Below are 72,089 nucleotides of genomic sequence, written 5' to 3'. Positions count from 1 at the left end.
TAGGATCTTTAAGACTCCCACTATCCTCTTGACATATAAGACTATCTTGCCAAATATTCAAGAGATAGTGCCGATTCTTTATCAAGACAAACACTTCACAGAATTGGCCTTAGTTGGTCTTTGTTTTATCTAAAACATCACAACTTACCAATTTCAAATGTACAAGAGTAGGACACTTTTACTCTTACATTTGACAAGTGTTTTAAACCTTTCTTTAAGATATGTCACTCAAGTTACAATCTTGGAGTATGACTCTAAGAATTGTTTTAGAACGAAGTATGACTCATCTTCCTGATCTAACCATTTCAACAATTCATGACTCCTCTTCTTAGTCATAAGAATACACTAAGATGACCTTTAGAGGACTAATTGTGATATGATTTCTAAATCATTAAGATGATCACAAACATGATACTAAAGTACTCTCCCATCTTTTCAGATTTGAGAAACTTTTATCTTTCTGCCTAATTTGATTCTTCCCATTCGTTCTGCCATACATTGAGACTTTTCCAATGTTTCAGAATTATACTTAAACTTGTAAGTATAACCATATTTACTAAACTTTAGTAAATCAAATAGTCTTAACGAGCTTTGTGGTGGACATGACCAGTGCACAAGAATGTGTACTCGATCCCTTCAGTCCTTCACTTGACTCACACATCCATGTGAACAAGTAATTAGTCTTGATTTTCCAATGCTTGAAAGTTCTCATTCATCATACTATTCAACTTGCATGATTCCAAGTTTCGGTCCAATTGAAACTTAGGCGATAAGGAACTTTCCTGATTTGGTAAATTTAGACACTACCACAAATGAAAGAATCAAATCCACTTTCCAATATTGCTGTCAGTGGAATCATATAAGCAACAATTTTCCACAAATGCCATTGTAAGGATACTTTAAATAAATAAAATTAAACAATTTTCTTTTATTTTAAAACTTTACGGAAAAACTTATCCTTACAATCCACATGGAAAATTGTTGTTATCTATTCCTTAGCAATATATCATAGCTTCTTAAGCAACTGCTCAAAATTCTGATGCGATCGAAATCCACCTTCGCGATCAAAATCAGCATATACTTCCTTTAAGATTTCTCTCTATTCTTTTATTCTTAAAACATCAACATGTGACCCAGTCACATCATGTAATGAGGATCTCAGAATAGAACTTAACAGAGTTAGATAATGGGCTCTACCTGATGTAGAGTCAAACTTATTAACTTTAACATCCTTAGGTAAATTTGGCAGCTTTGCAATCAACGCTCCTTCCATTGGCAAAATAAACATATGGACCCTTTGGTAATGGGACTATCTCAGACTTAGCCTTTCTTTTTACCATTTGGTCAACCGGGTTGACTATGGCCAATCCCTTTCCATTGGGAAGAGAATGTTTTTTCTGGATTTCCAGTGTCACCATTGTCACTGTCCATAAAGTTTTTGGGAAGTTGATCTTCTAATCAAATTTGCTTTACTATCGTTCCAAATCATTGCTGATTCAGCAGCACCAAGCAAATAGATATGATCATTAAGGTTCATGTCATAGTCTGTTTCATAGTAGTCCCAAAGGAACTCACTATGTGACTTAGAAAGTGATTGAACATCCAACTTTCTCAAGACTTTGACACCCAACTCTCCCGGCTTGTCAATATGTGACTTCATCTCTAAGATGTGATCACACATAGACCTTGCTTGCCATTAGGGCTTGAGTGACCTTGAACTTGTGGGTTAGGGAGAATAATTGGAGGAGGTGGAGGAAGAGAAGTATGACTTCCATGAGCCAAAATCGGGAAGTCATATTCATTAGGAAAGCTTGGTTTGGGAAGATCATTGTTGTCTAAACCAGACATCAACAATGGGAGAAATTCACGTAAAGTTGATTTAAGTCCTTAATATAACACCCAATATGATATATTAAGGCTAGGACCCAACAAACTATTTTATAACTTGGAAGAGGGATGCCGTAATCCAAGCTATAAAATATTTGAAGGTAGGTGAATGACGATTCACCAATTTCCACCAAGATAAACGAAATGTATTATTAGGTTTTAATTTGTTTTGAAACTCCTAGATTCTTTTGAGATTCATTGAACTTTTCAATCCCATGTTTCAATCTCGAGTGTGCCCTTCAGGTTTTGTGACTGGGATGCCGAGGATCACAAAACAAGGTGTGAAGTAACCATGCAAATATACTTGGTACCCTTAATATTTACCCCTCAATCGATGTGCCGGTTAACCACACACACTCCAACGATACTATGATAAACATTAAGTTACCCTTTGCCTACCTTGTTAAGTCCAGGTTAGTGTGCCGGTTAACCACACACGCTCCACTAACAGCTTAAACAAAGTGCAAAGTGTAATTTCATGGATTATCACCTTATTCACATTTTCCTAAGTAACTAAGATTGGGAATTTATAAGTGTTTAGTTACTTAGTATTTATCATTAAACTTATAATGAAGGGAGAATTATAGTCCTTGTCCTACCTGTTCGGCTAACGACCCTCCACTAGTCAAGGATGCGGTGGGTGAGAGTGGACACCCATTAAACTGCCATTTTATAGGCAGTAACCTTATACCCCCCTTATAGACCGGCTTCGAGAATGAGGCCTACTAATGGTAAGACGACTTGCTCTTATACATATAATATATTAAACTTTTAATATTATAATAGTATAAGGGTGTATTTTAGACATTTAAAGTACTTGGTGGTTTAATCTATTAATTAAACTATACTCTTAATTTAATTAAATTTAAACCATGTCATTATGGAATTATTAATTCTCTTTTAATTAAACACTTTAATTATCTATTAATAAATTCCATAAGAGTTAATTGAATTATTCAATAAAAACATCATAATTCCAATTATTAAATTCAAAATTAAAACCATTTAATTAATTGTTTAAGTTATGAACCCAAGAGTTTTAGAATTCAATTCTTTTTTTTATCATAAAAAACTTTTTCCAAATTCCAAAACTTGAGGGCAAATTTTGTAACTCTTGAAAACTTTTGGATTTCATAACTTATGGAGTTAAATACTTGTTTTAAGATGAAACTTTTCATGTTCCATAACTTAAAAACAAGTTATGAAATTCTTTAAAACATTAAGACCAAGTTTTGTAACTCCATAAAAAACTTTGAATCAATTTTTTTTTAAAAACCTTTTCATATCCATAACTTATGGAGGTTTCAAAAAACTCTTTAGATCAAGCTTTTAAAACTAATAAAATAATCATATCATTTTATCTTTTACTAAATTTGACCTAATTCAACTCATATAGCAAATGATTCAAATTTTACAAATAATTAGTTTTTCACAAAAACAAGTAACTATCTTAAAATTTGACAAACGTCATGTTTTTTTTTTCCTTTTTTTTCAACTTGAAAATAAAACATTTGCATCAATATAACAGAAAACAACCCATGGCTCTGATACCACTGTTGGGTTTTGAGCATTCTAACACTCCTATGGTGTACATGCAACCCTATAAACCTTGGATCTATGTTTTCTCTATTATACATGCAAATATTAACTATTCCAAGGTTTCATCCTAACTAGCATATTATGAAGCACCTATACTACAAAGTTCTAGTTAGATGACATACCTTTTGATGTAGCTTGATGTCTTCAAGCTTTAAGAGCTTAGCCCCAATAGTGTGGAAGCCTCAAATGGAATCACAAATCACCAAAACACCTTGGAAGAACTTGAGAGAATATGTATGCACACTAAAATCGGCCCACTCTTATTTTCACACACTTGTACCAATTTTGTGAGCCAAGGACCCCTTTATATATTATGGAGGATTAGGGTTACATCCATGTAAACCCTAATACCCATGACCTTTCATTTACATAGGATCCATGGGTTAAAAGCTCCATGGACCATCCATGAAAGCTTAGCCCAACCTAAATGAACTTGGCCCATTCCATATATATAAGAGTCCATATTTAATTAGTTCTTTTTGATCACTTAATTAATTCTAAATTAATTCTTGATCAATACTAATTAAATAATATGATTCCATATTAATATATTAGAACTTATAATATATTAATATAAATCATAAATATACTATTCTCAGAAGACTATCCATATAAATTGTGCCGGTGAAGTGCAACCCAAATGGACCATGCCGGGTCGGGTCAAGTACATACCAAATATAGTTATGGACTTAGACATTAATCCAACAATTACACCACAGGTTTTGAATCGCAATAGGACTTCAACTGCAATAGTCATAAACAGATAATTACAAGATGAAGAAATTTACTTCCCAATACCAACAACCACATCCAATGCACCTATAACATCTACCACCAAAACCCCTAAACCTAAATCATTAACACCAACCATGACAACCACTTCCTCGACATCACTTACAACATCCACACCATCCTCAACAAATACATCCAAAATTTCAGAAACTGGAACAATAGAATCCACAACACTTACATCAATAACCAAAACTTCAGCACCTACATCATCTAAACCATACTCAACACCGACATGCACTACCACATCATCAACACCTATATCTACTACCACAATCTCAATACCTGCATCTACACTACCATCCTCCACAACTACAGTAATTACCACATCATCCTTAAGTAAAGGAACAACCACATTCTCAACATATGCATCTATCCCAACACCTACCCCAGAATATACCCCATCAACAACACTTATCCCAGAATCTACCCCATCACCAACACAACCAACCATGAATGGAGCTGTAGTGGAAAACGTAGAAGGTGAAAACAATTCGTCTGAATATTGTGGACCAGATGGACGTTTAACTGTTCATGTTTAGAAAAAAACGTGAGTTACCAATCATATCTTACAAATTTTTCTATCCTTTTGGTTTACACGTACATATCAATTCAAAACTTAACCCATCACATGATTACTTGCACGCTCATGCCACCAGGCCCTTGTGCACACTTTATTAGTCGGTCCTTTTTACAAAGAGTAGATCCACAAGGGTACGCTTGGGGAAAAGTAACCAAAGAAATGCGCGAATTATATTGGAGGAGTTTCAGGTAGTTAACTGTATGTGATAAATTGTTGTTTGGTAAACATTTACATTTAAACTTATGTTTATATTGTTAATGTGTAGAAAAATGTTGTTGGGATGAAACAATAGACTCGCTGGTGAGGTAAGCTTGGGCAAGGAAAGCGGCACAAAGTTATGGACAATATCTCTTCAACATGCGGAGCCCAAAAAGAAATAACCATGGCTTTAAACCAGCTCATATTCCACAGGAAGTCTGGAACTCCTGGAAATTAAAATGGAATACAGATGAATACACACTAAAATCCAAGCAGAACAAGAAAAATAGGCGTAACGGTGTGGCTGATGGAGTAGCAAAACCTACACATAACGCTGGATCCACAAGTCATTTGAAAATAGCTTCTGATTTGATAATTTTTTTAATGGTACATCAATGTTTATATATGTTTATCTGTATATTTGACATTTTATGGTATTTATGCAGAAGAGGAGATTAGGACGTGATCTACCCCATAGTGAATTGTTCTTGTATACACACACGAAGAATCACAATGGAGTCACTTTCACAAATGAAAAAGATAGACAAATTCATGTAATATTCATTTCAGTGTTAAGCTTTTATATTGTAGCTGGTCCATAATATCATTCATAACTTTGATATCTTTTAACTTATATTATTTTTATTTTGTAGGCGGCCTATACCGAAAAACGGGAAGAGTTGGAACCTGAAGGTGCTAAATTTGAGGAGGACAAACTATTTTATGATGTTGTTGGTGGTCATGACAAAAAAAGAGGACTTTATGGATTATGCTCTTTTGAAAAGGCGGTTCCCAATAGGAACGGTAAAACGGATGTATCTTACATTCCGAAAAAAATGATGAAATAGAGGAAATGAGGGAGCTTCTTGCTAAACAAAATGAGCAAAACGAAGAGCTTAAAGAAATGATGAAGTCCCAACAAGCAGAAAACAAAGCAAGGGTCGGGCATCTTGAAAAACAACTTCAAACGACATTGGATCTTATTAATGTCTCTACAAAACAACAACACTAGTAGGTCATAAAGTGTTGATATATGTTTATTGCAGAGTATTTATTTTAGATTAGCAACTTTCTTTTTTCCATGTAATAAATAATTATTGTATTATTTTTTGATATAATGGTTTTGATTTTTTTGTTATTTTTGTTTTTCATATATTACTACAAAATAATTTTGATCTAACTTATAAATCAATTATCCATCGGTCCATATGGAATCTGATATATAATATACACAACGAAAGTTGATAGGGATTCATGATCACAGAATTTGCTAGGAAGTCATGAAACAAAATTTCCCAGGGATTCATCACGATGAAACTTGCTAGGGAATCACCACCACGGAATTTACTAGGGAATGACCACCACAAATTTTACTAGGGATTCACCACCACGGAATTTGCTAGGGAATCATCACAACGGATTTTGCTAGTGATTAACTACAACGCAATTTGTGATGGAATAACTACCACGGATTTTGTGATGGAATCCTACTACGGAATACACGACTGAATACCATCTACCACGGATTTCATTCCGTTGTTACAATTACGTCGGGATGATTGTTTTCCAAGAAAACGCTCGCTACAGAGTTTTTTGTGACGGAATTCGGTCGGCGCAAATTCCGTCGCTATTCGTCCTTTGCAACGGAATTTCAACTTTTCACAACGGAATCCTTCCCTAGCAAAATCGCATTTTTCTTGTAGTGAGAGTTTACGGATCCTAATTCCAACTCTCGATAATTTTTCTATAATTTTACTTAAACAGTGACAGAATCGACATTCTATATTAATTTTTCTGTTTTGTCTTTCAAATACATATATATATATATATATATATATATATATATATATATATATATATATATATATATATATATACACACACACAAACACACACACACACACACACACACATATATATATATATATATATATATATATATATATGTATGTATGTATGTATGTATGTATGTATGTATGTATATGATAGGTGACATTGCCACCTTTGTAGTATCTCAAAGATCAAACTATTACCATGCATGTCTGTGTGTGTGTGTGTGTGTGTGTATATATATATATATATATATATATATATATATATATATATATATATATATATATATATATATATATATACGTGTTTAAATAAATATTTATACAAGTTGTAATTATTATAACTTAGAACTTATACATGTACTTATGATCATTACTTTGAAAAGTACCTCTTTATAAAAGCGAGTACATTACATTTGTACGTATATACCAAACATACTCGGCGTTTACAAAATTGACACAAATCATTATTCCTAGTAACTTATCCACATATAAATTAGGGCTCAGAGCTATTTATATACCTTAGTTAAGGGATTTGTAGTGAGACACTATTCATTAACTAAGTCTAAACACTTAGCATACCCACACTACTACAACCGTTAATCTTCGAAGAGAGATACGTATAGGTAGATCTATACGGGTTTGACATCCCCACCTGCGGTTGGTAGCAACAACCTCAACCGATTAATCGAAGTTGGTGAGAAGTATCTACTATTGTTACTTCAACATATAATGAAGCGTTGTAGGGGGTACATTCAGTCACATACATCGGTTATAAGACTCACTATAAACATTAACTAGAATCTCTCTCTCTCTCTCACTCTCTCTCTCTCTCTCTCTCTCTCTCTCTCCCTCCCTCTTACTATAAACCATGGGGTTGGTTTTTTTCAAAATTATATTAAGTATGGATTTATTTTTGCAAAGATACATTTGTTTTTCAAAGCTTATTCAAAGAATCTTTACAAACATCGTTTTAAGTATGGTTTTACTTACAAAGAAAAATTCTTTTTAGACTTTTTAAAAGTATTACTGTTGTTAGCAGAAAACCTGTAACTCTCACCAACCATGTGTTGACCCTCAAAACTATATGTATTCTCATGGAATCAGTAATCAAGCTATCAGACGCGGGATAGTCATGGATTTCAGGAAATCTAGCTTACTAGTTTTTGTTATGTCTGCCTACCAGTTATGAACATACATATTATGCCTCTCTATGGTCCTTCCATTGTGAACAGATCAACTGGACATTACTCTAATGATTCTCATTTCATAATTCCAAATTCTTATTGTTACTTAAGATATAGTGGAATTTCATCTCTCATGCACTGTCTTTCTGTGATGTGAAGGTTTTAAAGTCACAAAGATTGAGCCTTCAATATTACGTAATGTTCCACTAGAACTTGTTAATAGAACAAACTCTTGATGGATTATGAGCATAACTAGAACCTATGTGTTCATGTAACCATAATTGCTTTGGATCTAAGTATTTCACTAGTTGAACATCTAAATTGAATACCAAAGCAAAACCCTAGATCTAACATATGATTTTCGAAAATCAGAAAATAAAAGGGTTCTGATGTTTACCTTACTTGTTATGTAGCAATAACAAGAAACCTTGTAGATCGTTGACTCTTGAAAGCTTAGTGCCTCAAATGTTGCACCTCTAATGGCTTACAAACACCACTAGCAAGAGGATGAGAGGAGAGAAAAGGGAATAACACCAAATTTCGGCTAGGGTTTTCCAGATGCAAGCATTGGCCGAAAATCATAGGTGGTAGGTTTCTTTATATAGCTGTGGGCTGCTAGGGTTTTCTGGAGGAAACCCTAATTTCTTATTTAAGGCTTAAGCAGCCCATGGACTCCTCATTTAGAGGCCTTGGACGAAACCTATAAGGCCTCCCTATAGTTTTCGTCCACTCCCTTCTAAGGATTCTAATTAAATAACATGATTTCTAATTGATATATTATTTTCATAATACATTAAAAAATCAATTTATTATTCCAAATAATAAATTCAACCTCTCTCTCCAAAAGTCATCCTGTCAAGTTGCTAGAGTGAAGGCAACCCAAAATGACCATGCTACTATCAAATCAAGTACATACCAATTGTAGTTATGGGCTTAGACACTTAATCCAATAGTCTCCCACTTGGATAAGTCTAATAACTATGATTGCAAGTATGACCGAAAAATTTGACCAACAATCGTAGCTTTCAAAATCCGCTGTCGAACTCTGACCTATTCATTTATGTGTCCTTAGATAAGGGATTAGATATTCCTCTATTCTACAAGATATCGTATGAACATGAGACATGGTTTATAATCAATCTCTTTGTCCAAAGTTTGTTTCCCAATTTCTGATTTATGACGACTGATATTAGATACTATTTGAACACATCAATTCAATCCAAGCTTGGGGAAGCGCTTTAGATGTCATCATCAAATCATCGAGGGGCCCACAGATATCGCTTTTACCTGTTAGGGAAAAAGGAACGGATAAACTTCGACTCATATGCTTGTACTATTTACTCATCAAATCACACACAACAATACGTTTTAAAACATCAAGTTACTGATGCGTTTATGTATTATCAGTGCACAACTGACTCGTAAACAACAACTCATAATGTCTTCGTTTGAAGAATATAAGATATTATCGTCTCAAAATTACTCGTGATAAAATCCATGAAGTAATTCTTTGAGCGTGGGTTAATCCAATACTCAAACCCCATTTCAAAAGTACTCGTGAATGTTGCAGCAAACCATTGCTATGTCTAAACCCTTAGACAATCTACAATCTAATTCACGTCAGTCTTAATTTACTACTTACTTCCAAAGTATGATCGACTGTGGATGTTTTGAATAATCCAATTATTCAGGAAATAATACATGCGAAGTGAAACACAATAATAACCTAATTAAATATGGCCTCAAAACTATTGAATATAAATAAAACACTTATTATTTGATCACCATATTAATTAGACTTTATTAATTGTATAATGTTTTGATTAATCAACTAAACACTTGAACTAAACATTAATCATGAATAAACATGCATATTATGTCTCTCTATGGTCCTTCCTTTGTGATAGATCGATTGGACATTATTCCAATGATGCTCATTCCTTAATTTCAAATCCTTATTACTAGTGTAAGAATTCCAAATTCTCGTCACCACTAAATGTGTTAGAGTCTAACCTTGCATGCAATATCCTTTTGTGATGACGTGGCCTAGAAGTCACAAAGACTTTGCCAACGATGTCAAAAAATGCTCCATTGAAACTTTGTTTCTTAAAACAATTTTATGGTAATGAAGTATCAAATTCAAGGTAACTCCTTAAACACCTTCTTTGCATTAAGGTTTCTAACACACATTCAGATTCCAATCACCAACTCCCATTATGGAAACATTTCCATATTCCCATATGACAATCAATTCTGATCAAGAATTATCCCAATCTGAAACATATCGGTATGGTCCGTCCGAAATGCTATACTTCCAACTATCCATAAGTAACCAATCTTTAGCGAACTTCAGATTGTCCTTTAACAGTTGTTCAACAACTCTAGTCATATCCAGTCCAATCCTTTTCCCTTCTTATTCCCCTAGGCATTTGGAAAAATTAGAACAAGTGAATATCATAGCATATGTAATCAATCCTATATCTGAAGCATATGGGATTTGATATATAATGTCTTACATAAAGACTTGATACTTGATCAGTCTTTTTCACCAATATTTCCATATATAGATTTCCTATGTTGAATCATTTTAACACGATATTCATATATGTTCATGACTAAGTTCCATTAAATCTAAACTTTTAGATTTGAAATGAAGTATAAGTACCTTTTCCCTAAAATCCCTTTTATAGCAAAACAATTCTTAAATATAGCAACTTGCAAATTGAAGACTTTATTTCCTATAAATAGCATTTCCAACTTGCAACACTTACCAAAACTATTATGCTCCCACTAGTATAACAATTATACTCCTATCTGCATAACAATTATGCTCCCACTAGCTTTGACATGTACCCACAAATCAACTGGACTTCTACAAATCAATGCTCTTGACTTCTCACTAAAGTTCATATTTTTGATACGTGATGCTTTGATAAGTCTTCATCTAGACTTCTCAATCTCATACATGTGACAACCCGAAATTTCTATCTTGTAAACCCATTCAATTCAATCAAAGTCAGACTTGTATATGTCACCGTTTAGCCGTGCTAAGGGTTATTCTGTGAGTTTTTAAGCCTCGTACACTTAGGACTTGATATTAGGATGTGTGAGTAACGAATCTATGACTTTCTAATCAAGCCAAGCACATTCATCAAGGGTGTTTACGACCAAAACTAGGGTTTACGGCCGTAAACCCATGGAGGCCGTGAACCCCTCATCATAAGTATAGATTTCCTTCATTAGTTCCTCATTCCTCACTTCTTTCATCAAGAACACTCAAACTCTCTCAAGTATCATCAAGGAAATCCATATTTTCTCTTCAAAAACGTAAGTAATTCATCCATTTTGCTAGTTAATCTTCTTGATCATATAAATCCTATGAATCACGTCCTTGAATGCATCACTTTTCCTTCAAGATCTTCAAATCTTCATCTTTTCACCAAGAACACCAAGAACCAACACTTGTTCTTGGAGCCGTAAACACCTTCAAGACCTCCATTAAGTAAGTATCCTTCCCATATTCTTATTATCCATTAGGAGCTCTTGAATCCCCATGAAACAAACACCTTTTTAGCATCATGAAAGCATCATCTTCAAGAGTTCCCGACCGTAAACCCTTCATGTGGCCGTGAACCCTTCAAGTGATCTTGTTAGGGCCGTAAACCCTCCTTAGTTCATGCCTTGGCCGTAAACACTTAAGCATCTTTGGCCGAAAACTTTTGGTTTGGCCGCAAACTCTTCCTTTGGTCGTAAACACACTTGGTGTGGCCGTGAACTCCCTTAAATCAATCATGTGTGATTGATACACTCCATTGTGAGTGATTCCTAGTACCTAAGGTTGTTTCCAATACATGATTAGTTGTTATGCACTAACTGTATGCCTATATATGTGATTATATGTCTAATAGGATCAAATTGTGCTTCGGGACTCCTTTTGTGATCTCAAGCTTCCTATATCTATCTTCCATTCGAATCACTCACTACAGGTGAGTTCATACCCCTAACTTATCTTTTAAATGATTTTAAATGCTTTTATTGGGGGGGGGGGAATAAAAGTAGAAAACCATATAGTTGTATAATCAATCACATGTGATTTATAACTATCAAAACAATAGATTTATTATACTTCAAAACTGTGTTATCAAACAAACTATTTCAAATCATTTTATAAATTGACATCAAGTCATCAATAACCATTCAAATGGTTAAAACTCTTTTATATAATAAAACTCTTTATCATTTTACAAAACTCTTTTAAACTTATGTATTGTTAAAATCATGTCTATATAGATATAGTTATATAAGAAAGGTTGAAAGGGCTTAGGACTGATAACTCGCTTTATTTCTTGTTCCTTGTTTGGTTGTGGACTTAGGGTATCGTTTGTTTGTCCGAGTGTCGTTTAAATCTTAGTTATATATTATGTATATGTGTGTAGATATAAAAGTACTTACAATCAGTTCAACACCTTTGGGTAGCAAAGGTGTACAAACATGAATAGTCATTCAATTATAGAGCTTACTAGTAAACTATAATATGTATAGTTTAGGAGAATAATACTTACTATTTCTAGAACAATGAAACTTACAAGTGTCAGTTCATACATGAGTCAGTTCAAACATACAATAACAAAAACAGAAAGGAACATACGATAACAAAAACAAAAAGGAACATACGATAACAAGAATAGAAAGAAACATACAATAACAAGAACAGAAAGGAACATATGATAACAAGAACAGAAAGGAACATACAATAACAAGAAACAGAAAGGAACATACATCCTTTTACAAGAACAAAATAACATTAATGTGTAACTACTTCATGGCTTAGCAATATACTTGTTAGGTCATGTTTTGTAACCAGAGTCTCCTGGAGGGAGAGCGGGAATTGTGTGTATAGATCTATACGGGACTGACAAGCCTTCATCCCGACTGTTCGCTACAGTTTGGCCGGCAAGGCCAAGGGGTGACAAATGTCACATCAGTTTCGACGCCAGCAGGTCATCGTGTTAAAAACTTGTCAATCAGTATGGTTATAACCACATCACATTTTAACCTTAATTAAACAAATTGGTTTTAAGGTAGTTAGTGTTTCAGTAGTTACTTATTACAACTTTACTGTACACTGTCATTTTCCCATTACATTCATATAGTGATCTTCTCACATAAAAGGTAATGTAAACTATTTTCTGGTAATAATAGTCAGATATTTGGGAAAACACTCACTTTTACAAAAGAACAAACATACAGAACAGTCGGGTCTTGGTAGAAGACTACTCTCCATTTTAGTACAAAATATAGGATGTAACACTAGTCAAAAGTAGGTCAATAACAATCACATGTGATTATACCAATCATGTAATGTGATTTTGTTAAAACTAGTAATGTAGTAAACGTAATATGTATTTCATGATAATTCTAATATAAATATGAATTTTCATACATACTTTATAGTATAAATCAAAGTATATGTCCATACGATTCCAAAAATGTAGAGAACGTCGCAATCTGGCTTCGCGTGAAGAAGTTATGATAAACCGAACACTATAAAATCTTTATAGCAAGAGGAATTTAAAATAGGCTTAGAGTTAGCTATTGTAATCTGTTAGAGTTAGCTATTGTAATCTGTTAGAGAGCTGTAGTACATATAAAGAACGTCAAAAACGGAGTTCGTATGCAAAAGTTATGGCCTTCCGAAGATGTCGCTGTCAGAAACCCTAATTTGACTGAACTCACGACGTGAGCATAAAAACTCATGACGTGAGGAGTCAAACCGCCATATTTCGGATCTAGAAAGTGTGACGAGGCTGTGAGGGGATAAGATCCAAACTCATGACGTGAACAAGGAGTTTTTCACGTCGTGAGGGCTCATTTTGCCACCTTCGGAAGCTAGAAGACGGATGGCAAGTCTACGAAGAGATAAGATCCAAACTCACGACGTGAACAATGAGTTTTTCACGTCGTGAGGGCCAAAAATCTTACTATAAATAGCAAGATCGACCCCAGCCATTCCTACACCTGAACTTCTTTCTCCTCTCTCCTTTGCTGAAGCCCTCTTGCATCCCGAGCCCCGACGACCTCGTACCCTGACCGTTTCTGCTTAGATTACATAAAATCACGTTACTAAGGTGAGTTTCACGGCCCCACTTTCTAATATTTTCGGGGGAAAACGCATGCTAAATATTATATATACATTATTATTATATCTATATGATAGTATATTAGTATCAATGTAGATAGTTATAATAACCGGGATATAGTTATTTCGTATCTGAAAGAATACAACTATTGTAAAGTTGTTAGCATGTTATTGTTATAGTAGTATACTAATGTAGATCTTGAGTTATACTTAGAATTTTATATATATGTTGTGTGCGATATAGTTCCGAAGTTATATTTGGAAGTTCTATATGTTAAGTTATAAAGTATGTTGTTATTATTGGTTTTATGTCAAGATAAAACCAGGTATGTTATATGTGGTTGTTATTGGTTTTATGTCAAGATAAAACCTGGTTTTAATTCTAATTATAGTTGTTGTACTGCCTAAGTATTATAAATATTAGGAGTAATGTCAAAAGCATAGTCTAATAATTTAGGGTTTTAGACACGAATATGATTTTACTACTAGAACTAACGGAACTCGACAAGTCTACATGAGCTATTGTATTCATCAACTAAGATTGGAAATCTTAGGGAAAATTCTCTGACCTGTAACCGTTAATCCCGTGTGAGCGAGGAAGTCGTGTATGAATAAGATACGGGTTGACAACCCCACTCGTGGTTGCTAGCTACAACAAAACCGTGTGCGAGTGACGAACTGTCCTTTTGTTTGTTTATTGTTCCGACGTTGCTGAAGCGTGTGGAACTTATCTCAAGATGCAAAACTTGTAGCATCAAGCAGAGGTTTGAAACTAGTCATATAGCCGCGGTTACGGACTCATGGTAGCAAATTGTTAGAAGCATTATACTTTGTCGTTATACAAGTATTAATGTTAAGTATAAGTTTCCCAAACACTTATACTCTAGGTACAAGAAACTGGTAGGTATACTACTTGTATATTAAGTAGATAATTATACCTAACACACATACTCGTATATAATTGAAATAGATTTATACGTAGCGGTTTTACTCGTATAGAATTCAAATAAGATTTATACGTAGCAACTTTTGTTTGTATAGAATTACAAACACTTATATTCATAGTATATGAGACTTATAGGTAAACTACTTATTTGGTAAGTAAACTTTTATACCTAGGATATATATGCTAAACGTTGGAGAGTCAAAATGATACTTTCAAAACTATACTTTTGAACTTGGAAAATGTATTTTTTATATGGAGTCAAAACCTGTGGACTCACCAACTTTATGTTGACGTATTTTAAAATGCATGTGTTTTCAGGAAGTTGATAACTATGATACGTGAAATGACGTTACACCACCCGGTGTTTCCGCCGACGGCCGGGGTGTGACAGATTGGTATCAGAGCTATTAATTATAGCGAATTAGTACTTTCTTAGGAAAGCACGACTATAGTTTAGGGCTTACTCTGTTAGGTTTAGGTATATCCCTTAGCCTACAAATATAAAGTATTATAGAGTCATATATCAAGATAAAACCTGGTTTTAATTCTAATTATAGTTGTTGTACTGCCTAAGTATTTTAAATATTAGGAGTAATGTTAAAAGCATAGTCTAATAATTTAGGGTTTTAGACACGAATATGATTTTACTACTAGAACTAACGGAACTCGACAAGTCTACATGAGCTATTGTATTCATCAACTAATATTGGAAATCTTAGGGAAAATCCTCTGACCTGTAACCGTTAATCCCGTGTGAGTGAGGAAGTCGTGTATGAATAAGATACGGGTTGACAACCCCACTCGTGGTTGCTAGCTACAACAAAACCGTGTGCGAGTGACGAACTGTCCTTTTGTTTGTTTATTGTTCCGACGTTGCTGAAGCGTGTGGAACTTATCTCAAGATGCGAAACTTGTAGCATCAAGCAGAGGTTTGAAACTAGTCATATAGCCGCGGTTACGGACTCATGGTAGCAAATTGTTAGAAGCATTATACTTTGTCGTTATACAAGTATTAATGTTAAGTATAAGTTTCCCAAACACTTATACTCTAGGTACAAGAAACTGGTAGGTATACTACTTGTATATTAAGTAGATTATTATACCTAACACACATACTCGTATATAATTGAAATAGATTTATACGTAGTGGTTTTACTCGTATAGAATTGAAATAAGATTTATACGTAGCAACTTTTGTTTGTATAGAATTACAAACACTTATATTCATAGTATATGAGACTTATAGGTAAACTACTTATTTGGTAAGTAAACTTTAATACCTAGGATATATATGCTAAACGTTGGAGAGTCAAAATGATACTTTCAAAACTATACTTTTGAACTTGGAAAATGTATTATTTTTATATGGAGTCAAAACCTGTGAACTCACCAACTTTATGTTGACGTATTTTAAAATGCATGTGTTTTTCAGGAAGTTGAGCTATGATACGTGAAATGACGTTACACCACCCGGTGTTTCCGCCGACGGTCGGGGTGTGACATAGGATTTTCTAGGAAGTATACAAACTTTACATCAAACATTTACAAACTTTACAACAAACACTTACAAACATTTTCTTCAAACTTATACAAACATTTGACACTAAAATACTTATGAACTCACCAGCTTTAATGTTGATCTACTCTTTCAAAATAACTTGTATTCTCAGGTCACCAGTAGACAGGTACACTGGACCAGGTTTTGAGAAGACGGGGCGTGTTCAAGACTCGTCTTTTATTTTGATATATATATATATATATATATATTTGGTGTCTTAGAAACACATTAAGAACACACTGTTATTAACTATATTATTAATGCAATATATGATGTTGTTGCTTGTTTTACTATTGTGCATTGTTATGATACTGAACATGACGTCCTCCGCCCCCGAACGTTTCCACCTTTCTGGTTTGGGGGTGTGACAGATTGGTATCAGAGCTTTGTTTGTATTGAATTGAGTATATCAACCCATAAAAGATATACAACTATAAACACAACGGGATTAAAATACTCTGACCAAGAGTTTATACTTTTTAAATAATAAAATATTTAACTAAAGTATACATACATGCATTCATACTAAAATCAGTGTCATACTAGAACAGAACAAAAGTATTGCGATTGTTGGACAACACAAGTAGGCTTGGGGACATATGATCAGATCTGGGAGTGATATAGCCTGATCAACTATATCTTTCCGAGAAGTGATTAGCATGTGCCTAGGAATGGTTGTGGTGTTGCAGCAATTCTAAAAAACTTACCAACACTACTATAATGAGAACTTTAGAATTGAACATAAACTTAAAATAGTATAGGAGTATTTTGTGTTACTATAAATTACTTATTTGAGAACTCAACGGTCTTTATTAGTAGGTCAATAGTTGCGGAGTGGAGACGCTAAGGTTATATGTGACTAGGGTGTAATAAACTTAGAATCTGCGATCTTTGCTTTATTTCTTGTTCCTTGTTTGGTTGTGGGCTTAGAGTTAGGGTCACTTATTCGAAGGTCTATTTTGTTTTGGTTACATATGACTGGTATGCACTACGCAAGTATTGAAGTAACTGGTAAGGATCATCCTATAATTATCTTAAGTAGTACGTCTATTAACTATCTCTTTTATCCCTATTCTCGTGTAGATAACATGACTAGATTCCATCTTCCCGGCGACCCGTACTTTCCCAACCAAGGAAATGATGGATGGCTCGATGCAGAGCCAGAAGAGAATCATGCAATTCCTTTAGATGATGACTTCGCAGAGAACTACCCGGAGAATTCTGACTCCGAGCCAGAAGTCAATGATCTACCCCTAGTGGCTCCAATCCTAAATCCTAACCCTCGTCCGGCTTTTCAAGGCCCGACGCCTCTGTGGGCTAAGAACTTGAGTAGGTGGAGCCATGAGCAGGGTCAACCCTTACCCTACAACGGAGACTGAAGCTTCTACAATCTGAGCGAAGGAGGCTCAGCAGACAGAATTCTTCCCATCTTGGTTCGCCGAGTGGCTCGAAATGTTGAGCTAGGAACGACAGCCATTCAACAAACTGTGGAGCTTGATGCAGACACAAATGCCAATACGGATCGTATTGACAATCTTGAAGTTGCTCACGGGAGAGCTATGAGAGACAATGAGGCTTTGCAGCAGGAGCTAGCTGTAACCCGAGCTGAAGTCATAGAGCTCCGAGCATGGCAAACCGTTTACGAGCGACACCTTCTTGATTTGGAGCGTCAGCTGGCCGAATTAAGGGTTCATCCGAGGGGTGCCCATCGCCAGTAGCAGATGCTCTACTCATCCTTTCTTTTGGTTTAGGGAATAGCCTTCTTATCTATGCTTTGAGTAGCACTTTTCCTTGTAAATTCATGTTTATCTTAAGACCTTGAACTTTCAGTCTGTTAGGTCTTAGTACTGTCAAAACTTTCTTATTCTGGTTTGATGTAAGACCTACTCCTAGGTCATTTTCCTGAACTTGTTACATCTTTAATACCAGTAATATTGACTAACATCAATAAATCGGATCACGAAATCTCAATCGAGAGTGATTATTTCTAAGAATTCATAAGTCTATTTTATGTAGACTCTATTATGAACTACTTTCAAATCTTTTAGTAAGTTGGAACATGATATCCTCCAACCAAAGATAACTTAGTTCGAATGACACCCGACTTATGACCATCATAAGAACTTCCTTCTACACCTTACCAGCACTGCATCATAGGGATGTAGGTCGAATCACCGAGGACAGTATAACAAAACTAAAAGTTACATTCACATAAATGATTAGGATACATCTAGAGCAAACCATAAACACTCACGAACTCATTTCCTTGTCATGTAACAGAATCATGCCTCCGAAGAAACGTACCCAAACCGCTGGCAAAACACCAACCCTTCAGATAGATACAGCTACTTTTCAAGTTGCGGTCACAGCTGTCGTTACAGCTGTCATGACTCACCTTAACGCTAACAACGCAATTGGTAGTGGATCTGTTATCAGCAATCCCAATCCAGGTGATAACCAAGTACAACAATGAGCGCCTACTCGCAATGACACTCCGAACCTCCAAATGAAAGACAAGAAACGGATGTTCTGGGATAAGAACAAGGGCAAGTCACCTCAAAAGTTAGCCAAGAGACAACAACCAGTGGCAGCCTCTGCGGCCACGACATCTGTTATTCCTATTTTCGTTTCTACTAGTATCCCGGTTACCCCTACCCAGCAAGGCAGTATGCTGGAAATCTACCCAAGTGCAAAAAGTGCAGCTTCCATCACCTGGGAGTCTGCCGAGTGATTCATTGCAAGAACTACAACAGGAACGGGCACACTACTCGTTTCTGCAGAGTCCCGATCCGGCACATTACTTCGACCACCAATGTTGGAATCAGTCCAATATGCCACCTTTGTGCTGAAATCGGACATTTCAAAAGGGACTGTCCAACAGAGAAGAATAGCGGGGGATCAGGAGGAGTTTGACCCCAGAATGTGGGGAAGCATCAAAGAACCCTGCTATAATTTGGTACACTTCCAAACCCCATTAATTAAATTATACATGACTGGTCTACACCGAACGGTTATAGAGAGGCTTAGTAGGAGTCATTTCTTGAAAGTTCATTGTTTCCAATTTATCAGAACCCTCGTTTAGTTGTGATTGTTAATTTTTGATAAAATAGGGTTCGTAGTAATCATACCAAGGTTAGTTCATCGTCCTAGTCATCATTTTTGCTTCCAATTAACATAATATATGATTCGTCAAGAAGTCCCGACATCATCATTCGACATGGTTTGGCTTGGTCCTTACCAGGCAAAATTTCTATTCTGTGTAAAAAGAACTCTTCCCTTAAATCAACCGTCATATGAAATTCTTCCGATCCATAACGCAAACCCTTATATCGCTCACTTCATAACTTCAGAAGTACCCATGCGAGGGGTACTGCGCCTTTCCAGCATACCCAGTAGTTAATATCATTGGAGCGAAAAACACCAAAGAAGTCTCAGAAGTCAGTAACCACCCGAAGTATACCCAATAGATCTCCAAGAAAGACCATCTGTACCGCAGGTCAAGTTCAAGAATAGGGACTAAGAATTCATTAGGTTAATAAATCGCTGCTAAGGGTATACGCAAGAGTGATATATAATTTAGACTCAACAAGATTTAGGATGTGTGATTCCGCCCTATCTCCTGTTCCTTGTCTGGTTGTGGACTTGGGGCAGACCCACCCATCCGAAAGTTTTGTCAATCTAAATTATATACGACTTGTATACACAAGGTCATGGTGGATGACCTAAGTTTAAGTCTTATCATGAACTTCAGAGCAAAAGCCCGCACGCTCACGACAAACCACCGAAGATACCTGAGGGGAAGTTGTGGCGGATTACAAGGAACTTCATAATCAAGTTAACCAAGGCAACAGGTGAACTTGATTGCCATTTTGGGCGATCGTCGACAGATCAGCCAAATCCGCACCCTTCCTGCAATCTTAAGGAATCAGGCAAAATAGAGAAATTAACTAGGACGTGAGTCCGGGAGATTAGTTAGACTGCACGATGTTCCAATATTTGTTATCTCAGTATGGGATAGTAGAATCATCTCCCAGTTCAGGCAGTCCCTTCAGAAATTGTTAGAAACTAGGCCAGTCATGATGCATAGCCAACCATCTTTAAAACCAACAGACAGAATGAAAGAACGATTCAATCATTAGAAGTTGTGCGGAGAACATATGTGATAGACATTGGAAGAACAAGAATACCCACTTATCAATTAGTCGAGTCCTTGACCATGCTAGCATTTAAAGTTGCTCCATTCGAAGCCCGCTTTGGTCGCAAGTACAGATCCTCTCTACACTGGATTAAAGTAGGCGACACGTAACAAGCTAGAGGTCAAATTTCCAGACAGCACCTTTGCTGGTCCGAAATTCATCCGAGAAATTACCGAGGAGAGAGAACAAACCCAGGAGCAACGTAAAACTCCCAGGGTCAGGCAGAAAAGCTAACGCCCTCGATCGGAGAAAACCCTTGGAAATTCTAGGTTGGTGACCTCATCAGGTGAAGGTCTCATCCGGAGGGGCAGAATACGCTTCGGAAAGCGTGGAATGCTAAATCCAAGGTACGTAAGATCATTTGAGATCCTTACTAGAGTTGATCCAGTAACTTATAGACCCCGACTACCTCGGAAATCCAATAACATACACCCTACTTTCCACGTCTCTAACTTGAAAGTTGGTCGTCCGACGAGACTTTTGTTATTCCACTCGCTTTGATCGAGGTAAACGCGAACCCCAACTTTGTGGAAGAATCCGTAGAAACCCTAGACAGTGTAGTCGTTAGGACTAATCGGATCCCTATCCTTATCTTTTCCCTTAGTTTATCTATCATTCCTTAAACTCTAATTTCGGGAAGAAATTCCCTTTAACGGGGGGATGATGTGACAACCCGAAATTTCTATCTTGTAAAGCCGTTCAATTCAATCAAAGTCAGACTTGTATCTGTCACCGTTTAGCCGTGCTAAGGGTTATTCTATGAGTTTTTAAGCCTCGCACACTTTGGACTTGATACTAGGATGTGTGAGTAACGAATCTATGACTTTCTAATCAAGCCAAGCACATTCATCAAGGGTGTTTACGACCCAAACTAGGGTTTACGGCCGTAAACCCATGGAGGCCGTGAACCCCTCATCATAAGTATAGATTTCCTTCATTAGTTCCTCATTCCTCACTTCTTTCATCAAGAACACTCAAACTCTCTCAAGTATCATCAAGGAAATCCATATTTTCTCTTCAAAAACGTAAGTAATTCATCCATTTTGCTAGTTAATCTTCTTGATCATATAAATCCTATGAATCACGTCCTTGAATGCATCACTTTTCCTTCAAGATCTTCAAATCTTCATCTTTTCACCAAGAACACCAAGAACACACATTTGTTCTTGGAGCCGTAAACACATTCAAGACCTCCATTAAGTAAGTATCCTTCCCATATTCTTATTATCCATTAGGAGCTCTTGAATCCCCATGAAACAAACACCTTTTTAGCATCATTTAAGCATCATCTTCAAGAGTTCACGGCCGTAAAGCCTTCATGTGGCCGTGAACGCTTCAAGTGGTCTTGTTAGGGCCGTCAACCCTCTTTAGTTCATGCCTTGGCCGTAAACACTTAAATATATTTGGTCGTAAACTCTTCGTTTGGCCGTAAACTCTTCCTTTGGCCGTAAACACACTTGGTATGGCCGTGAACTCCTTAAATCAAACATGTGTGATTGATACACTCCATTGTGAGTGATTCCTAGTATCTAAGGTTGTTTCCAATACATGATTAGTTGTTATACACTTATTTTATGCCTATATATGTGATTCTATGTCTAATAGGATCAAATTGTGCTGCGGGACTCCTTTTATGATCTCAAGCATCCTATATCTATCTTCCATTCGAATCACTCACTACAGGTGAGTTCATACCCCTAACTTATCTTTTAAATGATTTTAAATGCTTTTATGGGCGGGGGGAATACAAGTAGAAAACCATATAGTTGTATAATCAATCACATGTGATTTATAACTATCAAAACAATAGATTTCTTATACTTCAAAACTGTGTTATCAAACAAACTATTTCAAATCATTTTATAAATTGACATCAAGTCATCAATAACCATTCAAATGGTTAAAACTCTTTTATATAATAAAACTCTTTATCGTTTTACAAAACTCTTTTAAACTTATGTATTGTCAAAATCATGTCTATATAGATATAGTTATATAAATAAGGTTGAACGGGCTTAGGACTGATAACTCGCTTTATTTCCTGTTCCTTGTTTGGTTGTGGACTTAGGGTATCAGTTATTTGTCCGAGTGTCGTTTAAATCTTAGTTATATATTATGTATATGTGTGTAGATATAAAAGTACTTACAATCAGTTCAACACCTTTGGGTAGCAAAGGTGTACAAACATGAATAGTCATTTAATTACAGAGCTTACTAGTAAACTATAATAGGTATAGTTTAGGAGAATAATACTTACTATTTCTAGAACAATGAAACTTACAAGATTCAGTTCATACATGAGTCAGTTCAAACATACAATAACAAAAACAGAAAGGAACATACGATAACAAAAACAGAAAGGAACATACGATAACAAGAACAGAAAGAAACATACAATAACAAGAACAGAAAGGAACATACGATAACAAGAACAGAAAGGAACGTACAATAACAAGAAATAGAAAGGAACATACATCCTTTTACAAGAACGAAATAACATTAATGTGTAACTACTTCACGGCTTAGCAATATACTTGTTAGGTCACGTTCTGTACCCAGAGTCTCCTGGAGGGAGAGCGGGAATTGTGTGTATAGATCTATACGGGACTGACAAGCCCGCATCCCGACTGTTCGCTACAGTTTGGCGGGCAAGGCCAAGGGGTGACAAATGTCACATCAGTTTCGACGCCAGCAGGTCGTCGTGTTAAACACTTGTCAATCAGTATGGTTATAACCACATCACATTTTAACCTTAATTAAACAAATTGGTTTTAAGGTAGTTAGTGTTTCAGTAGTTACTTATTACAACATTACTGTACACTGTCATTTTCCCATTACATTCATATAGTGATCTTCTCACATAAAAGGTAATGTAAACTATTTTCTGGTAATAATAGTCAGATATTTGGGAAAACACTCACTTTTACAAAAGAATAAACATACAGAACAGTCGGGTCTTGGTAGAAGACTACTCTCCATTTTAGTAGAAAATATAGGATTTTCTAGGAATTATACAAACTTTACATCAAACATTTATTAACTTTACAACATACACTTACAAACATTTTCTTCAAACTTATACAAACATTTGACACTAAAATACTTATGAACTCACCAGCTTTAATGTTGATCTACTATTTCAAAATAACTTGTATTCTCAGGTCACCAGTAGACAGGTATACTGGACTAGGTTTTGAGAAGACAGAGCGTGTTCAAGACTCGTCTTTTATTTTGATATATATATTTTTGGTGTCTTACAAACACATTAAGAACACACTTTTATTAACTATATTATTAATGCAATAGATGATGTTGTTGCTTGTTTTACTATTGTGCATTGTTATGATACTGAACATGATGTCCTCCGCCCCCGAACGTTTCCACCGTTCTGGTTTGGGGGTGTGACAGATTGGTATCAGAGCTTTGTTTATATTGAATTGAGTATATCAACCCATAAAAGATATATAACTATAAACACAACAGGATTAAAATACTCTGACCAAGAGTTTATACTTTTTAAATAATAAAATATTTAACTAAAGTATACATACATGCATTCATACTAAAATCAGTGTCATACTAGAACAGAACAAAAGTATTGTGATTGTTGGACAACACGAGTAGGCTTGGGGACATATGATCAGATCTGGGAGTGATATAGCCTGATCAACTATATCTTTCCGAGAAGTGATTAGCATGTGCCTAGGAATGGTTGTGGTGTTGCAGCAAGTCTAAAAAACTTACCAACACTACTACAATGAGAACTTTAGAATTGAACGTAAACTTAAAATACTATAGGAGTATTTTGTGTTACTATAAATTACTTATTTGAGAACTAAACGGTATTTCTTAGTAGGTCAATAGTTCCGGAGTGGAGACGCTAAGGTTATATGTGACTAGGGTGTAATAGACTTAGAATCTGCGATCTTTGCTTTATTTCATGTTCCTTGTTTGGTTGTGGGCTTAGAGTTAGGGTCACTTATTCGAAGGTCTATTTTGTTTTGGTTACATATGACTGGTATGCACTACACAAGTATTGAAGTAACTGGTAAGGATCATCCTATAATTATCTTAAGTAGTACGTCTATTAACTATCTCTTTTATCCCTATTCTCGTGTAGATAACATGACTGGATTCCATCTTCCCAGCGACCCGTACTTTCCCAACCAAGGAAATGATGGATGGCTCGATGCAGAGCCAGAAGAGAATCATGCAATTCCTTTAGATGATGACTTCGCAGAGAACTACCCGAAGGATTCTGACTCCGAGCCAAAAGTCAATGATCTACCCCTAGTGGCTCCAATCCCAAATCCTAACCCTCGTCCGGCTTTTCAAGGCCCGACGCCTCTGTGGGCTGAGAACTTGAGTAGGTGGAGCCGTGAGCAGGCTCAACCATTACCCTACAACGGAGACCGAAGCTTCTACAATCTGAGCGAAGGAGGCTCAACAGACAGAATTCTTCCCATCTTGGTTCACCGAGTGGCTCGAAATGTTGAGCTAGGAACGACAGCCATTCAACAAACTGTGGAACTTGATGCGGACACAAACGCCAATACGGATCGTATTGACAATCTTGAAGTTGCTCACCGGAGAGCTATGAGAGACAATGAGGCTTTGCAGCAAGAGCTAGCTGTAACCCGAGCTGAAGTCATAGAGCTCCGAGCATGCCAAATAGTTAACGAGCGACACCTTCTTGATTTGGAGCGTCAGCTGGCCGAATTAAGGGTTCATCCAAGGGGTGCCCGTCGCCAGTAGCAGATGCTCTACTCATCCTTTCTTTTGGTTTAGGGAATAGCCTTCTTATCTATGCTTTGAGTAGCACTTTTCCTTGTAAATTCTTGTTTATCTTAAGACCTTGAACTTTCAGTCTGTTAGGTCTTAGTACTGTCAAAACTTTCTTATTCTGGTTTGATGTAAGACCTACTCCTAGGTCATTTTCCTGAACTTGTTACATCTTTAATACCAGTAATATTGACTAACATCAATAAATCGGGTCACGAAATCTCAATCGAGAGTGATTATTTCTCAGAATTCATAAGTCTATTTTATGTGGACTCTATTATGAACTACTTTCAAATCTTTTCGTAAGTTCGAACATGATATCCTCCAACCAAATATAACTTAGTTCGAATGACACCCGACTTATGACCATCATAGGAACTTCCTTCTACACCTTACCAGGACTGCATCATAGGGATGTAGGTCGAATCACCGAGGACAGTATAACAAAACTAAAAAGTTACATTCATATAAATGATTAGGATACATCTAGAGCAAACCATAAACACTCACGAACTCATTTCCTTGTCATGTAACAGAATCATGCCTCCGAAGAAACGTAACCAAACCGCTGGCAAAACACCAACCCTTCAGATAGATACAGCTACTTTTCAAGTTGCGGTCACAGCTGTCGTTACAGCTGTCATGACTCACCTTAACGCTAACAACGCAATTGGTAGTGGATCTGTTATCAGCAATCCCAATCCAGGTGATAACCAAGTACAACAATGAGCGCATACTCACAACGACACTCCGAACCTCCAAATGAAAAACAAGAAACGGATGTTCTGGGATAAGAAGAAGGGAAAATCACCTTAAAAGTTAGCCAAGAGACAACAACCAGTGGCAGCCTCTGCGGCCACTTACAAACATTTTCTTCAAACTTATACAAACATTTGACACTAAAATACTTATGAACTCACCAGCTTTAATGCTGATCTACTCTTTCAAAATAACTTGTATTCTCATGTCACCAGTAGACAGGTACACTGGACCAGGTTTTGAGAAGACGGAGCGTGTTCAAGACTCGTCTTTTATTTTGATATATATATTTTCGGTGTCTTACAAACACATTAAGAACTCACTTGTATTAACTATATTATTAATGCAATGGATGATGTTGCTCCTTGTTTTACTATTGTGCATTGTTATGATACTGAACGTGACGTCCTCCGCCCCTGAACGTTTTCGCCGTTCTGGTTTGGGGGTGTGACAATACACTTTTCATTATATAGCATACATGCGGGTTTAAACCCTTTCAGAACTTACAAGGGCTTACCATCTCTTCCATGTTGTTTAAGCAGCTCATCCATATTGATCAATGTACTATCATTGACCAACGTGCTCTGCCTTTTGCAGTCAAATGAGAACCATAGAACTCATAAGAAATGCCAACTTAACTGGAAGGTGCACAGACACAAGAATATGTCAACTTAACATGATAGGTAATCAACCTCAGGTCGTACGCTAGTGTTAACTAACATGTTTATTCTTGATTGATACCTGAAACTATTCAAGATCATTAAGACTCCCACTGACTCCTTTACATATAATTTTTTCTGTTAAGGAACATTCCCTGATAAGAAAAAACAATATTCAAAACTTAGTGTGGGTTCTTATCAAGACAACACTTCTTTTAATTGGTATTAGTTTATCTTTGTTTTAACCAAAACATCACAACTACCAATTTCAAATTTGCTCGAGTAACGAAACAATTCTACTCCACATTTCATGAGTTGTTATAAACCTATTTAGTTTGAATTTTACATCAAGGTACGATTCGCAGTTACTAGAGTATGACTCTAAAACTAGATTTTGAAACGAACTATGACTCATCTATTGATTAAACTATTTCAACAATATCTGATTCCTCTTCTTAGTTATGACAATTTCACTAAGATGTCCTTAGAGGGTCAATTGTGACATTGTTCCATAATCATTGAGATGATCATAAAACATGATACTAAGGTAATCTCCTTTCTTTTCATATTGAAGAAACGTTTATCTTTTTGCCTAATAGATTCTTTTTATTCGTTCTGCCATTCTTTGAAACTTTTCAAAGAATCAGAATTACACTTAATCTTATAAGTATAACCATATTTTCTGAACCATCTGCAAATCATGACGAATAGATTTATCCTCTTTTGTGGTGGATCCAAATAGTCCACATCAATGTGTACTAGATCCATTGGTCCTTCACTTTGACGCACACAAACATGTGATCAACGAATTAGTCTTAATCTTCCAAAGATCTAGATTCTCATACATCACACAATTCGAATTGTATGACTCCAAGTTTCTATCCAACTGAAACTTGGATGATGAGAATTCCTTTTCATTATGTCAATTATGACATTACCACAAATGATATAACAAAGAATCAAATCCATATTTAATATTGCTTAATAATAGAAATATACCCACCAGTTTTCATAAATACCATTACGAGGATATATAAATTAAATAAGATAAAACCAAAAATTCACTTTATTGATAAAATGCGGAAATATTTATCCTTACAATGCAAACATATGAAAACTATGTATCTAGACATATTTCCTAAGCAATCTATTAAACTATCATAACTCCTAATCAGCAGCTCAAAAATCTGATCCTCGAACCATGCAATCGAAATCCATCTCTCATGATCAGATTTAGCTTGATTTTCTTAAGATTCCTTCTTTCTCTTAGATCCCGCAAAACATCAAAATGTGACTATCACATCATGTAATAAGAACTTATGAATATGAGCTTAATAGAGTTAGATAGTGGATGTACTTGAAGTAGAGTCATACAACTTGACTTTCTTATCTTTACGATCTTTCAGGTAGACAGGGCAGCTTTGCATCCAATGTCCCTTCAGTTGGCAATGGACTCTTCAGGAATGGAAGACAGGACTATCTTAGAATTAGCCTTTCTCTTTACTATATGGTCAAACAGTTTGACCTTGGCCGATCCCTTTCCATTGGGAAGAGAAACCTTTTCTGGACTACCAATGTTGCCATCGTCAATGTCCATGGAAACTGTTGGATATAGTGTCTAAGTCCATAACTTTATTTGGTATGTACTTGACCCGACCCGGCATGGTCCATTTGGGTTGCATGGCATTGCAATACTTGGATAGACTAAATGAGAGAATAAGGCACTTATGATTATTAATATATTATAAGTTCTAATATATTAATAATAGTATTATTTAATTAGTATTGATCAAGTATTAATCTAGTATTAATTCGGTGATCAAAGTGAGACTAATTAAATATATAGGGTTGATTATGACAATCATCAATTCTTTTATGGTGGATTAATGATCCATGGTTTATGGGTTTGGTTATAACCATATGGTGCTCCATGGATAGTCCATGGGAGTTACAAATCCATGGGTCATGGGAAATCAAGAGTCATGACAATTAAGGGCATTCATGTGTAAACCCTAATTGTGACAACACTATAAAAGAAACCCTATGGCTAGCAAAATCATGACCTAGCGTTACTAGAGAGGGCATAACCGATTTTGAGGCTAAGTGACATTCTCTCAAGTTATTCCAAGTCTTGTGGTGTTGTGTGAAACATTTGAGGCACAACATTTGGGGTGCTAGGCTCACAAAGTCTTGAAGGAATCCAAGCAACAACAAGGTATGTATTTCTACTAGTTTTATGTTCTATGTAATCCCCATACCATGCTAGTTAGGAAATAACCTTGAAAAAGAAATTTGCATGTATATAGAGAAAACATAGATTCAAGGTTATTAGGGTTGCATGTACACTTAGGAAGTGTTAGAATGCTCAAAACCCATCAGTGGTATCAGAGCCTAGGATTGTTTTCTGTATACTTGATGCAAAAACTGCTTAAAAATCGAAAATTCTGCATTCTGACGACTGGACTCGCCGAGTCCATGGGGAGGACTCGCCGAGTCCATGAACAAATTCATCCTACTCGACGAGTAAAATAATGCACTCGGCGAGTAGGAGCGTGCTGGGCAGTTTTTTTTTCGAGTTTTGTTGCTGGAAATGGATTAAGATCATTATCCCAATCTGTTTTGGACTTGTAAAATCTGTTTTTCAAAATGATAATGATTATGTTAACCCATTTTACATGACTTTTATCACTTTTCAAGTATTGTATATGTTTATATGATTTTCTTGAAATTGTTTGATATGAATATTTGTTCTTATGAGTTTTTTAGAAGATCATAGGAATTTTGTGTAACTTACATGCTTGTTTAATTCATGATCTTAATGCTAATGATGGTGTCCATAACTTGTCCTCAAGTTATGGATAACCAAAAGTCACTTCTTTTAATTATGATTAAAGAACTAAAGAGGTTTCATAAAATGAAGAGTCTTCATTTTATGAACCATTAAAACTCATAAGTTACAAATTGAAGAGACTTGGAATAGTTTCAATTCTTGCCCTCAAGTTTTGGAATTTGAAAAGCCTTACACTTTAATTCCAAATTGAACTCTTAGAATTTTTTAAAGGTAAAATTGAAGCTTTATGGACTTCATTAAATTAATTAAAGTGTTTAATTAAAAGAGTTAATAATTCCATAAAGACATGGTTTAAGTTTAATTAAATTAAGTATAGTTTAATTAAAAGATTAAACCACCAAGTATTTTAAATGTTTAAAATACACCCTTATACTATTATTATAATTTTAATTATATAGATATGTATAAGAATATGTCATTCTTACCGTTAGTAGGCCTCATTCACGAAGCCGGTCTATAAGGGGGGTATAAGGTTGTTGCCTATAAAATGGTGACTTAATGGGTGTCCACTCTCACCCACCGCTTCCTTGATCGGTGGAGGGTCGTTAGCCGAACGGGTAGGATACGACTTTAAATACTCGTTAAAAGTATAATGAATTATAAAGTAACTATACATTATAAATTCCCAATCTTAGTTACTTTAGGAAAATGTGAAATTGGTGCTAGCCCATAAAATTACACTTTGTACCTTACCAAGTCGTTAATGGAGCGTGTGTGGTTAACCGGCACACTAACATGGACTAGTAAGAGTGGCAAAGGGTAACTTGACTTTATTATAGATCGGTGGAGCGTGTGTGGTTAACCGGCACATCGATTAGGTAATATTGTTGAGGGTACCAAGTCAATTTTGTATGGTTATTCACACCTTGTTTGTGATCCTCGGCATCCTAGTCACAAACTTGAGAGGGCACAATCGAGATTCAAACATGCCATTGAAAGTTCAATGTATCTCAAAAGATCTAGGAGTTTCAAATCCAATTAAAAACTTAATTATATTTTGTTTTTATGGTAGGAAATTGGTAAATCGTCATTTACCTACCTTCAACTATTTTATAATTTGGATTACGGCATCCCTCTTCCAGTTATAAATAGGTTGTTGGGTCCTAGCCTTAATATTTCATATTGGGTGTTATATTAAGGACTTTAAATCAACTAACTTGAATTTCTCCCATTATAGATATCTAGTTTAGACAGTTATGGTCTTCCCAAAATCTTTAGGAACAAGCTTCCTCATGAAGATGATATCCCAAATGGCAACCAAGGTGAAAGATCAATCCCTTTGTTGTGCATTAGTGGGACTGGAAATCATACTTCACTTCCTCCACCTCCTCCAATAAATCTCCTTATCCCACAAGTTTCAAGACATGATAAGTTCTAAGTCACTCAATCCCTATTGGCAAACAAAGTCTATATGTGCTTAGGTCTTGGAGATTAAGTCACATATTGACAAGCCGGGAGAGTAGGGTGTCAGAGTCTCAAGGTAGCTGGCTGTTGACTTGGTCACTCCCTGATAACAGATCACGACATGACCCTTAATGATCTTACCTATTTGCTTGATGATGCTGAATCAGCAATGATTTGGAGCATTGGTAAAGCAAAATTTGATTGGAAGATCAACTTCCCAAACTTCCATGGACATTGACAATGGTAACATTGGAAGTCCAGAAAAACTTTCTCTTCCCAATTGAAAGGGATTGGCCATAGTCAACTCGGTTGACCAAATGGTAAAGAGAAAGGCTAAGTCTGTGATAGTCCCGTGTACCGTTTCCAAAGAGTCCATATGTTTCTGTTGCCAAAGGAAGGGCATTGGTTGCGAAGCTGCCAAATTTACCTAAAAGTCCATAAGGATAGTAAAGTCAAATGTTTGACTCTACTTCAGGTAAAGTCCATTGTCTAACTCTATTAAGTTTCTATTCTGAGATTCTTATTGCATGATGTGACTGGGTCACATGTTGATGTTTTAAGAATCAAAGAAAAGTGAAGAAACTTAAAGGAAGTATATATGCTGATTCTGATCGCGAAGAGGGATTTTGATCGCATGGTTCGGTGATCAGAATTTTGAACTATTACTTAAGAGTTGAGACGTATTGCTTAGGAATAGATAACAACAAGGTTTTCATATGGGTTGTAAGGATAAGTTTTCCGCAAAGTTTTAAAATAAAGAAAAGGTTTGATTTTATTTATTTTAAGTATCCTTACAATGGCATTTGTGAAAAATTGTTGATTATATGTTTCCATTAATAGCAATATTTGAAAATGGATTTGATTATTTCATTTGTGGTAGTATCATAATTTACCAAATAAGGAAAGATTCTCATCGCCCAAGTTTCAGTTAGATAGAAACTTGGAATCATACAACTTGTATTGTATGATGAATGAGAAGTTTTCGTCTTTGGGAAATTAAGACTAATTCCTTGTTCACATGTACATGTGAGTCAAGTGAAGGACTAAAAGATTGGGTACACTTGGTTGTGTGCTAGTCAGGTCCACCACAAAGATAGATAAGATTATTCGTTATGATTTACTAAAGTTTAGTAAATATGGTTATGCTTACGAGTTTAAGTGTAATTCTGAAACATTGGAAAAGTTTCAATATATGGCAGAATGAATAAGAAGAATCAAATAAGGCAGAAAGATAAAATTTTCCCCAATCTGAAGAGATGGGAGAGTACTTGTGTATTTTGTTTTATGATTATCTTAGTGATTATGGAACCATATCACAATTGATCATCTAAGGACACCTTAGTGTGTTTGTTGCCTGAGGAGAGGAATCGTGAATTGTTGAAATGGTTAAATCAAAAGATAATTCATACTTCGTGCCAAAAACAAATCCTGGAGTTATACTCCAAGATTGTAACTTGAGTGACATAGTCTTTAGAAAGTTCATAACACTTGTCAAATGTAGAGTAAGATGTTTCCTATTCTTGTACATTTGAGATTGGTAAGTTGTGATGTTTTGGATAAAACAAAGACCAGCTAAGACCAATAGTGAGAAGTGTTTAACTTGATAAGAATCCGCACTAGATCTTGAATATTTGTTTTGTCAAGGAATGGTTCTTGACAAAGAGAAGTCTTATATGTCAAGAGGATAGTGGGAGTCTAAATGATTCTGAAATAGTTTCAAGAACTAAATCAAGAGTTTTGTTAATCACTAGCCCACGACTTGAGGTTTGTAACCTATCGTGTTGACATATTCTTGTTTCTGTGTCTGTTCCAGTTGAAAGTTGATTATGCTTGTGAGTTCTATGAGTTCTCAATTGTTTGCATAACAACCCGGAAGCAATGGTGGGCATTGTGCTACCAGGTGGCAAGAAATTAAGATTGCACAAGTTCAGTCCCTATGAATTTGGAAGTGTCACTAACCTAGTCCTGTGATTATGGTTATGACAAATTCACATGGATAGGAACACATACACCATAAAATCTAAGTGTCATAAGGTTTCTCTTCGATTCATGAAAATGATGGTGAGGAAACGCTTCCACTAAGAAGATTTTAAGTAGATAGCGGTTGTGATATTTGCATTCTCATATAGTTAGTGGAGCGTGTGTGGTTAACCGGCACACTAACTAGTGAGAATTGCAAAAGGTCTAGACAAACATGTGAGCTATCTAAGGAAAGGTGTATGTTTTTGATAAAGTCTTATCAAAGCAATCTACTATCAGAAATATGAACTTTGGTAAGAAAGTCAATAAAGTATTTCTAGAAGTCCAGTTGATTTCTGAGTACATGTCAAAGCTAGTGGGAGCATAAAGTGTTATGCTGGTAATCATTATGCTAGTGGGAGCATGACGATTATGTTAAATATTGCAGGTTAGCAATGTTAATTATAGAAAACAAAAGTTTCAATTCTCCTTGAAAAAGTTGTTTTGCTATAATTAAGGGAGAGGATTTTATACTTCACTCCAATTCTACAAGCTTAGATTGAGAATTTAATCTACTTTAGTCAAGAATATATATGAATGTTATGTTGGAATGGTTTAACATAAGGAAATTCTATATATGTTGCGTTCTCAAAATTCGATTTTGATTACGGCATCCCTCTTCATAGTTCGAATTATGAAAACATGGCAAATAAAAAATTTTATAGCATAAATCATGTCCCATATGCTTTGGGTATAGGTTTGATTACATGTGCTATAATATTCATCCATTCTAAATTTTCCAAATGCCTAGGGCATTAAGATGGAAAAAGGAATAGAACTGGAAATGACTAAAATGATTAAGCAAAGTTGTCGAGGACAATCTGAGGTTTACCAAAGATTGGTTGCTCATGGACAATTAGAAGTATAGAGTAAGGACCATATTGACATATTTTGAAAAGAGGCAACTCTTGTTCAGAAGTGATGGTCAAAATGGTAATATGGAATTGTCTCCATAGGTGGAAGTTATTCTTTGAATCTGTATAAGATTAAAGAACTTAATGCTAAGAAGGATGTTCAAAGGAATGTACTTTGAATTTGAGACTTCATTTCCATAGGAATTGTTTTCCATTGGAATACTTTGTAATTTCTGTTGCCAAGTCTTTGTGACTTCTGTGCACAGTCATTATAAGGGGATCATTGCATATAAGTTTAGAATCTAACAGATTACAGTAGATGGCAAGAGTTTGGTATTCTTTCATTTACGACGAGGATTGGAATTGTGAAATTAGCATCATTGGAATATTGTCAATTGATCTATTTCACAAAGAGAGGACCATATGTAAACATAGTATGCATACTTGGAGTATGGCATAATTGTTGCTTGGAAAAACATAGTGTACATGCTTGGAGCATGGGACAACTAATGTTTTAATTCAAGCATAAAGTTGATTAATCGAAACATAAATAATGAGTAATCAATATGGTGCTTAAATAAAAGGTGTTTTTATTTACACTCAAAGTGTTGGGGCCATATAAGATTAGTATTATTCTTATGTTTCACTTTGCATGTTTTGACTTCCAGAATAATTATGTTATGGTATATATCATATTATTCAAACCATCCACAGTCAGTCATATGTTGGAAGTAGATATGAATCAAGACTGTCATGAATTTGGCTTGTATGATTTGTCTAAAGTGCTTTAGACAATGCAATGGTTGCTACAACATTCATGAGTACTCATAAGGGCTGAGTATTGGATTCAACCCACGCTCACTTGCATCACTTCATGTAATTTATCTCGAGTGATCGTGAGACGGTAATATCATATAAATCTTCAAACCTAGAGATATGAGTTGTTGACTATGAGTTGGTTATTCATTGATTGTACGAAAACGCATTGGTAACTCGATGTTATAAAACGTGCCTTTGTGAATAATTCAACAAGTAGTTAGTACAAGCATATCAGTCGAAGTTTATCTGTTCCTTTTAGAAATAGAAGCGATATCTGGGCCCCTCGATGATTTGGTTTTGACTTATGTACCGGGCCCGGTCAGAACCTAATTGATGTGTTCAATTTAGTTCTATGTCGAAACAAATCAGAGATCGAGAAACAAATGCTGGACAATAAGTAAGACCATGTTCCATGTGTTTGTCCGGCTGATATCATGAGAACAGAGGATTATATAATCACTTATCTTATATGGCGTATCATCATCATCTCAGTTCCAAGAGACTTTGAAAGAGCTACGATTGCTAGTCGGATTTTGAAGTCATATTTACAAATATAGTTATTAGACTTATCCAAGTGGGAGACTGTTGGATATAGTGTCTAAGTCCATAACTCTATTTGGTATGTACTTGACCCGACCCGGCCTGGTCCATTTGGGTTGCATGGCATTGCAATACTTGGATAGACTAAATGAGAGAATAAGGCACTTATGATTATTAATATATTATAAGTTCTAATATATTAATAATAGTATTATTTAATTAGTATTGATCAAGTATTAATCTAGTATTAATTCGGTGATCAAAGTGAGACTAATTAAATATATAGGGTTGATTATGACAATAATCAATTCGTTTATGGTGGATTAATGATCCATGGTTTATGGGTTTGGTTATAACCATATGGTGCTCCATGGATAGTCCATGGGAGTTACAAATCCATGGGTCATGGGAAATCAAGAGTCATGACAATTAAGGGCATTCATGTGTAAACCCTAATTGTGACAACACTATAAAAGAAACCCTATGGCTAGCAAAATCATGACCTAGCGTTACTAGAGAGGGCATAACCGATTTTGAGGCTAAGTGACATTCTCTCAAGTTATTCCAAGTCTTGTGGTGTTGTATGAAGCATTTGAGGCACAACATTTGGGGTGCTAGGCTCACAAAGTCTTGAAGGAATCCAAGCAACAACAAGGTATGTATTTCTACTAGTTTTATGTTCTATGTAATCCCCATACCATGCTAGTTAGGAAATAACCTTGAAAAAGAAATTTGCATGTATATAGAGAAAACATAGATTCAAGGTTATTAGGGTTGCATGTACACTTAGGAAGTGTTAGAATGCTCAAAACCCATCAGAAACATGGGAGATTGGTCCTTTAAACACATTTGTTTGACCATTGCACTTTAGCATTTCTGCTTCAGCAGCAATTAGCAAATATGTCAGATCAATAAGGGTCACGTCGTTGTCAGTCATATAGTAGTCTTTAACAAACTGACTATATGACTTAGGAAGCGAGTGAAGAACCAAGTCAACAGCCAGCTCCTTTGGGAAAATGACACCCAAAATTTCCAATCTGTCAATGTGCGGCTTCATGTTTAGAACATGTGCACACACATAATTTCCATCTAGGTGTTTGCATGCCAACAGGGCATAAGTAACCTTGAACTTTTCAATTTGACGAAAACATGGGTCTGAGAGAATCACTGGAGGTGGTGGAGGAAGAGTTGGAGAAGTATGATTTCCAGTTCAACCATTTAAAGAAGGGAATATTCATTCACCTTGATCAACTTGTGGAGGATCATCTTCAGATTGAGAAGCAAAACTATTTCCAAAAGGATGAGGAATACCATAGTTTTCAGAACTCGACATCTATAAAGGGAGAAAAGAATTTGTTAATGCAAAAAGTGACACTCTAAAAATTAGTCATCCGCAATCCTCTCAGTCTACCGCAATCTGCTTCTTCACTACCACAACACTTGTCTCTACTAGAATCTATTCCCTGCTACCGCAACTTAGATGTGAACCGCAATGAAGACTTAGATTTTGTGTTGACGTTATAGCATCTGTTTATCCAATAGACATTGTATGGTCTTTTTAGTCAGGTTTCTTTATAGTTTATCTTCATTGTAAGTCTTTGAGGCTCTATATATAGAGTGCTCTCTCTTTCTATCAACCACCCACTTCTACATTTTCTAATCACGTCTGAATTACCTTGACTACTTCTTATCTCTTATTACGTATAACTACTCATATTTCATATCTCAATCATACTTACTGATCATCATCGAAGATCTTCACTTTAAACTGATCTCACTTACTAACTCGTGTTTGATTGCAAACCGTGTTTCGTATCAGTTTGGTGTTTACTTGATATAACTTGTCTTTTACATTTCAACACTTTACATTTCCGAAACTAACAAATCTAACATCTAACTTATTATTGTTAAGCTCTCATGATCCTTTGAGATTAACTTATTCCACAATTATCTACTTGTACTAACGACTTTTCAAGTGTTTCTCAAAAGTTTTTCTCTCAACAATTGGTATCAGAGCCAAAGTGGTTACTTTTTAAACAAAACTCTGATTTTGTAAAGCCTTCTATACCACTAAAGCTCATTTCTCTCAAAAATTCAAAACAAAAAAAGGGGGAAATATGGCACAAGCATTATCACTAAATGTTTCCAACAGTGTTGGTGGTTCTAATCGAGCCCCAATACTTGTTGCAAGTGAATATCATCACTGGTCTCAAAGGATGGAGAGGTATTTGAATAGACTTGGTGGAGATGTGTGGAGATCCGTGGAAGAAGGACCTCATGTTCCTATTCTCACTCATGTGCAAGTTGATGGTGCTCAAGCTAGACTCGGTGGAGGTCAAGTTGTGATGAATCGTCCCACTAAAGATGATCTTGATAAAATGGAAAGTGATGATGTTGCTTTTTATGAAATCTCATGTGGAGTGGCCCCAGATAACTTTGACATCATTATCAACTGCAAATCAGCCAAAGAAATCTGGGATGTTGTTAAAAACTTGTATGAAGGTTCCGAGCAAGCTCAAGACAAGAAACTCACTGCTGCTCTCAACGAGTTCAATAAATTCAAAGCTCATCCAGGTGAAAGTCTTGAAGACTCCTTCAAAAGATTTAATCTTGTTGTCACCAAGTTGTCAAATGTTGGCACCGTCCGAAGTAATCATTAAACAAACCTTCAGTTTCTCAATGATAGTCCAAGGAGATAGGAAGATTCACACACTGTCTCTCTTCAAGTTGTATGGTGAACTTCAGGCACAAGAATCAATAGTGCTAAAAGATTGTGCAGACTTCAGAGGTCCACTTGCTCTCATAGCTCAAACCCGTCAAAGCAAAACCACCCAATCATATGAATCATACCGACTCTTATATGACAACCCACCGCAATCCTATGAAGCTGATACAGAATATGATGATGAGGAAGAATTTCAAAAGGCCATCGCCCTAGTTAGCCAACAATTCAACATGCTACCACCAACTTCTATTCGTAAAAATCAGCAGTTTACCAAACCACCCTTCAACCGTAACTTCAATCCGATGAAAATTCATTCTCGATATCCCAGAAATCCTCACCAGTTACCACAATCACAAAACACTCATCAACCCAAAGAGGGACCGCAATCCATCAAGTCAACTGACTCCGGTACCTCAACAGAAGACAAGAATGATGTTATTATCTGTCACAAATGCAACAAAGAAAATCACTTTGCTAAAGAATGCAAAGCCAATGTTGTGAAAGATAAAGCATTTTATTTGAGAATGGCTTAGGAGTTGGAAGAGAAAGAAAAGGGAATGGCATACGTAGCCCAAGTAAAGAGGGATCATCAAGTGTGGTCTTCAGGAGATGAAGATGAAAATCACAACATCAAGGGCAAAGGAAAAATATGTATGGTGGCAATTGCTGATGAGGATGGATCAACAAAGTTGGAGAAAAACTACTGATTCATGGCGAAAGATGGAACTCTTAGCATCATCGAACAGGTAAAACTCATGATCCAATCTAATAACTACAGCTTGCATGATTGTCAATCCTTCTTGGACAAAATTAATGACACTTGTGTTGCCGTCCTTTCAGACTATAACAAAGCATTAGATGAGAAGAACATAGTGTCCTAAGAAATGTTTCATGTGAGAGGGTGAGTAGAAGATAAGAGATTTAAAGCTGCCATGTTAGAAAAGGACTTAGTGTTAGAGAAAGATGCTAGGATGTTGTGTGAAACACGGTTAGGGATAGCCTTGAATCAAAGGGACTTAGCCCAAAAGGAAAATGTACGTTTGAATCTTTTAATCGAAAAGATGTTTAATGAAAGTGAGGTTATTGAAAATCTTGTGAACAATGGGACTACAGATAACACATACAATTGGGGATGGTCCAATGGGTTTTCAACCGCAAAGGACTCATCACCTCGATTTAACCAAGACCGTCCATATGTCCCTCCTGATCGACAATTTCAGTTCCCTGTCAATGACAAAACATTCAACGAACACATTATATGTCACTTCGGTAGGCTTAATGAACTGAGTAACAATTGTGTTATTGAGGAAATTCTCCCCGAATCCTCAGATCTCATACAAGTCACTAACACAAATCGTTCCAACTCTCAGTCTTCCTCTGATGTCGACAAAGAAATTGTCTTGGAAGGACCACACTTAGTTAATGATTGTTCATCCTTATTTTCCGCAAAGTGCCCCAACAAAAAACCATCCTTGACTTATTCTGTGATAGTCTAGTCATCCTCACCGCAGACCGCAGTCACAAGTTCAGTGACCATTCAGCCATTTGATCATGCATTACCAATTGAAAATTTTAAGTTTGGACAATGTTCACAAAACCCTAAACTCTCTAGTTCAGATGATTCCAGCCCACGTTTTTCAAAACACTCAACAACTCTCAAACCATAGTTAAACATCTCTAACTGCGGTTCTCCAAAAACTCATGCGAAATTGGCTTTCAAGGAGCATCTCAAATCTCAAATCAAAAGGCGGGATTTTAAACATAAAAACAATCTCAAACATCCCCAGGCTTCAAAACAAAAGAATTTAGAAAAACCCACCAATGACAAAAAACTTTCGAAAATCACTACAGTTAACGTGTTAGACAAAAAGGAGTGTACCATAACAAAAGGTTTTCGAAACTCTCCTGCAAAATTCCAAAAGAAAGTCACATCTTTTCAAAGGTATCTTTTTCAAAATTATTCCTTAAAAGATCCAAAATGTAAAGGTATTTTGCCAACTCCTATTCCTGAAAAGTCATTTTAGTCACTTCCTAAGTCAAAAGCTTGGAGAATTTCACGTGTAAACACTTTTTCAAGTCCAAAGGTTTCTGCAGTCAAAAATCCTTCTTGGACTGGACAAAAGATTCAGAACACACCCTCCAAACCGATGTGCAAACCCGGTATCTGGATAAAACCTCTTTCTTCTGGATTTTTTCTTTTAAAAACATCACGTCCAACCCAACCTCGCAACATTCCCAAAGTTACCAAATACCCAGGACTTGTCTTTGTAACCCATGTGCATGCATCAAGTCAGAAATATTTCAGTTTGTCCCCGGGCTCCAAAGTCGTTTGGGTGCCCAAACTAACCCATTAATTTTTTAGGAAATGTGCAAGGAGGAATAAGAAGAGGAGTGGTTAATTGATAGTGCCTGCTCCTTGCACATGACTAGAAGGTTAGAGTAACTTCACGATTTCAGGCCTATATGTAATGGTGGACATGTCACATTCGGTAACAACGCAAATGGAATCATCCAAGGTTATGGTGTTCTGACTACGGGCAACTTCTCAATTCAAAAGGTTGCATATGTTGAAGGTCTCAAGCATAATCTGATCAGTGTCGGTCAATTATGCAAAGCTGGTCACAGAGTTAAGTATGGCAGTGAGTACTGCCACATTTTGACAAGTGATAGAAGCACCTGTTTGATTAAGTCTAAATCCGAAGGCACAATGTATCCTTTGGACGTCTCTTTAATTATTGGCAACCCACAATTGTGCTTTCTATCCAAAGTCGTATCCGAAGTCAGTTGGTTGTGGCACCTCAAGTTAGCTCACCTCAACTTCCGGTATATCAACAACTTGGTCACCGAAGAACTTGTCCGAGGTCTTCCTATTCTAAAATACAACAATGACACCCTCTGCCCAGCATGTGAGTGTGGAAAGCAAACAAAGGGTAGCCATCCCTTGGTGATCGATTCTTCAATAATGGAGCCATTGGAATTACTTCATATTGACCTTTGTGGTCCATCTACCGAATCCAGTCTCCACCATAAGAAATACATACTGGTTATAGTTGACGACTACATTCGTTTTACTTGGGTCTTCTGATGGGTATTGAGAAAAAGAACATCCTATGTGCACATGCAAAACCCTAAAGCTTTGGATTTAGGTTTCTCTATTGTACATGAAAAATAATCCAAAGCTTGTATACCCTAATCTAGCATACTATAAAAATAGAAATCTACATCTAATACAAGGTTAGATGATTACCTTTTGATAGTAGCAAGAATCTTCAATAATCTTCAACTTCAAGAGCTTAGTATCACAAATGTAATACCTCTAATGGCTTACAAACACCAAGACAAGAAGATGATTGAGAAGAGAAGGAATGGTGGCTTAATTTTGGCTATAGTAACTCTAGGGTTTCTTCTAGTAGCCGAAAACTAAAGACCCAGGGGTCCTTATATACTCGAGCTGCTAGGGTTTTAGCCAAAACCCTAATTGGATAGCTTAGGCCTTAAGCAGTCCAAGGAACCTTCTGGAATAATGCTTTGACGATTTCAAGGTGGGCTTCCACCCTAATTTCATCCACCCTTTGATCCATAGGGATTCACAGCCCAAAACCAATTTCTTATAATTGCAATTCAAGTCCTCTTTATTTGATTAATCTCTTTTAGCCACAGAATTAATTCTTAATTAATTCTTGACCAATATTAATTAAACAATATGATTTCTCTTTTAATATATTATTCTTACAATATATTAATAAACCATAATATCCTTTCTCTCCATAAATCATCCTGTCTAGTTGCTTTGGTGAAGGCAACCCAAAAGGACCATGCTACAACCGGGTCAAGTACACACCAAATATAGTTATGGACTTAGACATTAATCCAACAGTCGCCCACTTGGATAAATCTAATAACGATAAATGCAAGTACGACTTCAGGATCTGATTAGCAATCGTAGCTCTCGAAAGCCGCTGTCGAACTATGACCTTATCAGTAAAATGTCCTTTAGATAAGGGATCGTATAGTCCTCTGTTCTAGATATCGTGCGGGTAATTACATGGAACAAAGTCATACTTATTGTCCAGCAGTTTGTTTCTTGATCTCTGATTTGTCTGACATAGAACTTAATTGAACACATCAATTCAGTACTGATCAGGCCCGACATATAAGTCAAACCAAATCATCGAGGGGCCCAGATATCGATTTTACCCTTTTAGGATAAAAGGAACAGATAAACTTCGACTTATACGTATTTACTATTCACTCATTGAATCATGCACAACAATGTGTTTTATAACATCAAGTTACTGATGCGTTTTCGCATTATCAATGCACAACTAACTTGCAAACAATAAACCATATATCTAGGTTTAAAGACTATATGATATTATCGTCTTGCGATCACTCGTGATAAATTCCATGAAGTGATTCCAGTAAACGTGGGTTTAATCCAATGCTCAAATCTTATTTCATAAGCACTCATGAATGTTGCAGCAAACTTTTGCTATGTCTAATACACTTTAGACAGTCTACAAACCAATTCATGACAGTTTTCTTTCATACCTACTTCCAAAGTATAAGCGACTGTGAATCATTCAAATAATATTATTATTCAGGAAGTCAAAACATGCAAAGTGAAACAATAGGTAAATAATTAACACAAGACAGTAACTTTACTCATAAATAATACTCCTTTATTTGATCATCAAATGTTAATTACAATTTATCTATTACACGTTTCGAAGCTATCTAATCTAAACTAATACCATCCTTCAGTCCAATGCTCCTAGCGTGTTGCAAGTGCTTAACCTACTCAGTCCCTTCGTAAGGGGATCTGTTGGGTTATCCTCTGACGATACCCTCTTTACTACGAGGAGACCCTCTTCCACCCGATATCTAATAAAGTAATATTTCATATCAATATATCGGGATCTGCCATGATCCCTCGGTTCCATGGTCAAGGAAACCGCACCTTCGTTATCACATAAAATTTCCATAGGCTCCTTTACGACTGGAACAACTCCAAGGTCTCTGATGAAGTTCTTCAACCATATTGCCTCCTTTGACGCTTCGCTCGCTGCTATGTACTCTGATTTGCATGTTGAATCAGCTATGGTCTCCTGATTGGAACTTTTCAAAGCTACTGCTCCTCCATTTAAGGTAAAGACCCAGCCTGACTGAGATCGATAATTCTCTCGGTCGGTCTAAAAACTGGTGTCGCTATACCCTCGCACCCTTAATTCATCACTCCCGCCGAGGACTAGAAACCATTCCCTGGTCCTCCGAAGGTACTTAAGAATATTCTTTACTGCGGTCTAATGCGCTCTACCAGGATTCCCTTCATATCTGTTGACCATGCTCAAAGCGAAGGCCACATTAGGGGAAGTACAAGTCATAGCATACATGATCGAGCCAACTACGGAAGCGTAAGGTACTCGACTCATATCTGCTATCTCGGCCTCGGTACTCGGACTTTGAGTCTTACACAACTTGGTATTGCTTTGGATCGGTAACTCCCCCTTCTTGGAATTCTCCATACTAAAACGCTTTAGTACCTTATCCAAGTAAGTATTCTGACTAAGTCCTATTAGTCTTTTATTCTTATTTCTCACTATCCTTATTCCTAAAATATAGGCAGTCTCTCCGACGTCCTTCGTAACGAAACACTTCCCAAGCCAGGACTTAACCTCCTGTAGGGTCGGGATGTCGTTTCCTATGAGTAGTATGTCATCGACATATAATGCGAAGAAGCTAACTATACTCCTACTGGCTTTGACATATACACATGACTCATCCTCGCTTCGCAGGAAGCCAAACTCTTTGACTTTCTCGTTGAAACAAAGATTCCATCTGCGAGATGCTTGTTTCAGTCCATAAATGGATTTCTCAAGCTTACACACTCTATTGGGATGCTTCGCATCGACAAAACCCTCTAGCTGACTCACGTAAACATCCTCATCCAACTTTCCATTAAGGAAAGCGGTTTTGACATCCATCTGCCATATCTCATAGTCATGAAATGCAGCAATGCCTAGCATCACCCTAATAGACTTTATCTTCGCAACCGGTGAGAATGCCTCATCATAGTCAACTCCGGGAGTTTGAGTAAAGCCCTTCATAACCAATCATGCCTTATAAGTGTGTACTTTCCCATCCATGTCGGTCTTCTACTTGAAGATCCACTTGCACCCGACCGTCTTACGACCTGGAACGTTGTCAACCAAATTCCAAACTTGGTTGTCATACATGGACTGAATCTCGTTGTCCATAGCCTCTTTCCACTTTGCAGACTCCGGGCCTGCCATGGCTTCCTTATAGTTGTTAGGTTCGTCCAAATTTATTAGTGTACTGTCACTAATACACGTATCACCCTCACTTGTTATATGAAAACCATATAACACAGGTGGAACACTAACCCTTTCGGAATGTCTAAGAGGTAATGATTCGTCAATCGGTTCAACAGGAGTTTCCTCCTTAAGTTGAGCGCCAGTGTTTGAGGTTTGTCGCACCCCCAAACCAGAACGGCGGAAACGTTCGGGGGCGGAGGACGTCATGTACAATATCATAACAATGCACAATAGTATACAAGCAACAACATCATCCATTGAATTAATATTATAATTTAATAAAAGTGTGTTCTGTGTATAGTTTGAAAGACACCAAAATATGAATCAAAATAAAAGACGAGTCTCGAATGTGCTCCGTCTTCTCAAAACCTGGTCCAGTGTACCTGTCTACTGGTGACCTGAGAATACAAGTTATTTTGAAAGAGTAGATAAGCATTTAAGCTGGTGAGTTCATAAGTATTTTAGTGTCGATGTTTTTATAAGTTTGATGAAAGTGTTTGTAAATGATTGATGTAAATGTTTGTAAGTGTTTAATGTAAGTGTTTGTATCTCCTAGAAAATCCTATATTTTCTACTTATAATGAAATGTAGTCTTATACCAAGTCCCGACTGTTCTGTATGTTTGTTCTTTTGTAAAAGTGAGTGTTTTTCCCAAGTATGACTATCATTACCAAAAATATAGTTTACATTACCGTTTATGTGAGAATATCACAATGTAAATGTAATGGGAAAATAAAGATGTACTGTAGTATTGTATATAGTAACTACCATTGTACTAACTACCTTAAACCAATTGTTTAATTAAGGTAAAATGTGATGAGATTATAACCATGCTCGATTGACTAGTAAAACACGACATTCGAAGACATCGAAATGGTATGACATTCGTCACCCGTAGACCTGCAGGTCCCAGTGTAGCTAGCAGCAAGGTGTAGGATGGTCAATCCCATATAGATCTATACACAAATTCACGCTCTCCCTCCAGGAGACTCTGGTTACAAAACGTGACACAACAGTATATTGTCATGCCATGAAGTAGTGGCTCACATTAATGTTATAGTATTCTTGTGTTTGTATAGTATGTTCTCTTTGTTCTAGTGTATTGTATGTTCTCTCTGTTCTAGTGTATAGTATGTTCCTCCCTGTTTCTCATTATAGTATGTTCTTTTTGTTTCTCGTTATAGTATGTTCTTTCTGTCTGTCGTTATAGTATGTTTGAACTGACTCATGTATGAACTGACTCTTGTATGTTTCATTGTACTAGAAATAGTGAGTAGTAATCCTCTAAACTTTACCTATTATAGTTTACTAGTAATGTTGTTTGAACTAACTCATTTCAGCACTGCTTTTCACCCGCAGACGGATGGTCAGAGCTAGCGGACCATCCAGACGCTAGAGGATATGCTGCGGGCATGTGTTTTAGACTTCGGAGGTAGCCAGGATACCTACCCTCCGTTGGCGGAGTTCTCCTATAATAATAGCTATCATGCGAGTATCGATCGACCTCCCTTCGAGATGTTGTACGGGAGGAAGTGCAGGACCCCGATATGTTGGGGCGAGGTTGTCCAGAGGGTCATGGGGAGCACCGATGTAGTGCTCAAGACGACCGAATGGATCCAGCAGGTCAGGAGCAGGCTTCAGACCGCTCAGAGTCGGCAGAAAAGTTACGCCAACAAGCGCCGATCGGACCTGGAGTTTCAGGTCAGGGATATGGTTCTCCTGAAGGTGTCGCCATGGAAGGGCGTCATCCGATTCAGTAAGCGGGGCAAGTTGGGTCCCAGGTATATTGGACCCTTCAGGGTTATAGCCCGGATGGGCAAGGTGGCTTATAGGTTGGATCTGCCAGCCGAACTCAGTCAGATCCACAGCACTTTCCACGTCTCTCAGCTACGGAAGTGCCTGGTGGACGACTCAGCAGTAGTACCCTTAGAGGATATTCAGGTCGATGACAACCTGAATTACATTGAGCGACCTGTAGCAATCCTTGACCGGAAGTCGAAGGATCTGAGGAACAAGAGGGTTGAGCTGGTAAAGGTGCAATGGCAGCACCGGAAGGGCTCGGAATGGACTTGGGAGCCGGTGGATGAGATGATGGAGCATTACCCAGAGCTGTTCCAGGATCGAGCAGCAGACTTCGAGGACGAAGTCTAAAATAAGTGGGGGAGATTTGTAGCACCTGGTTCTTGGTATGTATTTTTATTTAAGTATTTTTGCATTTTTGGCCTTGGACTCGGCGAGTTGAAGGACCAACTCGCCGGGTAAAAGCGGGATGAGGCGCGGGATTTAAGTGATGGACTCGTCGAGTCGGGTCCCGGACTCGACGAGTAGACTCTGACTGGACAAAAATCCTAATCCGAGGGTTTACACCCTATTTAAACAATGTTATGTCGGCCACAACGTCCCTTATGCTCCCAGAACACCTCTCATTGAAACCCTAGCCGTTATTGAAGCAATCTAAGCCTTGTTGGTGGATTTTGGTGCTTGTGGTCTTAAGAAGGAAGGAGAAAGGCTTGAGGAAGCAAGTAAAGACCAAGGGAACCCGAGTTTGTGCACCTTCTACAGTTCATTGAAGGTAAAAAGTTGTAACCTTGCTCTTTCATTTGTTAGATCCCTTTTTGGGGAGATTTAGGGCTTTTATAAGCCACTTTTGATGGCCAACCATGTTTGCAAACATGGTTAGGGGTTAGAGCTTCGGAATCACGTCATTAAAGGAGTCACAAGGCAGTTGGGGACTGCTTTTGCACCCATGAAAGGCCCCATGCATCTTAAGAGCTTGTTTTATGTCTTTTTGAGCTCAAAGTCCCATGCAAGAACGTAAAGTTTGTAACTTTACATGCTAGATCGATTATAGAAGCTTGGATCTATCTTTTGATCAAAGGTTGTACATCAGAAAAAAAGAATTTAGAGTGTGGACATGACTGACTCGGCGAGTCCGTTCTTGGGACTCGACGAGTCCGAGGCTTTGAGCCCCATATCTGTTGAGAGTCAAAGGAACCCAGTTGAGTGTTAGAAGGGTTGTAATCGGACAGGAAGAGTTACCTAATGTATTGGACATGATTTTAGACCTGGAGTTCATGGGACTCGACGAGTGCTAGAACAGAATCGGCGAGTCCAAGGCAATCTTCTTAAGGATGAAGATGAACTCGACGAGTTGTTCATCAACTCGGCGAGTCGAGGACAGAACTTGTTCATCAGATGAAGGTGAACTCGGCGAGTTGTTCATCAACTCGGCGATTCGGATGAGTTTCATGCGATGTTCATGTGAGGGAGGAACTCGTCGAGTTGACGGCCCAACTCGACGAGTTGGGTCATGGATAAGGACGAGTAAAGGGTGAGGGACTCGGCGAGTTGACGGCCCAACTTGGCGAGTCGGGTCAACTTGAAGTTGACTTTGACTAGACTTGGACTGACCCTGTTTAGGGTTGTACTGGCTGTGTGTTGACTTGAAGGTCGTCGTGTAGGGATCGAGGAGTCGAAGGGAGTCGACTTGTGCGCCGAGGATAATTCAAAGACTCCACGACATTGAGGTGAGTTACCTTCCAGTAGGGGTGGGTCTAAGGTCACAATGTCGGCCCACCAAAGAGGAGTATTTGTAAGATGATTGTCTTTATGATAATTATCTTGGTTTGGTTATGTGCTTTGGTCACGAGTATTATCTGCATGATATGTTACGTGTATAGTAGGGATTAGGATCCCTGACAGCGGCCCTTAGGGCCGTGGGGTAGGTCAGTACCCGGATATGCCTGACTGTATGATTGTACCTTGCTATTGTATGCTAGTGGTAAGGGTGGAATAGTCCCCAGTTACCGGTTGAAAGATACCGATGACAGTTACCGGTTGAAAGATACCGATGACAGTTACCGGTTGAAAGATAGCGACAACAGTTACCGGTTGAAAGATAACGATGATGGTTACCGGTTGAAAGATACCGATGATGGTTACCGGTTGAAAGATACCGATGACGATTACCGGTTGAAAGATACCGATGTTGGTTACCGGTTGAAAGATACCGATGATGATTACCGGTTGAGAGATACCGATGATTTTGTATGGTATGTGGTATGATGGGGGAACTCACTAAGCTTTGTGCTTACGGTTTCGGTTTTGGTTTCAGGTACCTCTTCGTCTAAGGGGAAGGAGTCGGCGGTGTAGCATCGCATCACACACACACATACGATTTCCGCATGGAGTTTTCTGGGATTGTACTCTGATATGTTATTAATCTATGGCTTGGGTTTTCAGACATGATACATTGTTTTATGAGATGATGTGTTTTCACAGTATTTTCTTATGAATGTTTTTATGTGTTGGTTAATTAAAAAGAAATTTTTGGACCTGAAAATTGGGATGTTACAAGTTGGTATCAGAGCCCTGGTTTGAGGGATTCGGACACACCCTCGGGGGTGTCTGGACTCAAACTGAGGGGCTAAAAGGTTTTTACAAGGAAAAATGGTTTTCTAAAATCTAAATGGAAGGATTTTAAGAAAGACGAAGTGTGTGATGCATGCGACCGGCCGGGCTCAAGTAAGCTTTCCCCAAGATACCCATACTTGATATGTTATGCTATATGGTTTTGATTCAGAAAACTGCATGCTAGAATAGGACTAAGGATCTAGGAGGATGCCTTGTGTGCCTGATATATGATTCTGAGAATTACATGCTAGTTAGGGCTAAGGATCTAGGAGGATGCCTTATATGCCTGTTGTATGAGTTGTATGCTAGGACTGTTTAGTCAGCAGTAGGATGGCATGTGTTGGTTATGCCTGATTTGGTTACCCAATGCTCGAATGTTGCTTGCTTTGTGATATTGGGGTTCCGGCCACCTTCAACTAGCTAAGGAAGGGATATGTAACAGTATCCGCAAGTTAGTTAGGGGGAAGTGGTGGGGACTCCTAGTGCAGCTGATGGCGGAGGGTAGGTCGGAGATTGCCCTAGGAAAACCTAGGATGAGGTCAGTGGAAAGGGGTATCGGTGAAAGGGACTTGGTGAAGTCGAAGCAGTCCTTGAGGAAAGCACGGATAGATGTGGAAGGTAGTATGGGCCCGTACTACTGGAAGCAGAGGATCCGTACTCGAATCAAGGAGGGCCTAGATGGAACCGGGAACCTTGGAAAGTGTGTTAGGCCTCTTGGGAGTATGTATGATCCTGACATTTATGCGTGTATTTTCAGCATGGTGACCACACGACATGGAGCAGGAGGTTCCGGATCAGGATCAGGGTCGGGCTCGGGTGCAGGATCCGAGCAGGTTGATGACGGGTTGCGCGAGTTCATCGCGTCTGAGATCGCGAGAGGCATTCTTGAGTCCACCCCGGTCATTTTTGGGTCGATCAAGGAAGGGATTGTTGAGCTGATGGAGGATCGCCTCCGGGCATTCAGGAGTGATATGGCGTCTAGCCAGACGAGTACGCGCACACTGTCCCTTAAGGATTTCCGAGGGAGCGATGCGCCGGATTTCCATGGGGTGAAAGACCCCATTGCTGCTAGGAGATGGATCGCAGACATCGAGTCTGCGCAGCTGACCAGCTTCTGCCCCGAGGGGTCGAAGGTGAGATATGCAGCAGGGTGTTTGAGAGACAGAGCTAGAGATTGGTGGGAGTCTGTTGGTGACTCAGTGGGAGCCTCGGCTGTTGAGGCTATGACCTGGACAGACTTTGTGACCAGATTCAGGGCGGAGTTTGCGCCAGCTGTGGAGCTTCAGCAGCTGGCCAGAGATTTCTTGGACATGAGACAGACTACGGAGACTGTGGCAGAGATCACCGCCAAGTTCTGGGAGAGGGCATTGTTGGTGCCCCAGTATGCGGGTGATGAGGACATGAGGAGGACCCGCTACCATGATATGTTACAAGCTGACATCCGGGAGCATGTCAGTTTCTCAGCTTGCCCTACCCTGGATTCCATGATTGCCAGGGCTAGGGAGAGGGAGATTGATCTGGACCACATCCGGAAAAGGAAGGCAGCGGAGGGGCTGACGACGGGGGCTTTGGAGAAGAAGCCCAAGGGATCCGATGGTAGGCCGAAAGGTCAGTCTGGGCGGGACCGCTGTGGGAAATGCGGTCGGTCACACGAGGGAGCTTGCCGCACTGGGTCGGGTTCAGGCTGCTATAAGTGCGGCAAGGTTGGGCATTTTGGCAGAGATTGTACCGCCCCTACTCCTGCGGTACAGATGACAGACCTGATTTGCTTCCATTGCAATCAGAGGGGCCATAAAAAGGCCAACTGCCCGAGATTGTCAGCAGCGTCAGCAGCGGCGCCAGCAGTGGCGCCGGTCTCAGCGACAGCGAGGGTTGCAGATGGCCGGAAGGCCAAGACAGAGGCTCCAGTGGTGCGGAGCCGAGCATTTCAGTTGACAGTCGAGGAGGCACGCGTTGCACCTAATGTAGTGACGGGTATGGTTCCTTTCTTATGCTTTTATGATATGGCGATGTGATCTTGATATGTTAGGTATGTGCACTGTTTAGGATCGTTCCATGTGAACGGTATACCAGTTCAGGTATTGTTTGATTCGGGTGCCAATCGATCATTTGTCTCTATTGCGCTTAGCAAGAAGTTTCCTGAGTCTTCGGGCATGCTGGATTGCCCTCTAGAGGTCGAGATTGTGGACAACCGGTCGGTACGAGCATCGGAGGTTTACCGAGATTGGTTCCTACGACTGTTTGAGGAGCGTTATCTGGTAGATCTGGTTCCCATACCTTTGCGGGGGAACAAGGTTATTATCGGTATGGATTGGCTGAGCCCCAATGGGGCAGTGATTGACTGTGCGCAGCAGTTGGTGCGGATCAGGACCCCACGTGGGGGAGAGCTGGTAATTCAGGGCGAGAGGCCACTGCGAGGACCAGCTTTATGTTCAGCAGCGAGAGCTAGGCGTTACCTCCAGCAGGGTTGTGCAGGTTATGTCGCCTATGTTATGGATACCCGGGAGGCGGGTAGGGCGACGGTGGGCGATGTGCCCGTGGTGCGAGAGTTCGCGGACGTATTCCCCGAGGAGCTGCCTGGGATACCTCCGGAGCGACAGGTGGAGTTCAGGATTGACCTAGTCCCTGGTGCGGCTCCGATAGCCAAGGCACCGTATCGGTTGGCTCCTCCCGAGATGCAGGAGTTGTCTACACAGCTGCAGGAGCTATTAGACAAGGAATTCATTAGACCGAGTAGTTCTCCCTGGGGAGCCCCGATTCTGTTCGTGAAGAAAAAGGAAGGGTCGCATCAGATGTGTATAGACTATAGGGAGCCGAATAAGGTAACGGTGAAGAACCGTTACCCACTCCCGAGGATTGATGACCTCTTTGACCTGCTACAGGGAGCGTCTTGGTTCTCCAAGATTGATTTGCGTTCAGGGTATCATCAGATGAGGGTCAGAGAGGAGGATGTACAGAAGACGGCGTTTCGGACGCGTTATGGCCACTATGAGTTCGTGGTGATGCCTTTCGGGCTCACCAACGCTCCTGCCGCGTTCATGGATCTCATGAACCGCGTGTGTAGACCGATGTTAGACCGGTCTGTGATAGTGTTTATCGATGATATCTTGGTTTACTCCAAGACGCGAGAGCAGCATGAGGAGCACCTGCGAGAGGTTCTGGAGACTTTGAGGAGGGAGAGCTTGTATGCTAAGTTCTCCAAGTGCGAGTTCTGGTTGCGCGAGGTGCAGTTTCTTGGGCACCTTGTCAACCAGAACGGGATTTCGGTAGATCCGGCAAAAGTGGAGGCTGTGATGAGATGGGAGGTTCCGAGGTCTCCATCTGAGATTCGAAGTTTCCTGGGATTAGCCGGCTACTATCGGAGATTCATCCAGGATTTCTCCAAGATAGCCTTACCCCTGACCAGGCTAACGAGGAAGGCCGTGGTCTTTCGTTGGGGGCCTGAGCAGCAGGCTGCATTCGAGACACTGAGACAGAGATTGTGTGAGGCGCCAATCTTAGCCCTGCCCGAGGGCATGGAGGATCTCGTCGTGTACTGTGATGCGTCCATCTCGGGCTTGGGCGCAGTATTGATGCAGAGAGGGCATGTTATTGCTTACGCTTCGAGGCAGCTGAAGCCTCACGAGGAAAACTACCCGACGCACGATTTGGAGCTGGGGGCTGTTGTGTTCGCCCTCAAGATTTGGCGTCATTACCTCTATGGGGTTCGTTGTACGATTTACACGGACCACAAGAGCCTGAGGTATCTCATGGACCAGCCAAATCTGAACATGAGGCAGCGTCGGTGGCTTGATGTGGTAAAGGATTATGATTGTGAGTTCCTCTACCACCCGGGGAAGGCCAATGTGGTGGCCGATGCGCTTAGCCGCAAGGCAGCGCCGATCAGGGATATCTGTCTGAGGATGACAGTGGTGACTCCGTTGTTGGAGCGGATTCGGGAGGCCCAACAGGAGGCCATGAAGGAGGAACATCGGAAGAGCGAGCGGATTGTGGGGCATGTTTCCTCCTTCGACTATGATAGTCGAGGGTTACTGACTCTTCGCCATAGGGTGTGGGTCCCTTATCATGGAGGCGTGCGCCAAATCCTGATGGAGGAGGCACACAAATCCAGATTTTCCATCCATCCCGGAGCGACGAAGATGTATAGAGATCTTCGTGCCGATTATTGGTGGCCCTGCATGAAGCGGGACGTAGCATGGTACGTGGAGTGGTGCTTAACTTGCAGGAAGGTCAAGGCCAAGCACCAGAGGCCACACAGCAAGATGCAGCCGTTGGATATCCCGCTGTGGAAATGGGAGGATATTACGATGGATTTTATCACAAAGCTTCCCAGGACCGCGCAAGGGGTGGATTCGATTTGGGTCATCGTCGATCGATTGACCAAGAGCGCTCATTTTATTCCGATTCCGGAGAGTATCTCGGCCGAGAAGTTGGCCGACATCTATATCAGGGAGGTGGTGTCGCGGCACGGGGTGCCAGTTTCAGTGATTTCCGACAGGGATGTACGGTTCACTTCCAGGTTTTGGAAGAAGTTTCATGACGAGCTGGGTACTCGTCTGCATTTCAGCACTACTTTTCACCCGCAGACGGATGGTCAGAGCTAGCGGACCATCCAGACGCTAGAGGATATGTTGCGGGCATGTGTTTTAGACTTTGGAGGTAGCTGGGATACCTACCCTCCGTTGGCGGAGTTCTCGTATAATAATAGCTATCATGCGAGTATCGATCGACCTCCCTTCGAGATGTTGTACGGGAGGAAGTGCAGGACCCCGATATGCTGGGGCGAGGTTGTCCAGAGGGTCATGGGGAGCACCGATGTAGTGCTCAAGACGACCGAATGGATCCAGCAGGTCAGGAGCAGGCTTCAGACCGCTCAGAGTCGGCAGAAAAGTTACGCCAACAAGCGCCGATCGGACCTGGAGTTTCAGGTCAGGGATATGGTTCACCTGAAGGTGTCGCCATGGAAGGGCGTCATCCGATTCAGTAAGCGGGGCAAGTTGGGTCCCAGGTATATTGGACCCTTCAGGGTTATAGCCCGGGTGGGCAAGGTGGCTTATAGGTTGGATCTGCCAGCCGAACTCAGTCAGATCCACAACACTTTCCACGTCTCTCAGCTGCGGAAGTGCCTGGTGGACGACTCAGCAGTAGTACCCTTAGAGGATATTCAGGTCGATGACAGCCTGAATTACATTGAGCGACCTGTAGCAATCCTTGACCGGAAGTCGAAGGATCTGAGGAACAAGAGGGTTGAGCAGGTAAAGGTGCAATGGCAGCACCGGAAGGGCTCGGAATGGACTTGGGAGCCGGTGGATGAGATGATGGAGCATTACCCAGAGCTGTTCCAGGATCGAGCAGCAGACTTCGAGGACGAAGTCTAAAATAAGTGGGGGAGATTTGTAGCACCTGGTTCTTGGTATGTATTTTTATTTAAGTATTTTTGCATTATTGGCCTTGGACTCGGCGAGTTGAATGACCAACTCGCCGAGTAAAAGCGGGATGAGGCGCGGGATTTAAGTGATGGACTCGTCGAGTCGGGTCCCAGACTCGACGAGTAGACTCTGACTGGACAAAAACCCTAATCCGAGGGTTTGCACCCTATTTAAACAATGTCATGTCGGCCACAACGTCCCTTATGCTCCCAGAACACCTCTCATTGAAACCCTAGCCGTTATTGAAGCAATCTAAGCCTTGTTGGTGGATTTTGGAGCTTGTGGTCTTAAGAAGGAAGGAGAAAGGCTTGAGGAAGCAAGTAAAGACCAAGGGAACTCGAGTTTGTGCACCTTCTACAGTTCATTGAAGGTAAAAAGCTGTAACCTTGCTCTTTCATTTGTTAGATCCCTTTTTCGGGAGATTTAGGGCTTTTATAAGCCACTTTTGATGGCCAACCATGTTTGCAAACAGGGTTGGGGGTTAGAGCTTCGGAATCACGTCATTAAAGGAGTCACAAGGCAGTTGGGGACTGCTTTTGCACCCATGAAAGGCCCCATGCATCTTAAGAGCTTGTTTTATGTCTTTTTGAGCTCAAAGTCCCATGCAAGAACGTAAAGTTTGTAACTTTACGTGCTAGATCGATTATAGAAGCTTAGATCTATCTTTTGATCAAAGGTTGTACATCAGAAATCAAGAATTTAGAGTGTGGACATGACTGACTCGGCGAGTCCGTTCTTGGGACTCGACGAGTCCGAGGCTTTGATCCCCATATCTGTTGATGTGAGGGAGGAACTCGTCGAGTTGACGGCCCAACTCGTCGAGTTGACGGCCCATTCGGATGAGTTTCATGCGATGTTCATGTGAGGGAGGAACTCGTCGAGTTGACGGCCCAACTCGACGAGTTGGGTCATGGATAAGGACGAGTAAAGGGTGAGGGACTCGGCGAGTTGACGGCCCAACTTGGCGAGTCGGGTCAACTTGAAGTTGACTTTGACTAGACTTGGAGTGACCCTGTTTAGGGTTGTACTGGCTGTGTGTTGACTTGAAGGTCGTCGTGTAGGGATCGAGGAGTCGAAGGGAGTCGACTTGTGCGCCGAGGATAATTCAAACACTCCACGACATTGAGGTGAGTTACCTTCCAGTAGGGGTGAGTCTAAGGCCACAATGCCGGCCCACCAAAGAGGAGTATTTGTAAGATGATTGTCTTTATGATAATTATCTGGTTTGGTTATGTGCTTTGGTCACGAGTATTATCTGCATGATATGTTACGTGTATAGTAGGGATTAGGATCCCTGACAGCGGCCCTTAGGGTCGTGGGGTAGGTCAGTACCCGGATATGCCTGACTGTATGATTGTACCTTGCTATTGTATGCTAGTGGTAGGGGTTGAATAGTTCCCACTTACCGGTTGAAAGATACCGATGACAGTTACCGGTTGAAAGATACCGACGACAGTTACCGGTTGAAAGATACCGATGATGGTTACCGGTTGAAAGATACCGATGATGGTTACCGGTTGAAAGATACCGATGACGATTACCGGTTGAAAGATACCGATGTTGGTTACCGGTTGAAAGATACCGATGATGATTACGGGTTGAGAGATACCGATGATTTTGTATGGTATGTGGTATGATGGGGGAACTCACTAAGCTTTGTGCTTACGGTTTCGGTTTTGGTTTCAGGTACCTCTTCGTCTAAGGGGAAGGAGCCGGCGGCGTAGCATCGCATCACACACACACATATGATTTCCGCATGGAGTTTTCTGGGATTGTACTCTGATATGTTATTAATCTATGGCTTGGGTTTTCAGACATGATACATTGTTTTATGAGATGAAAATTGGGATGTTACAGAAACACTTGAAATGAAATGTTACAATCACATATGATTGTTCTAAAGGTGTTCACGACCACACATGAGTGTGTTGACGGCCAAGGTGTTTACGGCCATGGGTGTTTACGGCCAAAGATGTTCTTGAGAAGGGTGTACGGCCAAGGGAGAATTTATGACCGTAAACTCTTGATATTCAAGCTAAAATGGTTGATTCTTGGACGTATTTCAAGAGCTTCTAATGGATAACGAGTGTATGGAAAGGATACTTACAATTTGGAAGCTTGAAGGGGTGTTCACGGCCCAAAGAACTAGTGTGTGTTCTTGGTGTTCTTGAAGATCTAACCCCAAAAAGAGATGAATTCACGAATTAAATCATGGGGTTTTACTAGATTAAGAAGGATATCAACTAATATAGAAAGGATCACTTACAATTTTTGTGAGAATTAGAAGTGTTCTTGATGATACTTGATAGAGAAATGAGTGGTCTTGACTTGGAAGTGTGAGAAGTGAAGAAAAATGAAGGAATATCATACTTATGGAAGGAGTTCACGGCTAGACAAGAGCTTACGGCCGTAAGTTCTAGTTTACGACCGTAAACTCCAAGTGTTGGAGTTTTCCGTCTTGAATGCTACACAATGAACTCTAGTAGATACTTCCTAACACCCAATCCTTGAATGTACTAGGTTTAGAACACTCAGATAGATCCTTAACAATGCTAAAAGATAGCAAAAACAAGTCTGACTTGTGATTGAATTGAATGGCTTCACAAGATAGAAATTTCGGGTTGTCACAATGTTCATTCATCGTTCGATTCTTGAAGCTCGTCAAGATCGATTTACCTCCCACTGTTCCCTTGGCTTATGACTTCTCGCTCTCGGAAAACCCCTCTCCTTGCAACGAAGAAAACATTGTCACTCGGTCTATAGAAGAGATAACCAAAGGACTTATGTGGATAGCCGATGAAAATACACGGCTCACTACGAGGTTCGAGTTTGTCGTGAGTCTCTCGTCTTACGAAAGCCTCGCAACCCAAAACCTTGATATGTGCCAACGAGGGAGCTTTCCCCGTCCACATCTCGTGAGGTGTTTTGGCAACCTTCTTTGTAGGGACTAACTTAAGGATATGGGCGGCAGTCTCTAAGGCATACCCCTAGAATGAGATAGGTAGCGAAGCACGACTCATCATAGAACGAACCATGTCGAGCAAGGTTCGATTACGCCTCTCAGCTACATCGTTCAACTGCAGTGTCCTAGGTGGCGACAATTGCGAAACTATTCCGCATTCCTTGAGATAGTCGTGGAATTCAAGACTAAGGTACTCTCCACCATGATCGGATCGAAGCATCTTGATTTTCCTGCCCAACTGATTCTCCACTTCTTGCTTAAACTCTTTGAACTTTTCAAAGGTTTCTGACTTGTGCTTGATTAAGTAGATATACCCATATCTGCTATAATCATCGGTGAAAGTCACATAAAAGCGGCTCGCATCCCTTGTGGTGGATCTAAAGGGCCCACACACATCGATGTGTATGAGATCCAATAAACCCTCACCCCATTCACAAGTACCAGTGAAGGGTGACTTGGTCATCTTTCCAAGTAAACAACACTCGCACACGTCATCGTCCCTAAGGCCGGATGACTCCAAGACTCCATCCTTTTGTAGTTGGGTTATGCGTTTCTTGTTGACATGTCCAAGATGACAATGCCACAAGCATGCTTTATCCAAACTATTAGAAGAATCAATACAAAACACATCATTTCCTAATTGTCTACAACCATCACAGTTTCATATATTCCACTACAAGGCAATGCTTCAAAATAGAAAACACCATTAAGAAAAGCATTAATAGAACCTTTTTCATTATCAAACGAAAATCCAAATCCTTGTTTATATAAACCATGAAAAAAAATGATATTTCTTGCCATTTCTGGGGAATAGCAACAATTATTCAACTCTAGACCTAACCCACTACTAAGCACTAAAGAGTAAACTCCAATCTTGGTGAGAGGCAACGATCTTCTGTTCCCCATGATCAAGTTTATCTTCCCATGCTCCACATCCCTATTTCTTCTTAGGCCCTGCAAAGCAGAACAAATGTGAAAACCACATCCTGTATCAAGTACCCAAGAAATAGCATGCGATGATTTATTAGATTGAATAGTGTAAATACCTGCGAAGGACGGCTTGATCTTCCCATCCTTGATATCTTGCAAGTACTTCGGGCAGCTTCGTTTCCAATGCCCCTTCTCATGGCAGTATTAGCACTCTGCATCCTTCAGGTTGGAGGTGGGTGCAGCGGGACCAGCCTTGGTTCCACTAGAAGAGGTGTCATCATCAGATTTTCCCTTATGGTGGATCTTGGAAGGAGCCTTCCTCTTCTTATCCTTCCCCTGCCCAATAGCCAAGACGGGTGCAGCAGTAGGAGTTGATGCAACAGAATTATCCTTGAGGTTGCTCTCAGCAGTCCTCAACAACCCTTGAAGCTTGCTCAACGTGACCTCCTCTTTGTTTATGTGGTAGGTCATGCGGAACTGGTTGTAGCAAGGAGGTAAGGAGTGAAGAATTATGTCAATCGCCAACTCCTCATTGAAGTCCACATTTGAAGTGATCATCGAGGTGATGATCTCGTACCTCTCCTGCCTCGCACTTTGATGGTACCTATCCATCAAATCTTGATGCATCTCATAGGGGTAGAAGTCCTCGTAGGACTTTTGGAGTTCTGCTGTCATGGTAGCGAGCATGATGCAATGGACTTTCGTAGCATCTAGCTCGTGGGCCTCAAAAGCAGCAATCTCCTCGGGAGTAGCAGTCTCGATGTTCACTTCCTTCAGCTCCTTATCGAGGACATACTCCTTGTCCTCGTAGCGGGTAACCATTCGTATGTTGTGGATCCAATCATTAAAATTGTTTCCATCGAAGATTACCCTCCCACACAAATTCATGAGTGAGAATGAGCTGGAAGATTTTGAGCCTGAAGCGTTGTTTGAGTTCGACATCTGAAAAGGAAAAGAGACAAAGTTTGATTAGATAAGAATCCCCAATTAAACACCCAAATGAGAAATTAGGGCTAGGATCCAATAACATTATTTACAACTTAAAAGATGGATGCCATAATTTAAATTGCAAATAATTTGAAGGTAAGTGAATGACGATTCACTAATTTTCACCATGAAAAACAAAAAAGATTAAGTTTTAAATGTATTGAAACCCCTAGATCTTTTGAGATTCATTGAACTTTTCAATGGCATGTTTAAATCTCGATATGCCCTTCAATTTTGTGACTGGGATACCGACGATCACAAACAAGGTGTAAATAACCATCCGAATGTACCTAGTGCCCTCGATGTTACAGTCAACTAATCAATGTGTCGGTTAGCCACACACGCTCCATTGATCTATGACAAACAACGAGTCACCCTTTGCCACCTTTGCTTAGAACCAAATTAGTGTGTCGGTTAACCACACACGCTCCACTAACGTTTTAGCAAGGGTACAAAGTGTAATTCCACGGAATAGAATCAAATTCACATTTTTCCTAAAGTAACTAAGATTGGGAATTTTATAAAAACATTTAGTTACTTTATTAATCATTATACTTTTAATGAGGAATTAGGTTGCCCTATCCTACCCGTTCGCCTAACGACCCTCCACCAATCAAAGAAAGCGGTGGGTGAGAGTGGACACCCATTAAACGACCATTTTATAGGCCATAACCTTATACCCCCTTTATAGATCGGCTTCGTGAATGAGGCCTACTAACGGTAAGACAACATTTATCTTATATATATATATAATAATTATTCTTATGATATTATAATAGTATAGGGTTGAATTTTATACTTGTAAAATTCTAGGGTTTGGAATTTAATTATTTCAAAATTAAACTTATAATCAAAAATTTAAATTCCAAAACTTGAGGGCAAGTTTTTGACACATTTCAAAACTAACTAGATCAAAACTCAAATAAACAATGAAACAATTAATTTGGTGATTATCTAATTTTGACCTAATCCAATTCCATGCAAGACAATTGATCAAATAATTCAAATAATTAAGATTTATCAAATAAGGAAATAATTATCTAATTAAATGACAAATATCTTTTATTTTGAAAAAGATAATCATAAGGAATCAATAAAATTCGGATTTTATTAATTAGAAAAAATTATGGTAATTATCCCAAGTCAAAATAAGAAAAAATCCCAAAAATCCCTCTGTCTGACAGCCCGACTCGCCGAGTCCCCCTTTGGACTCGTCGAGTTCATCTGACTCGGCGAGTCCTCTTTGGGACTCATCGAGTCTGTCAGGCAAAAGGCCAGAAAAACGATTTCAAGCAAAGGACAAACACACAATGCATCAAACACAATAGAAACCAAGCAAGGCTCTGATACCACTTATGGGTTTTGAGCAAAACAACATCCTATGTGCACATGCAAAACCCTAAAGCTTTGGATCTAGGTTTCTCTATTGTACATGCAAAATAATCCAAAGCTTGTAAACCCTAATCTAGCATACTATAAAAATCGAAATCTACATGTAATACAAGGTTAGATGATTACCTTTTGATAGTAGCAAGAATATTCAACAATCTTCAATTTCAAGAGCTTAGTATCACAAATGTAATACCTCTAATGGCTTACAAACACCAAGGCAAGAAGATGATTGAGAAGAGAGGGAATGGAGGCTTAATTTCGGCTATAGGGACTCTAGGGTTTCTTCTGGTAGCCGACAACTGAAGCCCTAGGGGTCCTTATATACTTGAGCTGTTAGGGTTTTAGGCAAAACTCTAATTGGATAGCTTAGGCCTTATGCAGTCCAAGGAACCTTCTGGAATAAGTCTTTGACGATTTCAATGTGGGCTTCCACCCTTTGATCCATAGGGATTCACAGCCCAAAACCAATTATCTTATAATTGCAATTCAAGTCCCCTTTATTTAATTAATCTCTTTTAGCCACAAAATTAGTTCTTAATTAATTCTTGACCAATATTAATTAAACAATATGATTTCTCTTTTAATATATTATTCTTACAATATATTAATAAACCATAATATCCTCTCTCTCCATAAATCATCCTGTCTAGTTGCTTTGGTGAAGGCAACCCAAAAGGACCATGTTACAACCGGGTCAAGTACATACAAAATATAGTTATGGACTTAGACATTAATCCAACATCTTCTTCTTGAGACTCAAACCAGATACACCGTAGGTCCTGATTAATTTCATAAAAGAAATCGTGCTTCAGATCAAACTTCCAGTAAAAAGAATCAGAAGTGACAATGGAACCGAGTTCACTAATCAGCTATTGAACAATTTCTTGGTTTCAAAAAAATTAGTCATAATTTTTCAGCTCCCTACACACCGCAACAAAATTGATTTGTAGAGCGAAGAAATCGTATGTTGGTTTAAGCTGCAAGATCAATGTTAAATTTTGCCAACCTTCCTCTATACTTTTGGGCCGAAGCAGTGGCAACTGCATGCTTTGTTCAAAATCGAAGCATCACTTGCAAGCGTCTAAACAAAACTCCGTATGAGGGCCTGAACAACCGAAAACCAAATGTCAGATTCTTCCACATTTTCGGTTGCAGATGTTTCGTGATCAACAACAAGGATCATCTTAAGAAATTTGCTCCAAGTCAGATGAAGGCATTTTTCTTGGGTACTCAACCAATAAAGTGGCATATCGGGTTCTCATCAGACGCACAGGACTGATAGTCGAAAGCTTCGATGTTAAATTCGATGACTATTATGTCCGCAACACTGCTCCTTCAACTGAAACCAAATTCATCCTGGAGAGTGACATCCCAGCATCCTCGGGTCCTCTAAACATAGTTGAAGTTAACTATGATGATCCTTTTGACCCTGTTGAAACGGCACATCTTTCTAAAATCCTTGTGTCTCCGGTAGCTCAGCAACAACATGCTGAAGTATCTGGTCCATCTCTATCTGATAATTTGTCACTCAACACTTCCACCTCGCCGGTTGAAGGGGAAAGTTCAACTCCGGTTCAAACGACAACCATCGAGGTTCCAGTACTAGAAGATACAACTTCGGTACCTTCTCACAGAATCCCAACTCAACCGAATGTTCCTTCAGACTCTGATGATGAATAAATTGAAAATATTGACACAAGATCAGATCCAAGGGTTATTACTCGTGATTCATTCCAGGGGGAAATCCCATCCGAAGTTCAGGGGGAACCTCATTTCATTGCTGCAGCTCAAGCTCCTACAGTCCAAGACAATTTTGCAGGCTGCTCTCAAGTCAAGGGGGAACTACCGTCTCCAACCGAAGAATGTTCAGACATTGAAGATATTCCCTCTACCGCAGCCGCTGATCATCAAAAATATCGTCTTCACATTTGGACGAAGGATCACCCACCGGGCCAAATCATTGTTAACCCATCCGTAGGTGTACAAACTCGATCTTCTAGTGATCTAACAGACCACTGCCATTAGGCAGCTTTCATGTCTGCAGTTGAGCCCCATTCCATCAAGGAAGCTCTCATTGTGCCTGACTGGATCACCGCAATGCAAGAAGAACTAGCTGACTTTGAGAGGAACAAAGTGTGGAAGTTGGTCCCGAAGCCGAAAGAATACACAATCATTGGTACTAGATGGGTTTACAAGAACAAGCTTGACGAATCCGATGCGGTGGTTAGGAACAAAGCAAGAGTTGTTGCTAAGGGGTACATTCAATTGGAAGGCGTTGACTACGAAAAAACTTATGCCCCTGTAGCTAGAATGGAAGCCATATGCATCTTCTTGGCGTATGCGGCACACAAGAATATCAAGGTTCATCAAATGGATGTGAAAAGTGCCTTTCCCAATGGTGAACTAAAGTAGGAGGTTCACTTACAACAACCTCCGGGCTTCGAATGTCAAGAATTTCTAAACCACTGTTACAAGCTTGAAAAGGCGGTCTAAGGTCTCAAACAAGCTCCAAGGGCATGGTATGAAACTCTTTCAGAGTTTCCCGTCATGTCTGGATACAAAAGAGGTGTGATTGATCCCACATTATTAAGAAGGGCAAATGGTAATCATTTAATGCTCGTACAAATATATGTGGATGATATCATATTTGGTTCAACAAACCAGAATATGGTGGATGACTTCGCAAAGCTCATGACAAACAAGTTTCAAATGAGCATGTACAGAGAGATCAATTTCTTTGTAGGTCTTCAAGTAAAGCAAGTTCCTCAAGGGATTTTCATCCATCAATAAAAATACACCTCGGAGCTACTGAAGAAATACTCAATGGACAATTGCTCCTCTGCCAAAGTTCCAATGGCCTTCGGATAAAAGATCTCTACGGATCCTACCAGAGAGTCTGTTGATCACAAAACTTATCGAGGAATGATTGGGTCTTTGACGTACCTAACCGCAAGCAGACCAGACATTGTCTTCGCCATAGGCTTATGTGCTCGATACCAGGCCGACCCTAAAGTATCTCATTTGACCGCAGTCAAGCAAATCTTCAGATACCTTAAGGGAAGCAAATCTCTAGGCCTCTGGTACCCAGCAGGAAATGACTTCAGCCTTCAAGCCTTCACTGATGCGGATCATGCCGGTTGCAGATTAGATCGAAAAAGTACTTCCGGTGGTTACCAATTTCTAGGAGGAAGATTAGTCAACTGTCCTCAAGGAAGCAGAATTGTGTCTCTTTGTCTACCGCAGAGGCAGAATATGTGGCCGCAGCCAGTTGCTGTTCTCAAGTTCCTTGGATGAAAACACAACTGATGGACTATGGGCACAGGATGCTGCGGGTACCAATTTATTGTGACTTAGCACATTGAATTGCGATACCATTTCATAAAAGACCACATACTTAAAGGTAACATCGAACTAATTTTTGTTCCCACACACGAGTACATAGCTAATGTTTTCACAAAAGCACTTGATGCCACTAAACTGAATAGCTTTCTAGAAATGTTAGGAATGATGACTCCTGACCCACAATTCCTCTTGAATTGATAGCTACCGCAGTTCTATGAAGAAATTGTTTCTTTTCTTTTAAAATTCTTGAAGCTTTTCTTCACTGCGGTTCTAGAACAATATATTTATCATGTGTGTACCGCAATTACATATGATCTATATATTCTTCGAGTCCTTAATTCCTTTGATTTCTAACTGTTTGATCAAGTGTTCTCTCAGCTCAAACTACCGCAGCTATCCAGGTCTTAACCGTAATTTCACTTCACTGCCTTCCACCGCAGTCATCAGAATCCATCCGCATTCACATTAAATGATCACTTCATAAATTTCCTGAACTTTGTGTGCTATTTAATGTTCTTCATTTAATAAAAATTCTTCATTAAAAAAACATTCATTTTGTAGCATACAACGTTTCAGTTGCTTTCAAAATCACTTTTCTGTGTTAGACCTATTTTGGGCTAAAAATCAAATAAATCATTTTTCCATAAAATAAATCGTTTTTCCATAAACTAAATCTTTCGACAATCGTGTGATCATGGGCCTGACATTTTTTTAATGCCCCGATTTCCAAGAAAATTATTTTTTTTAATTTAACTTCTCTTTTTTTATGGCTGATAATGGCTTAAACCCAAAGGGTTTTTACCATTAACAGCTGTAAAAGTTAATTCCAATAGATTTTGGAATCCGGAGGTATAAAAACCCCCTTTTCCCCTCCAAGAAAGTTTTACGCTTTCTGAATCCCTAATCGACGAACTTGATCTTCATCTTCTTCCTCTTGCTCTAAACTGTTTTCTGCAAGTTCTTCAAAACCATTTTTTGTTAACAATGGTGAAATCTGGAGTTTCCAAGAAGCAATCGAAAGCCTCACGACCATCGAAACCCACTGGTTCATACTCGACAATCAAAGCACAATCCCTAGCCATTTCTTCAAGCAACTTTAGGGTTGTCTTTGAAGATCAACCTCACTACAATGATGCAATCCGTCTCATGATCAAATTCCTTCCCTCACATCCACTCTTTAGTCCATTTGATGCTTTAACTGATGTTGTTCCGCTTTCCACTCTATTCAAGTGTGCATTTTCAGCCTATCGTCCCCTCCATAATCTCCAGGAAGTGCATTTGCATTTAATTATCGAATCATTGGTCGTGCTCACCAAGACCAAATTTCTGGAAGCCATTAACCTTAGGGTTCCACCTCACACCAAGGTCTTCTCTCCAAGCACTCAAGACATCATCACCACTTTGTGCCAGATGGGATACCAAAAGAATCTAAAGGGAATCAGAGAGTTCAAGAAAAACCAGTTACCGACGGTATGGCAGTTCGTCTGCCATTTCGTGATCAGAAGCTTGTCCGGCAGAACTAGCGGCACAGACAATATGGGGATCAAACTGCTCGAGCTTGTATGGAGCATCTTCACTGGCAATGCGTTGAACTTCGGTCAAATTCTATGGGATGACTTCCTACAGTACATCCCTAAGGAAGCTCCACGACTAGATGCTACCGAGCTTACTTTTGCTCGTTTTTGGTCTCTCTGCGTCTCAGATCTACACAAGGAGGCGAAGTTGGATATGGGTGATGACTCCACACTCTTCATCACTCGAGACTTGAAAAGGTACACACCCTCAAAAGACCAATCAATTTTTGGACCCCTTAGGAGACTACCTAGACACATCCTTGAGTCAATTGGACTCAATTCTCTTGAAGTCACTGACCATATTGAGGCTACGGATGGTATTGACCCATACCATTCCTCCCCACCTCATCCCAGTCAGGCTGTTGGAACTCCTACCGTAGCTCCTACCAAATCCCAAGGTCCCTCTAGTACCGCAGTTCCTACTTCCACCTCAGTCCCTCCTACTGAAAATCCATCTAGTCAACCAAAACCCAAGCGTCGTAAGCAAATAGTTTTCTCCAAGAAAGCTCCCCGCAACATAGTCAAGAAGGGTGAAAATCCTTCCATGAAATGCAAACACAGGGATATTGAATCCTCAGCTGAAACTCCTCCTTCTCCATCCGAAACTCATTATGAACCAGTAAATATTGACGAATCCACTAATGATGAATCTGATGATCTCTTCAGATGCAAGAAGCTTAAGCTTACCCCTAGCCATAGCCAAATGCGTGACTGGACCAATACCACAGTCTCTCAAAAGACTTCGGTAGTCCTTGGAGCCCCCGCAGGCTTATTCGCTTCTACCATCTCCAGCTACTCAGATGCATCATGTGCATCTGTTTCAATTGAATATGGAGACTCAACCCCAGTTGGATCCCAAGAGGATCCCATTGGTTTAAATCGCCCTAAGGTCTCCAGAGCAGGTCACCTTCACTACTTTGAGCCATAGGAGTTGCGCTCGATCCTTCTTTCAGTCGCCCATACACTACAAACACATAACCAACTGCAGGCAAATTCTTCAGCCCTTGCCAAAACCGAACCGAGGCCACACTTGACTACGGGTCAAGGAGGCCGAGGAAGTTCGGGAAATCCTACTCCGCCACCATTACACTCAAGTGGTTTAGACATGGTAAGCACAATCGTGCCATGATCCACAAACCCGGGGGACACCCCGGTGCGTACACAAGGATTTGACGGTTATTGTTCAGATGATTCCTGTACTCGGTTTCAACCAAGCACTGAGTCCGAAATTAGGAAATATGAAGCTTTCCGCAGGGCATTCCAGGAACGCAAGGCTCAACAAACTAAACAACAACAGCAGAAGGAACAAGAGATTCATATTGTAGCCAAATATTGGGCCGATGCACTCAACAATGCTAAGACTGCTCATGATCTTCTTAAGATCCAAGATTGGATGTCCAGAATGGAAGCCACGGTGCAGAAAGCTCAGACCCTTCAAGGTGGTGCTGGTCCATCTCAACCTCAAAATGCTGAGAAACATGACTCCACTGCTGATGGCACCGCAATCGAGATCATTTCAAGTCTGATGTTTGGACTTGATGATCTAGATGATGAAATCGATCAACCTGCTCATTCAGATGACTTTGTAATGATTTTTGATGAAGAGGAGTCAAGTGGCTCCTAACATTCCACCTCCAACCCTAAAGAAAAGAACAAAGAGAACAAGATGGCAGTATCTCGAAAGGAATTTCTCTCCCTGCAATCAAAAGTCGACCAGATTCTGGTCGCAGTTACAACTCCTCAACCGCAACAATCAGAAATTGTTGGACCGCAGTCCCTAGCAGAGCGTGTGGAAAGATTAGAAACCAGAGAACGTCCGGCTGCAGAGAGAATCTCATTAAAGGTTGAGATGGGTATTTGAGCCCTTTACAATGCTCGTACTGCGAATCAAAAACGGTTCCTTTCAACTGTTGAAACTCTTATTCAAGAGGTGACTGCAATCAAAGAAGAGATCAAGTCTACCCTTGACCGTCAAGCTACCAACTCTCAGAACCTTGTCCAAGAAATGCACAATGCATATGAATCCGCCCTGGTTGTGCTTCAATCAACCATCAATAGCCTGAGACGTTCTCTCATGGCTAACTCCAGTGTTAACGACATCTTGCGGTTAACCAAAGAGATTTACAACTTGCTGTTCAACGTCGACGTTCCTTCCAATGCTCAAATCTCTGACCTGATCAAGTCTCAGTTTGATCAAACCTTTTCTAAGATTGATGGCCTCAAACAGTGGTTTGAGGAGTAACAAGTTGTTTCTTCCTGAAAGGGGGAAGTGAACACTCGAATCCTCAGCAACATCAATCTACAGCAGCAATTCCCATTCCAAATTTTGGTCCATCCCATTTTCGTACATCTCTGCAAAGGATTGAATCTTAGCAACCAACACCGCAACCTTCTCCCAAACCAACTCCGGTGAAATCTCCAGTACAATCTCATCACTCTCCACCGCAACAACAAAACTCACCGCATCAAGAAGTTCAACGTCCATCCCCTCGCCAAGAAACTCCTCCACAGTTCAAAATTTTGGAATCATCAATGTCATAATTCACTCCATTGACTCTCCTGCCACTCTTCAAAGGAAACAAGACTAAAGAGCTGCAAAGTTTGCTAAACAGATCTGGAGAGATCATGCCTTTGACACGACTATGGATGAAACCTAGATTTACTCCTGGGTTAATCCTACAAGAAGATTGCTCAATGAAGACTATAGGCAAATTCTGACATATGCAGATGCGTCTTCGGATGGATATTGGGATATCCTGGTCTCTCCCAATGCTAAATTCTTCACTGCCTTTGAACCCTTCGACTGAAGTCTTCCTGATGACCAAAGGCTGTTTCTTGAGTTTGAACGATTAAACAGATTCCACTCTAAGCATGGATCTGCTTTTGAGAGCATATGGTCTAACGATAGACCCTCCGTAGTCAAGAGCTTCAAGATAAGGAAATTTATGAAGATAAACTTCATCCAGTACACACTGACAAGAAGAGGCGACGATTACATCAGGACACAAGCAGATTTTCCCTGCATGAACCCTGAGGAAGTCTTTCTGATCGCTAGGGTGTTTCAAATCAAGTCGGAGAAACATCCGAAGATGAAAATTGCATATGAAAATGCTTGTGAATACCTTAAGTCCGCAGTGTGTGACTTCGCCAAGATTGATGTGGATATTCATCCGGCTCTTGTTAAAAAATTCAATCTCCCAGCACTTGAACCAGCACCTGTCTTCACCAGAGGATATCAAGATCGATCCTTAGGAGCAACCAACTTCCCTGAACTAGGAGTTGTGTACAAGAGAGCCAACAGCGATGTCAAATACTTCATCCCCATCACTGCTATGCACCGCCTAACCCACAGACAACTTGAAGTCACCTTGACTTTAGTTCAGAGAACCAAGCATACAACAGATGAAGTAAAGTTCGAGATCACGAGGAGGATTACCTGGCTTGGAGAAGTAAGGAAGTTTTGGTGGCTGCTTATCAAGTTTCTGAAGCTCAAAAAGTAATGAAAATAAGTTAAAGATGTCACTTAGGGGGAAAATGTTAATGCAAAAAGTGACCCTCTTAAACTTAGTCATCCACAATCCTCTAAGTCTACCGCAATCTGCTTCTTCACTACCGTAACACTTGTCTCTACCGCAATCTATTCCCTGCTACCGCAACTCAGATGTGAACCGCAACGTAGAATTGGATTTTGTACTAACGTGATAGCATCTGTTTATCCAATAGACATTGTATGGTCTTTTTAGTCAGGTTTCTTTATAGTTTATCTTTATTGTAAGTCTTCGAGGCTCTATATATAGAGTGCTCTCTCTTTGTATCAACCACCCACTTCTACATTTTCTAATCACATCTGAATTACCTTCTCTACTTCTTATCTCTTATTACTTATCACTACTCATATCTCATATCTCAATCATACTTACTGATCATCATCGAATATCTTCACTTTAAACTGATCTCACTTACTAACTCGTGTTTGATTGCAAACCGTGTTTCGTATCAGTTTGGTGTTTACTTGATATAACTTGTCTTTATATTTCCTTTACATTTCAGCACTTTACATTTCCACAACTAATAAATATAACATCTAACTTATTATTGCTGAGCTTTCATGATCCTTTGAGATTAACTTATTCCGTAATTATCTACTTGTACTAACGTATGTTCAAGTGTTTCTCAAAAGTTTTTCTCTCTACAGAATTCAAGTTAGTTGATTTATTTAATCCTTAATTATTAACCCACAATTTAAATTAAGGCTAGGATCCATATTTTCGATTCGAATTCTAATGAGGGATGCCGTAATCAAATTCGAATCTATTTTAGGTAGGTAAGCAATTACCAGTTTCAATCAAATGAAACTCCTAGATCTTTTGAGATTCATTGAACTATTCAATGGCATGTTTAATCTCGATTATGCTCTCACTTTGTGACTGGGATGTCGAGGATCAAAAACGATATGTGAATAACCATGCAAATTAGCTTGGTACTCTCGATGTCATTTATCACCTAATCAATGTGCCGGTTAACCACACACACTCCATAGATCAATGATAATTTACGAGACACCCATTGCCAATAATATTAGTCCATATTAGTGTGGCAGTTAACCACACACGCTCCACTAATGACCAATAAGGTACAATGTGCCATTTCATGGGTTAGTATCAAATTCACATTTTTTCTAATGTAACTAAGAATGGGATTTCAGAAAAAAGCTTTAGTTACTTTATAATTCATTACACTTTTAATGAGGATTAATGTCCTATCAAACTCGTTCGGCTAACGACCATCCACTAGTCAACAGTGCGGTGGGTAAGAATGGATACCCAATGGCGGTCATTTTACATGCCGCTTCCTTCAAACCCCTTATAGACCAGCTTCATGAATGTGGCCTACTAACGGTAAGACTGAATTTTTCTTATGCATATATATATATATATATATATATATATATATATATATATATATATATATATATATATATATATATATATATATATATATATATATATAGAGAGAGAGAGAGAGATTAAACTTTTAATTCTATAATAGTATAAGGGTGTATTTTAAACTTTTAAAATACTAGGGGTTTAATTCTTTAATAAATTAAATTTTTAATTTGATTAAATTTAAACCTTTTATGGATTTATTAATTATCTTTTAATTAAAACCTTAATTGAATTATTAACAACATCCATAAGGATGTACTTTAAACCTTTTAAAATATTAGGTTTCTTAAATTTAAGATTTCAAAATTAAACTATTTAATTAAATTTTAAATTGTAAAACCATAGGGTGTATTTTTAAAATTATTCAAAAATACTGGATCAAATTTTAAATAATTAAATTAATAAATTAATTTTGTCTTTATCATAAAATTTAACCAAATCAATTATCTTGATAAGGATATACCATTACCTTTTCAGAAAATTCAATTTTAAGCAATAAAAACGAATTAATGCAATTATGCTAATCAAATCAAGATATGAAAATCAAAAAATCATGGATCTGACGAGTCAACTCGTCGAGTTTTGGGCAGTGAACTCGTCGAGTTTGATGAACAGATTGACGAATCGGTTCCCTCCTCCTTTGGACAATTCACATATGCATCAAATTCAACTGAAAAACATCCTAGGCTCTGATACCACTGATGGGTTATGAGCATAACTACAACCTATGTGTTCATGCAACCCTAATTGCTTTGGATCTAAGTTTTTCACTAGTTTAACATGCAAATTGAATACCAAAGCAAAACCCTAGATGTAGCATATGATTTTTGAAAATTACATAATAAAAGGATTTTGATGTTTACCTTACTTGTTATGTAGCAATAACAAGAAACCTTGTAGATCCTTGACTCTTGAAAGCTTAGTGCCTCAAATGTTGCACCTTTAATGGCTTACAAACACCACTAGCAAGAGGATGAGAGGAGGGAGGAGGGAATAACACCAAATTTTGGCTAGGGTTTTCCAGATGCAAGCATTAGCCGGAAATCATAGGTGGTGGGGTTCTTTATATAGATGTGGGCTACTAGGGTTTTCTGGAGGAAACCCTAATTTCTTGCTTAAGGCTTAAGCAGCCCATGTACTCCTCATTTAGAGGCCTTGGACGAAACCTATAGGTCCTTGTTATAGTTTTTCGTCCACTCCCTTCTAAGGAGTCCAATACCCTGTTTCACAACTATAAATGATTTGCAAAATGAGTCCAATAGCCCAGTTTCACAACTATCAAAGATTTGCAAAACAACCCCTGTTTCTTTAATCAGTTCCTTTAATCCCGAAATTAATTCCAAATTAATTTTTGATTAAATACTAATTAAATAACCTGATTTCTAATTAATATATTATTTTCATAATACATTAATAAATCAATTCATTATTCCAAATAATAAATTTAACCTCT

At 38.9% G+C, this 72,089-nt stretch overlaps 1 protein-coding gene and 1 pseudogene across 1 annotated transcript; both read left to right on the top strand.

Moving 5' to 3' along the window:
- The first annotated feature begins 37,817 nt into the window (after positions 1-37,817).
- On the top strand, positions 37,818-38,261 carry LOC145111200 (uncharacterized). The gene has a single exon (XM_079047496.1). The coding sequence runs from the start codon at positions 37,818-37,820 to the stop codon at positions 38,259-38,261; it is 444 nt and encodes a 147-aa protein (XP_078903622.1).
- Positions 38,262-62,808: 24,547 nt separating this feature from the next.
- On the top strand, positions 62,809-63,186 carry LOC145111197 (putative mitochondrial protein AtMg00820 pseudogene; annotated as a pseudogene).
- Positions 63,187-72,089: the final 8,903 nt, after the last annotated feature.

Source organism: Lactuca virosa, chromosome 5 (genome assembly GCF_052849685.1).
Source record: "Lactuca virosa cultivar CGN04683 chromosome 5, Lactuca_virosa_CGN04683_v6, whole genome shotgun sequence".
NCBI classification, from domain to species: domain Eukaryota; kingdom Viridiplantae; phylum Streptophyta; class Magnoliopsida; order Asterales; family Asteraceae; genus Lactuca; species Lactuca virosa.
The sequence above is the reverse complement of the archived record's forward strand: the minus strand, read 5'-3'. Positions and strand labels throughout refer to the sequence as shown.

Bases quoted from the DNA above. Each gene is read 5' to 3' on its own strand.
- LOC145111200 (XM_079047496.1), top strand. From the start codon at position 37,818: ATGGAGAGGTATTTGAATAGACTTGGTGGAGATGTGTGGAGATCCGTG.